Genomic DNA, 72,089 nt, shown 5'->3' on the forward strand with positions numbered 1-72,089 from the left:
ATCAGAGTTTATTTTTAAGAATCTCATCCCACACTAAAGAAAATTTAGTCTATGGAGAAAATAACATTCAACAGATCAAATGAAAGAAGAATAAATGTTTAATCCTTAAAAATAAATGTACATGTGTTTAAATAAACACAACGTTATATTTTTCAAAGCGTGAGACACGTAAGAATCTGTAAATAATCATAATACTATTATTTATTAAAGAAAATGCCTTCTTTTACGGTTTGTCACTAAAGAGTTGGCTGCTTTTTATCATGTTCTTTATAAAGTGCTGACATCATTAGCTGTGACGTAATTTGCTAACGCTAGCCGAGGGTTATTCGAAGAAAATTCGTTGATGAAATTAATCTACATAAAGTGCTGACATCATTAGCTGTGACGTAATTTGCTAACGCTGGCCGAGGGTCATATGAAGAAAATTCGTTGATGAAATTAATCTAAACCGTGCGATTAATTCAATAGATAATATAATATTACTTTTTCTAATGGCGGTATCTTTTTTTATTTTTTATTTTTTTTCATTTCATAAAATATTTTAGCTATATTCAGAAAATAATAGGTTCAACTTTTTTAGAGAAATAATAATTATTTTTTAAAAGTTTTTAAATAATTAAATAATAATTTCTTTATATCAATTCAATCAGATACGTACCTTTTCGGTATAAAAATCAAATATGTACCTAAACAAATACAAATAAATTTGTTAATACTTTAATTTGTTTATAATTAATTATTTAATTTATAAGTATTTCTGATTGGAATTGTTTTTACTTTTGAAGGCAGCGTTTTATATATGATTATAATTTGATTAATTATTTTTACTATCAACTTTTATTGTCTTTTTAAATTTGATATTCCATTTTCTTGTTTGAAAAATTAACGATTATTCTTTCCCACCGCGTGTGGTGTATTTCATAGACTCCAACGCATTGGAAGATCCTCAAAATTAGAGTGGTTAAAATGAGTCAACTTAATTTATTTTGATTGACTCACTTTCAATCGGTCAAAAGGTTATTAAGTCCTGTTTTACTTGGTTTCTTACCAGAAACAGCCAACCCAATTCAATCAATCCTGAGTTAACGTTAACGGATTATACAAGTTGATTAAAAATCAATTAAAAATAAAAATGAAAATACAAAAAACAAAACAACTATGATAATAGATAAATCACACTAATATAATTACAAGTTTTGAAATTCTATACTTAAAATCATTTCACATTGAAAATAAGTCCTCCATTTTCCCTTGGTCTCATTATAATTTTAGTTCTATATTATTTTATACAGAAAAAAATAATATATAGATAAAATAATATAGTAATTTTACAAACTTAACCTTATATCATGGTTAATACATTTATAGATTTTAGTGTCTATTTTTAATATTATAAGAGATATAAGTAAAAAAAAATAATTAATATTATATTAAAAAACTAAAATAGCAATTATTTTGAATCAAATTTTTCTCTTTTACATGATAATTATAATTGGATGGAGAAACTATAGTATAAGATTAAACAAAACCCAATCAGAAAATCAACTCAATTTGCAACGGGTTCAAACGTAAATGAGTTGTGTGCTAAACCTGTTGAACTAACTTGATACAAAATTAAATTTTATTAAATGGATTTTCCATCAACCTAAGAACACCTCTAGTGTTGATATAAGCAATCCAATTTTTCTCATATTGATCTTAAACAATTCGATTAATTTTATTTCCAATTGATATTTTTATTAACAAGTTGTTAATTAACTTACAAATATTATATTTTTCTTTTCTATATTGAATATAAAGTTAAATAACTCATAAATAATAATTAATAATTACGTGTATAAATAATTCTTTCTAATTTTAAATAACTCAAAATTATATTATATATAATACATCAAAATAATATTCAGTAACTCTCATTATATCATAGATGCTCAAATCCAATTCGCCGCTAAATTTCTTACAGATTGTGCGGCTCTACTCAAAATTAGTCAATTAAGACATTGAAATTACTTGAAACACTCAAAGTCAACATAGAAATACCGATGAATAAAATAGTCAATATAGTAATAAGTAGAAAAGACAAATTTAAAAGATCAAAGAACACAATCCTACATTATTGATTTCTTTGACTTATTATATATTATGAGTGCAGTTGAGTAAACTTGTTAATTAAATATTTATTCCATATTTTTTATAAAATAAGGATTTATTGACAAACTAAGTTTATAAGATTTATTAAAATAAAATATTATAATAAATTCCTTCGTAAAAATAAATTAAAAAGTTATTTAAAAAAGATATAAATTACTTTTAAAATTTTAAATAAACTCTTTCAAACTTTTTTTTAAAAAAAATTATATCCTACTTGACAGAGAACGTACAATAAGCCATTTCTTCATGTTTGCAGACAAATATTTCTGTATTTGTTTTTTATATAAATATTATCATTTATTATGAAGAAGGCATCTTCGGCCCGTTTCTTAGCCTCATTTATATTATTCAATCTACGGTTTGAATCAAGGTTTGAATTTTGGTTAGAAGAGTGTAAAAATTGTGTCTTGAAGAAAATTAGTATTTCTCAAAAGAAGATATATGTTGTCAAAACCAGAAAAAAAAATTATATGTTCTCAGTTATTTTATTACTCCCAGCACTTTCCATGAATCAAATAGCCCCATAGTGCATAAAAAATTCAAATACCAAATAGGCCCCATACGCTATAGTTTTACTTTATATTTGCGCCAAGCAAGCCCATGTACTACATATGTATTATTAAAAAATATAAAAGTATTGGTTTTACATTCCTTTATGGAAAGGTTAAAAATATTTGCCAAAATATCAAATTAAATATTATACAAAGTTGACTAATGATATTCATTTTTTTTTCTAGTTTGTACTTTACTTTTTAACTCTTGTTTATTTTTGTTGTTTATTGTTTCTTTACTATTGTTAATTAATATAGTACGACATTTTTTTCCCGTTAATTATGTCCATGTAAATTTATGCATGGCACGTTAATTTTCTTACGAAAGAACTTATTTTGATTAGGGTCCCTTTTAAATTTGCAAGCTTAACATTTTTTGGAATGAACGCAACCCTTTTAAATATTCATAACACGTGTATTAATTTGAGTAAAGAAATTTAAATTCTTTTAGTTGAATTTTTTTATTTACTCTATTTCAACATGAGATATTACTTTAGAATAATTAAACATATTACTTGAATTAAATTTAAATTCTTTACTTTTACTACTTAATTATGTTTTTTTATTACTATTTAAGAAATTAGAAGAAGATGACACCTTAATTTAAGGCGGAAAAAAAAAACTTCTAAAGTTGAAAGAACACCTAAAAAATCTTGTCCTAAATAGATAAGTGGAGATTCAAACCTGCTACCTATTAAATACAAGATTGTGTCATTTTCCACTCAATTAATCCCTTGAAATTTAGTACTTATATTTGTTGAAAGTAATTAATGTCTTTCTTTCTAATGAGGGTTACTCTAAAGAATTGTGTAAGTTAAAGTTTTTTCTAAAAAAGATAAACGGGAAAACAAAAAGAGTTTTCTTTGTTATGGCTATAAAAAAAAAATAGAAATAGAACAGAACTTATAGAAAGTTTGTTGTGTCGTGGAAACAACTGCCCTGAAAGTAAAATTTGGTTGGACCTTAGTGCAATCTAAATTGACGACGGCTCCCCCAAGGTTAACACAACAAACCTATTAACACGTGCACTTGTGGTCTTAGGTTTTAAATAAAACAGCAAAAGAAAAGAGTTTTTTTGCCCCCCCCCCTCAAAGTTGTGTCAATCTCTACGTGCCTTATTAGCCTCACCATTAATAGCCCTTTAATTTGTTCAAAAAATTGCTAATAAAGTGGATGTTAAAAAAGCTTAATTAATAACTAATTAAATGCATTTAAAGAAAATAATTTAAAAATATCTACTAATGTGGGATGACAAAAGGCAACAATAATATATGCTTCTATTTTCCATTGTCCAACAATCTCCCACCAATGGTCAAACAAGAAGAAGAAAGAAAGGAAAAAAAATATGGGCAAATAAGGACTAACACTTAAGTACCAATATCATAATGATTAAATTGATACGTGGTGAAGTAAGGCAACAATTGTGTTTAGGCAGTGAACTATTCTTGAACTACTAAGACTTCAATTGAGACCCCCACAACACATGTATTGCCTTAATATCTGTGATATCCGTGATATTCATAACAAATGCTTTTAATGGCCATGCATACACCTTGGGTACTCATGAGTGCTCTAGAAGAACAGCCCAAGTCTTCCATAGAAGGCGGCCCACCTTCATACTCACGTAGGTGAATACATCAAGTGCGTCTCAAAAGCACCTCCATAATCGTCTATGGATTCAATAAGAACACAAAAATGCTCAACCTCAAATATAACAAATGGTGAGTCCATCTCATAAGAACCACCCAACAACTAGGGCAATGAACTCATTTAAAAGCTCAATCTTTCCACAAATCACTATTACATGTCATAAAGATAATAAGTGTAATGTTATAGAGTATTCATATGGCTTTGTTTCACCATGGAAGGTATCCACCATACTTTCCTCAACACAAAGGCTTAAGCCACATTTCCCTTGACGATTCAAAGACTAATTTTCTTGTTAGACCTTTAGTAAGAGAATCCGCCAAGTTCCTCTCAGATCTTACAAACTCTAAAGAGTTCACACCATTTTTCAACAATTCTCTGACTGAATCGTGTCTAATGCGTATGTGTCTTCTCTTTCCATTATACACATTGTTCATGGCAATTCCAATAACTGCCTAAGAATCACAATGAAGAGAAACTGGTATAGACCATTTTCCCCACAATGGAACATCTGTCAACAAGTTCCTCAACAATTCTGCTTCTTGACTTGCTAAATCAAGAGCAATGAATTTTGATTCCATAGTGGAACGTGCTATACAAGTCTGCTTAGTAGACTTCCAAGATATAGTTCCTCCACCCAAAGTAAAAACATAACCACTTGTAGAGCTGACCTCATCATTATCCGTAACCAAGTTTGCATCACAAAATCCTTCTAACACAATAGGAAATTTACAAAAATGCAAACACCAATCCATAGTACCCTTAAGGAACTTAAGTAACTGACGAAGTGCAGTCCAATGTTCACTATCAGGGTTGTGAGTATATCTACTTAGCCTACTCACAACATGTGCTATGTCAAGTCTAGTACAATTCATGAGGAACATTACACTACCTATGATTTTAGCATATTTAGCTTGTGAAACACTAGAGCCTTTGTTTTTCTTAAGATGTATGCTAGGATAATAGGGAGTTTTCACAGGCAATTCATCATTACAATTAATTTTTTTTCAGTATCTTTTTGATATAATGTGGCTGACACAAGGAGAAACCATTATCATTTTTTCTCATTTTAACACCAAGAATCACACCAGCTTCTCCTAGATCTTTCATATCAAAATGAAAGGATAGAAACAATTTGGTCTCATTCATCACAATTACATTTGTCCCAAAAATCAACATATCATCAACATATAAACATATTATCACACATTCTAGTCCAATCAATTTAAAGTAAACACAAGTATCAGAAGAATTCACAACATAACCATCACTCACTAAAGTTTGGTCAAATTTTTCATACCATTGTTTAGGAGTTTGTTTAAGGCCATACAATGATTTTCTTAATTTACACACTTTTTTCTCTTGACCTTGGACCACAAACCCCTCGGGTTGTTCCACATAAATTTCTTCTCTCAAGTCACCATTTAGAAAAGTCATTTTTACATCCATTTGATGTACTACAAGTCCATGAATAACAACTAAGGCAACTAGAGAACGAATTATGGCAATCTTAGTAATAGGAGAAAATGTATCAAAAAAGTCAATGTCTTTCTTTTGTGTATAACCCACAACTACCAGTCTAGCCTTAAATTTATCAATGGTTCCATCAGTCCTTAATTTCTTTCTAAAAATCCATTTACATCTAATTGGTTTACTTCCCTTAGGCAAATCAACCAGATCCCAAGTATGATTAGACATGATAAAATCTAATTCACTGTTAATTGCCTCTTTCCAAAATTTAGCATCAATAGAAGTTACTACCTCAATATAGGTTTTAGGATCTTCCTTAATCAAAAAAGCTGATACAAAGGCATAATTTATTTTATCAATATCATTGTTTTCAACCAAGAATGTAGTAACAAAATTTGGTCCAAAACTACTTTCTATCCTTTGCCTTTTACTTCTTCTAGGTTCATTAACTTGTTCATTTAAAGCAGAGGAAGAATCAAGCAAAGATAAAGTCACTGCAATATAATTAGAAGAACCAACCACATCATTACCATATTCCTTTAGCAAAAATTCTTGCTCAAAAATTTCTGCATTTCTAGATTCACAAATAGAATTATCATTCAAACACAAAAATCTATAGGTATAACTATTTTGAATATATCCAATAAATACACAATCAAAAGTTTTGGTTCCTACGCTTGTCCTCTTGTAATCTGGTAGACCCACCTTAGCTAGACACTCCCAAACTTTAAAAAAATTTAAGTTAGGTCCAAAGCCTTTCCATAATTCATAGGGAGTTTTATCTAGCCATTTATGAGGGACTCCATTTAGTATATAACAAGAAGGCAATGCAGGTTCCCCCCATATTTAGTTAGACATACCAAAACTTAATAGCATAGCATTTGTTAGTTTTTATTCATGAGTTAGTTTGATATTGAATATTTGTAAGGATTTAGTGCTTTACTTACAATTTATGATTCTTTTGTAGGAATTGTACATATTTTTCTTTATTGTGTGATTATATAGAGTAGAAGCTCCATTTTTATGACTTAATGTTGAACCCAACTCAGTTTCAGGCCAAAGAAGAGAATGTTCAAGCAGCTAATGACTCGCTTAGCGAGGCAGACCTGCTCAGCGAGTGGCATCCACTTAGCGAGGCATCCAGCTCGCTTAGCGGATAGGAAACCCTAGAAAAGGATAAGTTAGAGATGTGCTCGCCCAGGGCACAGCCAGCCCGCCCAGCAAGGTCGTTGTCTCTTCTTGCGCTCAGCGCGCCCACTATTGCTTAGCGAAAATTCACTAACTTTTGCTTAGCGAGACATGCTCGCTAAGCGAGCCTTCGGAAGTTGAAAGGTCCAAGAGCCTTTAAAATACTGAAGTTGGCGGAAATAAACAACAACAAGCAGTAGAGAGACGAGTTTGGAGCAACACAGGTGCTTAGCTCAGGAAAATAGAGAAACTTAGGGTTTAGAGGTGGAGGAGACATCCTCCATCATCTTCTTCCAATTTCTTTCACCAAAAATAGTTTCTTTCTTCTAGTTTTGATTTTTTGCTTGTAATGAAAGGCTAAGCTTCTTTATTGGAGAGTTCTACTGAACAATCTTGATGTAATATTCTCTATCTATTTATGTTATTTTTTTGTGTTCATTGCTTCTATCTATGCTTATTTTACATGCTTGTGACTTGATCACCCATTTGTATGTGTAGTTAGGCTTTTTAGTATTGGAAAATGCTTTAAAACCTTAGAACTTGGCAGAGCAAGCTAAAAATATGTATGTTTAGGAATGGAGTGCAATGATCTAGTTCATATTATGTTGTAGGCTTAATGCAACTCTTTTATAATAAGTTTGATGAGGGATCAAGGACGAAGTCTAAAAAGAGTTACGCTCATTCATGCGAAATCATGATTTGAGTAGTTTCTCAGCATAAGAACACTAGGATAACGTTAAATAGAGAAAAACACATTTTAAACATCAAGAGAAATTCAGTAGAATGCCCCAATGCTCTTAACTTGATAGTTTTCACTTTTTATAGCTTTAGATGTTTTGTTTATGTTCAAATAGATTTTCTAGTACAGAACTCACTATTTGCCTTGTTTTCAATCCGTATAAGTGTTTGCATACTGAATGTACATGATCTAGGTGAAACAAATTCCTTGAGGATACGATACTCAGTCTTACCGTTTTATACTACTTATGTGAATCGGTACACTTGCCGACACATTGAACAACATTCATCATTTCTTTTAATGTTCTATTTTTTTCTTTCAGTTATGCCATTTTGTTGAGGAGTATAAGGGGCACTAGTCTCATGGATGATTCCATTATTTTCACAAAATTCCTCAAGAAAAATTGTCCCATATTCACCCCTTATCAGACCTAAGCCTCTTAATTTTACGGTCCAATTGGTTTTCAACTTCTACCTTATATTTTAAAAGTATTTCTTTGGCCTTGTCTTTTGACCTTAGAAGGTCAACTTCGGTATATCTAGAAAAATCATCCATAAATGTCACATAATACCTTTTACCTCCTCTACTAACAATGTTTTTAAAATCTGCCAATCGGTGTGAATTAATCCAAGTAGTTCAGTAGTTCTGTTTGTGACAGGTTTAAAAGGCTTCTTTGCATATTTTGCTTCCACACATATAGGACACTTAGAAAGGTTATTTACATATGGTACATTAATCAAATTCATATTTTAAGTTTCTTAATAGAAGCCACATTCATATGTCCTAGCCTACCATGCCACAAATCAACAGATTCATCAATATAAGCACAACCTGTCGAAGAATTAGCATTAGAAGCAACATAAATGGTGTTAAATAAAAACAATCCATCAACCAAATATCATTTCCCCACAAAGTTCCCATTCTTAGTTACAACTACCTTATCAGCTTCCCAAACCAATTTCAGTCCATCTCTATTAAGTGAAATTAAGTTCCTACGTAGGGAGGGAGCATATAAAACATCACTCAAGGATAAATTTTTTCCAGAAGTAAGTTTGAGAAGAGTCTTTCCTTTACCAAGCACTCCAGCTGTAGCAGAATTTCCCATGAAGACACACTCTCCATCAGCAACATCCTCAAAGTGGTGAAAAAACTCTTTGTTGGCACATAGGTGTTTAGAAGCACTGGTATCCAAAATCTAGTCCACCTTGTTATCCACCAAGTTTTCCTCCACTACCACAATAACTATGACTTCTTCATTTTCTGCTAGATGTGCTTGAGGTGCAAATGGTGCAACAGAATTCTGGTTCTGATTTTGTTTTCCCTATCTCATGTAGCACTGATATGCTTTGTGACTTGTTTTGCCACAAACATAACAGATAAGTTTCTTTTTCTAAATCTTGTTATCACCTTTGTTGATACCAGTATGATTTTTCTGTTATCCATTTTTTTGAATTTTTTTCTCTTTTTCTTTCCCTTTGAACATGTTTTGATCAACAATCTCAACAACATTAGCATTAACAAAATTTATAGAAAATAAAACATGTTTATTTTAAGTCTATTGGCCTCTTCAACCTTCATATGATTGATCAACTCTTGAAGTGACAAATCTCTCTTCTTGTATTTCAATTGGTTGTGGTAGTCACTCCACGAAGGTGGGAATTTCTCCAGAAGCAAATTAGCCTATAATATCTCACACATCTTTATTCCTTCATTTAGTATGTCACCAACCAGATTTTCATATTCACGAACCTGCTCTATGATTGACTTATCATCTAGCATTTGAAAATGCAGCCAATTCCCTACCACATACTTTCTTTTTCCAACATCATCATCACCATAACGTCTATAGAGTGTCCAATATCACCTTTGCAGATTTCTGATTGATGAACAAATCGAACAAATTATTTGCCATGTGATTCAATAAATGACCCCTAACAATTTTGTTGTCCTTTTCATATTTCTTCTTAGCCTCTTCATGAGCTTTCTTGGTTCCTTCAGAGAATGATGTGACAACAGGAGTAGCAGGAGAAGGGTTGGTATGGGAAACAATGTCAGTGGGAGGATCTTTAGATAACACATAATCAACCTCTAAGGATTCAAACAAAATCAACAATTTTTGTGACCACCTCTTATAATTTATGCCATCTAGAGGTTCCAATTTCAACATATCCGGAATCATTCTTGGTACATTCATTGCCATTTTTGTTCAATGTTGTAATTACATCCTTTATACCCTGTGCTTTTGCTTTCAGATTTTTAGAAAAATAGAGAAAAACATAATATAGAGCAGAAGAGAAGAGAACTCATAGAAAGTTTGTTGTGCCATGGAAACCACTACCCTGAAAACAAAATCCGGCTAGACCTCTGTGCAATCCAAATTGCTGACTGCTCCCCAAGGTTAACACAACAAGCCTATGAACACGTGCACTCGTGGCCTTAGACTATGGAAACCACAAAAAAATTGCCTAGATTATTGAGTTGTGAAAACAAACAAAAATTGAATAGAACACCAAAACAAAAGAGAAAGCTTTTCTCTCGCCCCCCCCCCCCCCTCAAAGTTGTGTCAATCTTTTTTAAATAGAAAAAGAGTGTAAAAATGGTTCCCCTTGTTTAGCCTTACCATTAATAGCCCTTTAATTTATTCAAAAAATTTCTAATAAAATGGATGTTACAAAAGCTTATTTGATAACTAATAAAGAGCATTTAAAGAAAATAATTTTAAAATCTCTATTGATATGAAATGACAAATGACAGCAATAATATATGCTTTTGTTTTCCATTGTCTAACAATGACTTGTAGTTTAAATATGAAAATATATATTAAATTTCATTTTCTCTTAATGTATTTAAAATAAATTCATTTTTGTTTCACAAGAAGATTTGAACATGGGAGAGATGGGAGATTAATAAGAAAAAAAATCCTCATTTTCCTTCCATTATCCTTATTATTATTGTTAATATAGAGATCATAAATATTTTTTTTATCAAAAATCATCCTGCAATAAAAATATTAGTTAAATTAAAACAATTTTATACCCATTGATGATGGTCAGTCAATCCATTCTCCTTATCATAAATCTTTCAAAAGATATTAGAACATTTTTTCCTTCTTTGATACAAAGATGCCATAAAATATTTCTCCAACAGCAAATGAAGTTGTGGACAAGTGGCCATTGTGCTCTTTCTCATGTGAAAGGATACATAACTGTATTCACAAGCACTCTTATTAAAATACCTGTGGGTCCATCTTTCTATTATATAAGTTTGGAGTCATGATTAGAGATGTCAGAACACATGATACACGTTTCAGGTCCCTGTATTAGAACTGTGGAATCCTATTTTCTTGTGCTTTAGTTTGAGCTGATTTGCCAAGTTAACTAATTACTTCGGTCTCAGAGAAAGATATTCCAACACCATGGTAAGAGCTCCTTACTTTGATAAAAATGGAATAAAAAAAGGTGCATGGAGCGAGGAAGAGGATAAGAGGCTCATGGCTTATGTTGAGAGACATGGGCATCCCAATTGGCGTCAACTACCAAAGTTTGCAGGTATGTATGAAAATAATGAAATTTGTGACTATAGTTGTTGGTTTCAAATTTCAATCAATCATGGGATCAGAAAATTATCAATTTGGATTTAATCATGGTTTAGGATATTTAATTTTTTTTATTACTGTTCTCTGTTACAGGATTGCAAAGATGTGGAAAGAGTTGCAGACTTCGTTGGATGAATTACCTTAGGCCAAATCTAAAACGAGGGAACTATACCCAGAAAGAAGAGCAAATAATCAAGGATTTGCATAAAAAGCACGGAAATAAGTATGTTTTTGGTTACTTCTCATTAATCTTCAAAATCAAGGATTTAAACTGCGGTCACAATTAAGGTTTCATTGTAATTCTTTGCATTGTGAGAAATTGTAGACAAATGTGATCAATTTGGCCGCAATTGTGGTCATAGTGAGCCCAAAAGTCTTGATGTTGTGGCCAAAAGCCGTTTTTTTAAAACTATGTTCAAAATATTAGGATAAGGGATATTAATTAAACTATAATTTAATTTGGTAATGTAGTTTTATTGGTTTGATCAATAGTTTCTAGGACAAATAAGGGGGATCAACTATTCAGCATGTGACAATTTTTCATCAAGGGTAATTTACTGATTTATCATTTGGTATGAAATTTTGTGACAGATGGTCTCTGATTGCTGAAAATCTCCCCGGAAGAACGGACAACGAGATAAAGAACTATTGGCACAGCCACCTAAAGAAGTTCCTAAAGGGCAATGAGAACACCCCTTGTGATGATGATGATGAGTTAAAGTCCACTGAATGCAAAGAGTTTGAAAGGTCAATGAACAAGGCTCATAGTGCTGATTCCCACCACATTCTGGAGAGTTCAGTGTCCATTTCCTCAGAAACTTCCTACACTGAAGGCAATTCCCCTTCATTCTCCTCTAGTCATACAACAGAATCATCAACCCTTTCCAAGGAAGAAGATAGTGTTGTTTCATGGCAAACAATGGATGTGCTTAGTAGCAATTTCTGGACTGAACCGTTTATTTCAGAAAATGCTCTTAATCAAGACTACTTTCCCATTTCATCCTACGGAACAGAACCATTTTTCTTGTGGTAGTTGTGAACAGTTGTTCTACCAAGTGGCTCTAGAATTTCCATAGAGTTATACAGCAAATAGTGTTGCATTTTTGCTAGTAAGTTCTTGAAATTTGAGGAATTTGGGGGAACTTAGTCACCTGTTATTTCGTAATTTCCAAATGAAGGGGAAAAAAGAGAAAAGGTTTGTGTCAGCAACTTTGTTTTGCAGAACAAGCACTCAAGTTATGGAGAGAATCAGAATATGTTGTATTTTATACATGATACAGTGAAAAATTACAGAACCAATTGCATATAATTTTGACATACTGTGATTTTTACACTATTAACTAATTAAAAAAAAAAACTATTGAATGGTATATACAATAACTATTAACTGCAATTATATGCGCCAGTGTAGTTTTGGGGGATCAGTTAAATGGCAATGAATGCGGAAGGATACTATTGAATCTGGTGTGGGATGGTGTTGTTTGGATCGGGCAATGATTGGATTCAACTTTTATAATACTCCGTTCCATCCTAATTAATTATAAGATTCTTTTTAAAAATTTTTTTTTTTTTTTTATAAGATTTTTTTCTAATTTTTAAATACATTAATTATTTTATATATATATTTTTACTTAATCATTTATTTTCTAAATATTAATGAGAAATAATTAAATGAATAAAAAGATAAGAAAAAAATAATTTTAAAATAATAATATAAATAATTGGTAAATTTAATATAATTAATTAAAATAATCATTTTTTAAAATATAAATTAATTAAAAGAGTCTTGTGACTAGAAAAGGCCGAAGTACATTTATAATATACCTAGGACAGTTGTTATCGGTATTTTAAGAACAATGGATGGGTTTTAGGTGGTTAGTAGTTATTTATGTCAGTTTGATTTGGATTTTGGTAACCTTGTACCATCTTTTATTTATTTATTTATTGGCTGAGTAAAAGAAACTTTAAATATAGTTTTAAGATAATTTAAGATTAAAATTAACAATCTTATTATATTTATTATTAGTTTGTCATTAAATGATACCATAAAAAAATTACACTGTTAAGATATTTTAATTAAATTCTATATAAATAGTGCACATAGGATAATCACAATACTTTAGGAAAAAAAAATCAGAATAACAATTTACACGAGTAATAGTTCTTCAGAAAAATTGGCACAATTTTAATAGGGAGAAAAACTGTTATGCCTGTCATCAAAAGAAAGTGAGTAATGATTGATGAATACTTCTCTACGCTAAACCACTTCATTCATATTTATCATCTTCCTTTATTTCCTTTCTCTTACTATCATATCTACAATTCTTTCTCTTTCTTTTGCTAGGACTCATTAGTGAAGATGTGTCATCATTGTAAAAGAAAACAGACGAACTATTATGTCAGCAAACTTTCCCCACATCCTTACAAATATCAACAATTTATTTTAGATTTTTATTTGAAATTAAACAATTACACCAGAACAAAACAAATCTTATGTTTAATGCTTGTCAGTTTTCATAGGGGAAAGTTTTGGGTCACCAACAATACGAGGACCCACAGTGGAACAAAAAAACAATTCATATTTCAGTGCTCCCACGGTCCACCAAACCAGATCTCCTACCTAGAAAGATCCAAATTCTACCCCGGTCCATATTGAATCAGAAAGTAACAGTAAAGCAAAATGGCAAATTCGGGTAGGGTTTTTTTTTTTTCTACACTTGAAAATTCAAGTTTCAGCTTACAATAGTTTAATAATCAACGGAATAGTGCATGAAAAATAAAGATTAGGCAAAATTATAAGCTAAGAAACAAAAGCACTCCTTTTAATTCGGGGTAGTAGTTTATGGACTTGAGCATTCCGCATGAATGAGAGGGTATATATATATAAGACTTCAGGTAACCTACTCAAAATTTTCGCTAGACCAACATTAATAATAGGTTAATTATGGATAAACCTTTTTTATATAATAAATCACAATATTTTTTTTATTAAATTATAATCTTCTCGTGCTAGTTTAGAAAAAATATATAAAATAATTATAAGATAGATAATTAAGAGTTTAATAGTCATATAATTAGGTGTTAGGTCCCTAAAAGATAAAAAATTAAAATTTAGTCATTGAATTTATAAAAAAATATGGTAACTTGATTTTTTCTATTAACTCAAATAGTTATACCTAAGTGACACTTTCGGTGATGATGTATGACAATTGATAGTTGTCATGTGTTATACGCGTGATTACATGTGTCATCTAATTGGTCGTCATGTGTCAAAAAATTAAATTTTTGAATTATTCTTTAAACTTAACAATTTACTATCATCTTAGTCTCTAAACTTAATCACTCATTTAGGTTCCTAAACTTAACTATGTAATGTTATTTTAGTCTCTTACTTTTGAATTTTTAATTAAGTGTCACACTACATATAAATTATTATCATACTGATAATAAATGACATTTATTTTTAGTAATAAAAATTTATAGTGATGAAAATTGAATGAAAATAATTGTCAAGTATAACAATAAGAAATATTGTATTTTATATTTGAAATTACTATTAATTTATGTGAATGTATGAATACATGAATTTTGATGATGCCAAAGAAGAATCAAACAAGGCCGCTTCAAAGGATAAACATTTGCTTCAAGATTGCTTCAACAGACAAAGTCTTATTTCAAGATTCACTAAAGATCAAGTCTTGCCTCAAAACAAAGGGTTTCAAAGTCATGCAAGGCTCTGGTAATCGATTACGAGGAAGTGTAATCGATTACCAGGGAAGAATGAAAAAGAGTCGTTGAGAAGAATTTTGAATTTGAATTTTGAACATGTAATCGATTACCAGCAACAGAACTCTGGAAATTCAAATTCAAAAGTCATGACCCTTCAAATTATAACTGTGTAATCGATTACACAAACATTGTAATCGATACCAGTGGAGAGTTTTTAGAAAATCTGCCAACAGTCACATCTTTTCATTGGATTTGTGAATGGCCATCAAAGGCCTATAAATAGGTGACTTGGGCACGAATTTTGATGAGAGAATTTTGCTGATCCAAAATGTCCTATCCTCTCAAAAGAAAATGAGAGAGATTTCAAGAGAACTTCATTGCAAAATGCTTCCTCAAAAGAAACTCTTGGACAAACACTTGTAAATCCATTAAGAGTTTCTCCATGGACTTCAATTGTAATATCCTTCTCTTCAAGAGAGAATTCTTCTTTCTTTCTTCTCATTCAAAGAGATTGATTAAGGGACTAAGAGTCTCTTAAGTTGTAAGGATTCTTGAACACAAGGGATGAGTTGTTCCTATGTGGTTCAGGCTTTGTAAACGGATTTTTACAAAGGGAATGAAAAATCTCAAGTGGGTTGCTTGAGTACTGGACGTAGGCACGGACTTTGTCGAACTAGTATAAAAACTGTGTTTGCATTTTCTCTTCTCTTATCTCATTTATTTTGTTACAATCAATTTTGTCTTTCATGTTTAAAGAACATTGTTAAATTGAGTGTTGTTTCTTCTGCATTCTAAGCCTATCCCTCTTAAATTATTGAGGCCGCTGATCCAACAATTTATTTATTATATTTTATTAAGTTAAAATTCTAAGAAATAGTATTATAATAGTGATAAATAACAATGTAACTGAATTGAAAATAAATAAACATATAAAAATTAAATTAATTTTTCATAAGAATCATATTAAAATGTGTATTATGTAAATATATATATATATATATATATATATATATATATATATATATATATATATATATATATATACTAATAAATAATTTATTTTGAAAAGTCAATATATTTATTTAATTAAGTAGGAAATTAAAAGCAAAGAAATACAAAATGGATCTTATTCGACAAAAATTTAATTTGAAATTAGGTATTTTTTTTGTTTTCACCTATTATTATATTTTCTTTTCAGTCATATACTCCAATATGACATGTGACAACTACATTCTCCATTGAAAATATAATGGGTGAACTATGTTTTTATGTTCAATATTGTAGGTAGTATATTTTTAACTTATAATGAGTCATGCCCTCTAATACTCAATCATCAAACAACTATGTGAAAATGCAAAAGGGTATGTAAGAAATTGATTCTAACACTTTTATGTTTCATGTCCTCTTATACTCAATTTTTATAATGAGTCAAGTTTTTTTAATTGTATTTTCGTCATTAACATTATTTTATAAAATATATTAATTAATTAATCTAACATTCTACACATATTAATAACATATAAGAGAATAACTTAATTTGGGTAGAATATATGATTTGAAACATTATAGAATTCCATAAAGAATAGGAGAAAATATGACAATATTTATGCTAATAATTTCATACAATGTGAGACTTAATTAAAAATTTAAAATTATTTTAGAGACCGAAATGACAATATGTGTTAAGTTTAGTACCAAATGTCATTAAGTGGTTAAGTTCAAAGCATAATGACAACAAGTTGTTAAGTTCAAAAACCAAATTTTTGACATGTGAAATAAAAAATACGTAATAATTACGTAAATGACACAACAATTATTAGTTGATCCCTTATCATCGAGTCATATAGGCACAACTATTTGAGTTAATGAAAAAAAATTAATTATAACACTAATTTGTTGCACTTTTACAAATTTGAAGATAAAATTTTAATTTTTCATGTTTGAGTACTTAACTACACCTAACAAATTCAATTGCCAAAATGTTATTTACCCTAATTTTTATATAAGTTATTCCTTCGGTGCATGTGATTTCAATTACGTCTGAATTTTCATAATATTTTAAAATCAATTAAGTATGTTTATTTTCTAAGATTGAGCTGAATTGGATTTTCATCTTTTTCTCCTTAGAACCATAATTACATAATATAATTAATTCCCTTAAAAATTTATTAAATTTTTGTTAAATTTTTCACTTCTAAAACTTTCAAGTTATTTTATATGTAAAATTCAGGATAAAATACTTAATAAGTGGAGAAAAAAATAAAAAATATAAAAAATTCAAGCAATATATTTTTTAATATATAATTAGGATATTTGTATTTGAGAGCCTAGGAGATATTCTCCTCTTTTAAAGTTTTATGTAAGTCAATATAAGTGTAAAAAAATGAAGCCAGATACCTGAGAACTTTCCTATAGTCCCTACTAACACCACCTTCCGTTTGCCTTTATTTTAACTCCTTCGAGGAAGAAGTTTGACGGACACTTACATCTGGTTTGTGTGTGTGGAAATATAAACTTTGTGATTAACCACAACTTTCAAAGCAGTTTCGTATGGCCCAATAATACAAAACTTTTAACGATTTAATACTGGGTTAAATCAAACGGAATATCATCCTCTTGGAATTTTTGGTAAAAGGCAATGAACGGTAAGGTCCACATTGATTTGCTTTATCCAAAGGATGTCCCTTACAGATTCATGTCAATGTTCTTTCTATGGATCACTTTAAATTCCCGTTAGCCCATAGAAAATAAAAATAAAAATGCAATTAAATATTAGTGGCCAAGGTTTTTCTCGTTCAAGGAAATTTAATTTTTTCAATTAGAAAATGATCCCATCCCCACGCCACCCTTTGTAATTTTTTGGGAGGGAGGTTTGTGTGTTTTCACTTGGCGCATGAGTTCTATAGATGAGATGAGGGATTATTTGTCACGGGTGCTTGGATCTATGATTAATTGGTAGACGCTTTATTTCTCGATAATTTGTTTAAAATGCTGAACACATTGCAGGAATGATGCTATTTAGGGAAGGCTAATGACTGTTTTTGTTTGTATGCGTATCTATATGACATGATGTTTTTAGAAGAAAACAGTGTGACACTCAATAAAACCATGTAAGAAGTTTTAGTTGTATAGGTTAGGTTAAAGCACTCAAATGTCACAATTCAACTCATTTTTTTTACTCTATTTTTTTATAACGAATTACAAGTATCTTTTTTAGGAGATTATCTTATTTAAGATTCGAATTTCGAGATGTATGTTAGATTAGAATAATCTTTATGTCAATTAATCTATATATTTGATGATTTGTGACTCTAATTTACTTCAATATTAAGCAAGATTTATTAATGTAACATCTTAGATATATTTATAAATATTTGGACACACCTTATACTAATATTAGGACATAAATAAAACATAAAATCTAATAAAACTAATGAAGGTTAAATCATAGTTGTCAAGACCGGTGTAGTGAAACGGAGCGGCCGATCCCAAAATTGGGATAGCGGGATAGCGGATAGCGGGATGACCGCTATTGTAATGTCTTTTTATATATGTTAAATAATTAATAATATGTATGTATATAAGTTCAAAAATAGAAAAATAACTTAATACATAGTTACTTAAACGAAAGTTAGTAGAAAGTCAAGCAAATAAAGGAAGCCTTAGTCCTTCTAACATAAAGCCTAAAGTAATTATAATAATAGACAAGTAGATATTAAAATTCAAATAGACAAATGCAAGTTTCTTAATACTAAATTACTAATCAGAATCTTCATCCTCTTCAAGATCCAAATCATTGTGTTGTTGAAATTCATCACTCTCACTAGCATTAGAATTGTACTCTTCTTCCCCCTCATCTTCATTCTCTTCTTCCACTTCCACCACCTTTTTCCCTTTTTCATTTGTAGGTGCAAGTGCAGCTGCTGCCTTGTTTATATGTGTTTGACTCCTTGTATTTTGTAAAGGTTCACCAGCCCCAGTTGCCTCGGCAACATCTAACCAATTCAAATCATCATCATCAAAAACCAAATCATTACTAGCTTCTTCTCCTTCCAATTCTCCCAATAACCACTCATTGCTATCATCAATATCATTTAAAGCAATAGGATCAATCACATCATGACACTCAAAGCGATCTAGAAGAGCTTGATTATACTTAACATAAACCAAATCTTGAAGCTTTTGGTGCTCAAGCCTACTTCTCTTCTTTGAGTGAATCTATAATAATTTAAAAAACATGAATGTTAGTTACTTAGTTTCAATTTCAGCTTCTAAAGTTTCATAATTTAAAAAAACATGAATGTTAGTTACTTACATGCTCAAAGGTACTCCAATTACGCTCACATCCTGATGAGCTACAAGTCAAACTTAGAACTTTAATGGCAATGGTTTGCAAGTGTGGTGTTTTTCCTCCATACAATTTCCACCACTCAGCTGTAAAATGCAATTCATATGCATTAGCATTTACACATATTATTAATTAATCATTCAAATTTATAAGTGAATTTTTCCACTTACCAGGAGATATTTCAGTCCTTGCTCTCATTGCTGCAGTCATACCAAACCTTTCTCCAGCCCTTTTATACACTAGCAATTGTTTGTGAACTTCAACTACAAAATCATCATCTTCACTAAGCTTATCAATACATTTGTAGAGGCCATCCACCACTTCATTATCATTGTCAATGTTTGGATTGGTGTAAAAGAACTTTGGATTTAAATAATAACCCACTGCATGCAAAGGGTGGTGAAGTTGGCAATCCCATCTTTTATCAATGATTGCAAGGATATCCTTATACTTCCCTTCATTGTTATTGAAAGCTCTTTGAATTGCTTCTTTGGCCCTATCCATTGCTTCATAAATGAAACCCATTGCAGGTTTTTTTTCATTATCCACCAACCTCAACACACTTACAAGAGGCCCCATAGCCTTTAAAGCATAAACAACATCATTCCAAAATGATGGCATAAGAGCAACATCTGTTGCTTGCTTCCCCTTGGGCTCTTTAGCTGCCTTAGACTTCAACCATTCATCTGAAGTAAACATCCTTCTAAGATTGGCCTTTTGCTTATGCAATCTTTGCAAAGTTAAGAAAGTGGTAGCAAATCTTGTAACTCCATGTCTCACTAATTCAGTTTTTTGTGTGAATTTCCTCATGGTGTTCAAAGCCAATGTATGGTTGTAAATGTAGCCTACAAGCTTGATGCCTCTCTGTATAACCCTTTTTACTTTTGGGATCTTTCCAATATCTTCTAGCATCAAGTCAAGACAATGTGCAGCACATGGAGTCCAAAATATTTTTGGTCTCGTGACTTGTAAAATTTTACCTAAAAAGACCAAAATCAATAAACTTGTATGAGTAGTGTAACAATTAAAAGTTATAACTACAAAAAAAAACTTTCATTAAGTATGATTGAATTCTCACCCGCCAACACATAATTACTTCCATTGTCCGTCACCACTTGAATAACATTCTTTTCTCCAATCTCCTCAACAAAGCTATCCAAAAGCTCAAAGATCTTTTAACCAGTCTTCATGTATTCAGAAGCATCCACACTCCTCACAAATTGTGTTCCCAACGAACAATTTACCAAAAAGTTAATCAAAGTTCTATTCTTCCTATCCGTCCAACCATCTGACATAATTGAACACCCATATTTGATTCGCTCCTCCTCATGACCCCTCAATAAGCCCTTCGTGTATTCCAACTCTTTTTTAAGGAGTGGAACTCTCAATTCATGATAGCTTGGAGGCTTTAAATGAGGACTATAGGTTCCAATCGCCTCAATCATCAACTTGAAACTTTTTGATTTAGCAACATTGAATGGTATTCCATTCCTAAAAAAGAAACGAGCAATGTACTGAACTGCCCTGTCTCTTGCAACCTTGTTATAAGTTTCATTTACACTTGATTGTCTCATGGTTTTTCCTAATTTGATACTTTCTTCAGGTGCTTTGGAGAACAAAAGATCAATAGGGCCTTTTTTAGTTGTGATCCTCTTATTGGAAGCAGTTGAGGAGGCTTCATTTGATGTTGTTGGACGCTTTTTTCCACTTTTAAGTCTTGCAATCTCTAGGATCTCGTCTTCCTCTTCCTCGTCTTCTTCTTGCATTGCCTCCATGTATGCTGCAGTTTCAACTATTTTCTTCTCATAAGCAGCAATCATTTCTAATTTAACATCCTCCGGTACTTTTTTACAAGAACCCACATCTCCTTTTATTTGAAGTTGATGTCATTTTGCTCTAGAAATTCCTCCCGTAGTTGTTTTGTGACAAAAATCATAGGTTACACTCTTCCTGTTATTTTTATCCTTTAAACTGTTCCATTTCCAAAAGGCATCTACCCTATCACCGGTAGGCTTGAACAACGAAGACCCCTCTGAATTCAACATTCCAGTAGACTAAAGTCTAATGCACAGTAAGGAGACTAAAGCACTGCAACCAAATAAAAAATTACATAAAAAATTAAATGACCTGATTTTTTCAACATTTCGAAAATTAAACCATCATATTGGTTTTTGTTGTGAAATTAGTAAGGCTTAGACTTCTGACGAAGTATTTTATGATATATAAGAAAACTTACATTTTAGTTTTGAAATTCACTTAATCAAGTTTTTTGTTCCATATTTTTCTCAAAGTTTAACATGTCTTTTGTTGACTAAAATTCTGCACTCTATTATGTAAATAAATAGTGTCACTCCCTAATGCTAGAGTTCTTACTTGAACAACAAAAATTTGTGAACTAATTGACATAAACCATTCACAGTTACAGCCAAAGCCAAAAATTAGTAAGTAACAAGGTAAAAATTAATTATCAAAAAATTATTTAGTAAGTAACAAGGTAAAAATTAATTGACACAAACCATTCACAGCTACAGTCAACTCTTTTTAAATTCTTTGGCTTTCATTTTTTGCACACATGCATCAACAGGTGGATAACAACTTTGCTGAGACTATTCCTCAATTTTTTATTGTTGATTCAATACTTTGCTAGTTGCTACGACAATTCTAGAATCTAGCATATGTGGCAGTCACATGACAGGTGGTGGATAATAACTACTTCATGCTTCAGGTGGAGACTAGGCACTAGCTATCAGAAAAATGAATTAAATTCATATAAAAAAAATCACAGTCACAAAAAAAATCACAGCGCAGACACCCAAGAGCCTCAAGACCCAACAGCAAGGTAAGACCAAAAAAATCCTCTTCGCTGTCTTCCTCACCTCAAGCAAAGGGGTGGCGGCGCGGCGCAGTCGCAGGACGAAGACTCAATGGGTTGCAGCTTCGCCGGGTGCAGAGTCGTCGCCGGAGTCGCCGGACGGTGTCGTCGGAGTCGCCGGACGGGGTCGTCGGAGTCACCGGACGGAGTCGTCGGAGTCGCAGGTCGAGGTTGCAGTCGCAGCTTCACTTTCTCGCAAGGGTTTCTCGAGCCAGCCAAACAACAGATCGGGGAGGGAGTGAGACCTTGGCCAGGTAATACAAAGAAAAAGCCAAAAATACCCTCACTTTCTCGCATTAAGTGAGGGCATTTTCAGCCGTCACTGTAGCGCGCGAAATTTTCGTCCGGATCCCGCCCCGCTTCTCCTGCCTTCATCGCGGTAGGGTGCCGCGTCGCCGCGATAGCGGCCACGATGGCCGCTATTAACAACATAGGGTTAAATTAATATTATTGTACTTACCAAAATCTGGAGTTAGGACACGTTAGGATGGACGTAGCAAAAGTGGACTCATAGACTTCACACGTCGACTTTGAGAGGTGTCTTCATCAAGAGGATAGGAGGGAGGACCTACAAAATAAAAGACTCTGACGCTCAAATAAGTACGAGTTAGGAGAAAAAGCAAGTATATGCTTAAGTATAAGATCGAGTGAGCGAAAGAAAGAGAGGCACAAGTTTGTTGCTCGTGTGCTGAAGTGTGTGGGAGTGTTGAAGGCTCAATGGAACTTGGTATTTATAGGAGTGCAACATAGTTGTAGATCCTTATTTGTAGGGACTGTTATAGCCTTTACAGAGAATTCCTGACGTGTGGACCATTCTACTGGCAGTCTGACCCAACCAGATTCAAGTCGTTTGAAGAGGATTTGTTGTCCTTGTGGAGAGGGTTAACAATGCTATTTTAGAACAGCTGTTGGCCTCGTTGGACGTGTGGACCATTTTGTCTCTTCCTTCGGCGAGCGATCCCCTCACTGCCTTGGATGGTAAAGTGCGTAACCTTGCTCTCTTTTGTGTCTGAGGTTAGTGTCGGCCAAAACTAACACTTGTTTGTGCAGTTGTTGCTCGTTTTGCATGTATTATGGGTGACTTCGCCTGGAGGCCACTCATGAAGCAGGTCGAACCTACAGGTCAGACTCGTGAAGCAGGTATTATGGGTCAACCTGTTGATGAGGTTGGCCCTATTGCTATTGCTACTAAAGTCACCCCCAACGCTCTTTTTGTTTTGGCAAAGAGGAAGCGGGATAATGGTATTGTACTATTTGGCCATAAGAAGTCGAAGACCCATATGAGCCTTCGTGCCCTAAGGTAGGCTACAGGGTTGACTCCCGGAGCGAGTTTCCTTTCGATCGTGTAGGATATGCCTCCGGCTCAATTGGTTGCCGAAGCTTTTGCTGCTGCTACTCCTGCTCCTTCACCTCCTCTTGTTGTTGTTGTTCAGTAGGCCATATTTGTTGTTGCTGAAGTTAGTATGCTAGCTACTTTGGTTGGTTCTGTTGTGTTGTCGTTGTCCTCCAATGTGACACCTTTGCTGAGTGTCGATGTGGCAACCACTAGTGCTTCATTGCGGCACCTTTGCTGAGTGTCGGTGTGGCGTCACCTTTTTCCTCTTCTTGCCCTTGCATCTCCCTGAATCATATGTGCATGTCTAGTGATGTTGATTCACTGTGGGGTGCAACTTACAAGCCAGAGCAAAAGACCCCGGTCGGCTTTGTTTCAGCCTTTGATAAGAAACTTATTAGGTCAATTGGAGTGCATAACACTTCTAATTCATTGATACTTAGGCTTGCTAAGCAGGCAGGTGCTTGCTAAGCGAAAGTTACAGACCAATCCCAACTGTAGAACTCGCTAAGCCTGCCAATTAAGCGTTGAGCCCGAAACCCTCTCGGGTTGGTATTTCGTAAATTAGGCTTAGCGAGAATGCACACTAAGCATCGATTCAAAATAAAAAACAAAGGATTGTTGGGGGAAGACCAAAGGACTTCATCCTCAAGTTGCTAAGTGAAAGGGTCCCCGCTAAGCGCGTAGAACTTTAATGTAACTACAGCTGTCAGACTGCGTGCTATGCGCCCGGTCCCGCTAAGCGAGCAATTCATAACTGTTGGCAGTTTTGAAAACTACCCTAAACCCCTATTCCTCCCTCTTTACTCTTTCTTTCTCACTTCCTTGCATTCCTTCTCTCTCTCACCCAAGTTACCATCCCTTGTGCATCTTCTCTCCCCTTTCTCACCATTTGTGCATATTATTCTTGTAAGCCTAACATGAATGTAGTTTGTTTTGTGTTTTACCTCTCTGGGTTTCCTGCGTTCTTGTTCCTTTTCCCACTTGTTTGTTGTTTTACTTTGTTTATCCTCTTTTCTGTGCTCCTATTTTGTTTGTTTCTTCCTACCCATCTTAGGTTAGTTACTCCTAGGTTCAATTAGTCGTGGGTTTGTTTGTTTCTACAGTGGAGCTTTATGGCTCTCTGGCTTGTGTCCAATCACTAAGCCTACCCTTATGGCTTAGCGAGTTGTGCATTTCAAGCCTTATACAAATTAATTTTTTGGGTTTGTGATGAACTCACTAAGCCTGACCTGTGCGCTTAGCGAGTTCATGTCTTTCTTCATTTATTCTTTTGCTGGGTGTTTGATGAACTCACTTAGCCGATCTTCATGCTTAGTTAGTTGTCCATGTTCATCTTTTGTTTTTGGGTTTTCATGAACTCACTAAGCTTGACCCATGCACTTAGCGAGTTCATGATTTTCTTCATATTTTCTAGGTTTTTGGATGAACTTGCTAAGCCTGACCGTGCGCTTAGCGAGTTCTTTTGTGTGCTCATAGTCTATAGGTCTATAGGTCTTATGTGTTTTGATGCTTGGGCTTAGCGTGCCTGGTCATGCTAAGCCCCTGAGCCATTTCATTCTCATGCCTTGGCTTAATGCATATTGGCGCTAAGCCTACAAGGCCCTTCAACTCCACTATGCAGGCTTAACGCGTTCATCCATGCTAAGCCTTGTATTTAATGATGTCAGTTGTGTCAGGCTTAGCACATCCCATGCGCTAAGCCACCCACATTTTCACTTCCCGGCTTAGCACGCCATCTGCGCTAAGCCCAAATAGCCCTTTGGTTGCTCCCAAGCTTAGCGTGCCTTCTACGCTAAGCCCAATTTCTTCTTTGTTTCTTATTTGGGCTTAGCGTACCATGCTCGCTCAGCCTAATTACCCCTCTATTTTGAATTAGGCTTAGCATCCCTGTGGCGCTAAGCCACCTCTTCTCCTGATTCTATTGGCACTAAGCGCGAACCTTGTGGCTTAGCACCCTCATAATTTCTATGCATTGGCGCTAAGCCTGACCCTCACAGCTTAGCATCCTCATGCTTTTTGTGCATTGGTGCTAAGTGCGACCCTCATGGCTTAGCGCCCTCATCCAATCTGTGCATTAGCGCTAAGTGTGGCCCTCGCGGCTTAGCACCCTCTTGTTGTTAGTTGCCTCTTTCTCTGATCTTTTTCATGCTCTGATGCTATTGTCTTGGTTCTGTTTTTTGTGTGTTCTGTAGATGGCATCTAAGAAGAAGCATGCTTCTTCCTCTCGCCATCAAGAATCCTATGACTCCTCCTGGTTTGTGTCGAAGGAGGCATGAGACCGATACCAGACCAACGTTCATCTTCGTAACATCCTACCGGAAAGGAACACTGAGTTAGCTTACTCCCACTACGACGAGTTCCTCCATGAGCTGGAGTACCACCAATGGCATTGCAACCTCACCCGCCAGATGGAGAACCGCATCGATGTGGCCTTGGTCAAGGAATTTTACTCCAACCTATATGACCCAGAGGATCACTCTTCTTGGCAATGCAAAGTGCGAGGGAAGCTGATCAAATTCGATGCCACCACTTTGAATACCTTCCTGGAGACCCCGGTGATTCTGGAGGCGGGGGTGCGCTACCCGAAGTACTCATGTTATTGCCACTCCTACCCCGATCACCAGGCCATAGCGACCAAGCTGTGCATTCCAGGGCAGGATTTGTGTTGAATGTTGAGGGAGCCCCTTGGAAGCTGCTAAGGAAGGACCTGACTATGTTAGCTCAGACTTGGAGTGTCCTATCTCACTCCAACTTTGCCCCCACCTCTCATACCTCAGACCTTAACATGGACAGAGCTCGATTGGTCTATGAACTTGTCATGAAAATGAACATGGATGTTGGTGCCATGATATCTTCTCAGATAGCCCAATCCAACTCTTCCAAGTTGGGCTTTCTGGCTCTGATCACAGCTCTTTGTTAGGCTCGAAGGGTTGTCTCTGACTCTTTCACCTTTGAGTCCCTCAACCCGACCATTAATATGTCCTACATTCGCAAGAATTGCTGGAACCTCGACGATCCCTCTATCACCTTTTCAGGGTCCCGCAAGGCCAGGGCCAGGGCTCCAGCAGAGGCACCCCCAGTTGCTCATCCACCTCCCAAACCGTTGGCGTCTTCCAGCTCCTCCACTTCCTCGGACCAGCTTGTGCCCATGTTGCAGAGTATTCATCATGGTCTCTACCTTGTGATCCAGAACATGCACCATCTCTCCCAGCAGCAATTGATCATTTCCCTGCCAGACATCACGGAGTAAGTAGCTTGGCCTAAAGTCTAGCCTTCCATTGTTGGGGGGTGAGGCTCTTGAGGCTTAGGGCCCAGCTAATGGAGCTTATGCAGGTGTTGAGATAGCTCAGGAGCCAACTAATGAGGCAGATGATGCTGATCCAGGTGCCGCTGATACTGAGATAGATGCAGATTATGTAGCTGATGTCACTGCAGCGCAGGGAGCTTAGGACCCATGGCCCACCCACGACTCAGTGACAAGATCAGGACTTTATTTATTTCTTTTGCATTGCAAACATTTTACTTCATTATGGCTTTGCAGTAATTTATGATTCAGCACTTAGTTTTATAATTCTGATAGCAGTGATGCATGATAAACATTTTGATCTGATTGATTCACGAAATTCTTTTTGTGCAGTCTGTGGTTGGAATCAATTGCATGGTCTGGGTGAACTGCACTGTGATATCTGTTTTCCAAAATTTTTTTACTTCAAGTGAGCGTGCATTATTTTGATTGGTAGAGTGCAAAAATGTTGCGCGTGAGTGAAACGGTTAGCTTGCATGACAGGAAATTATGGAATGGTAGACTAATTGCTTGTAAACCGGTGAGTTGTGTGAACCTTAACTGTGAGAGAACAACTGACTCTAAATTATTGATTTGGCATAAATCTCTGAATGCTGAATGGATGCATGATGTGGAAATGATCAAGGCCATGTTGTGATTTTTTTCTTTTTAGCTACTAAGCCAAATATCCACTCTGTATCAATAAATGAAGGAACCCCTTGCACCTCTTTGAGCCTAACATAACTGAATTTATTTTTAACCCTAACTGAATGACATGATTGCCTTGCACACCTTGTCGTAGGTTGTAGGAAAACATTGTCCTAGAAAAGATATTTGGTTCAAATTTGGGGGAGTGCTTGGAGCTATCTATGTACAGGGATTGTAATAGCATCACACAGTCAATGTAAACTGTAAAAAGTGGCACAATGTCATTGTTATGCCATTGTAAAAAAAACATTGAATGAGAAATAGAAACATGAAGCAATTGTGTCTAATAGATTATTGTGTGATGTTAGTAGGGTAATCAAAGAAAAGAGGGATGTAGCAAGGAAATCATGATAGTAAGAAAACCGGGAATATGTGAATGCTCTCCTAAAATCTAAGCTTTGCATCCACGAAAAACCATGAATTCATTGCTAACCCGGCTACGTTACAAGCTTAATAAAGTCCTTAGTATCCACATTGTGTATATATGATTGCATGGAATGAGATGGAGTGCAAAATTGGGAATTGATTGTTAGTTTTTTGGATGAATTGATACTTGCCTGAAACACTTATGTGCTTGAGAGAAACACTGGCTTGTGAGGAAAAAAGCTTAGTCAATCTTCCTTGATGCTTGTCATGCTTGCTAACTAATTTCATCTCTTTAGCTTAATTGCACATGCTTCTATCTTGAAATGTGACAAATGCTAATTTGGGGGAGATATTGATTGATAGATGTGCAGTTATCTCGATTATTGTGGTTGATACTTACTAAACAGGCCATTAACCTAACTTAGCATAGTTAGCTTCTTTTGCTTAAGGACAAGCAAACCTTTAAATTTGGGGGGAGTTTGATTATTAATGTGCATAAGTAGATTATGTAATTAAAACATATAAAAATTAGCAATATCCTCTCATTTTTATTGCTTCTTTTAGTGTGAATCATTGGAATTTCAACATCCTCGAGTTTTTGTGCAGTAGGTGCTTTAAACTGCTAATTCATAATGTTTTGATGATTTTATTTTGCAAATATACAGGCAAGGGATAGAGAGAGAAGTTGAAGCCTGATGTTTCGCCCTCAGCGCGCCAAGCTCGCTTAGCAAGCTGTGTCACTTAGCGGGAGAGTGTTCACTTAGCAAAGAAGCAGCATAGAGCACCTACAGTCAGGCGAAAGGGTGCTTAGCGCACATGGTTCGCTTAGTGCCTAACCACTTACTCACGCTCAGCGCGCAGATGCGCTCAGCGCGCAGATGCGCTCAGCGCGTAGTCGCGGGATTTCAAACTCAAGAAAGGTTTTTAAGCAGAAGAAGGGGGAGAAGTAGATGAGTTCATTTAGAAACAAGAAAAGTCCTAAAGCTTGAGCTATAGGAAGAAGACAATCATTGGGAGCCCACTTTCTTTCCCCACTTCACCTTCATTCCTTATCCCTCACATTTCACATCTTTTTTGTACATTTGAGCCCTTCATGACCATGAAGGGTTAAACAACCCATTTTTGGGGAGCTTCCACCAACTCTCTTGATGTAAAGACTCTTACTATCTATTTAATATTATTGCTAGTTTCATTGTTCCTTCCTACGTTTATTTCCATGTACTTGGTTTGATCATCCAATTATATCTTATGTTAGGGTTTAAGCATTGGGGAATGTAGTTAATCCTTAGAACTTGGAAGATCATCTAAAATGCTTCATTGCTAGGGATAATGTGAGGTAGTTTAGCCAAGTTATACATCTCTATTAATCATGCAGTTCAACTAGTTTAGCTCTTGAGGGATTAAGAAAGAAACTAGGGGAATTAGTCTCTCTAGTGTGAGGAATCACAATTAGAGTAATTTCGCGGATGTAGGTGATAACTAGAATAGTATTAAATAGAGAAAAATTATATCAATTACATCAAGAGAGGTTTCGATAGGGAGCCCCCAACATAATCAACTCCTGCATTCGCTTTCATCATCAAGCTCAATGTTTGTTTTCTTTACTCAATTTTAGTATAGAATCACACCATCGTCTAATTTGCAACCGAAATGATTTACTTAGCATTTTCTCAATTCATTCATTAATTGCACACAAATTGAATACGCACTAGTTGAGCACAAATAAAATCCCTGTGAAAACGATACTCGATTTTACCGTTTTAAAATACTACTTGGACAAATTGGTGCACTTACCAATTAGTTAACAATGCTCGTGCGTACATGTCACTTGCTGTGGGTGGCATGTACTGGAGTCATGATGGTGTACTCTTGCATACCTGCCTCTTACAAAGTGGCACGTACTGGAGACATAGTGGTGTGCTCTTGCATATGTGTCACTCGCCTTGGGTGGCATATACTGGAGACATGGTGGTATGATCTTGCATATATGTTACTCATCGTGGATGGCATATACTAAAGTCAGAGTAGTGTGCTCGTGCGTACATGTCACTCACTGTAGGTATCACGTATTGGAAGCTTAGTACTGTGCTTGTGCGCACATGTCACTTGTCGTGGGTGACACGTACTGGAGACTTAATTGTGTGCTCGTGCGCACATGTCACACGCCATGGGTGACACGTACTGGAGACTTAGTAATGTGCTTATGCACACATGTCATTCGTTATGGGTGACACATACTAGAGGCGTCATTCGCCATAGGTGACACATACTGGAGACTTAGTGCTAGAATGATGGCTGACCAAGGGTAGTCCTTGAGTTTTAAGAGCCTTGGAGTTGCGACTATGGGTGTTCTTGTATTGATAAGAAAATTATGAAAAAAGCATAGGGTTCTACCCTCATATTTTCTTCATTTTGCTGTTACTGGAGTAGCAGTCTCCTTGTCGATGGTTCCCTGACTTCAACGGGAATCATGGCGTTTGTGCCATATGCGAGTCGGTAAGCTAGAAGATAATAGCCGGTAACTTATAGATAAAAGCTAGAAGATAATAGGCCGTAACTTATAGATAAAAGCTAGAAGATAATTGTAACTTGTAGATAACATGTGACTTTGTAGATAATTAACTACCTGTTAATAGATAAAGAGATTTAAATATATTCAAATATTAATAGGTTAGAGATAACCTATCAGCTAGGGAGCCCAGCTGCTAGGGACTGAGTATTCATGCTCCTACTGTAGAGCTGACATGGAGGGTTGACACGTGCTTCAGAATACCATGTAAGATGCCACATGTATTTTGTGGACCCTATACAATACAATTATTTTCTGCACCAAAAAAAATCTATTAGTGCACATAAAAAAATTAATATTATTTTACACCAACAAGGTCTCATCAATTCCTCACATGCCCACATCTTTGAATAACAAGAAGCACAACATGGGAAACCCCAACATGCACAACACTCTTGTCCACCAACAATAAAGTTAAGTTTTTGCTCTTCCTAGGAGGACATTGAGGATGGGAATCATGGAATTCAGATAGTTTGTAATTCTTTACTTGTGCAGTTCACATCCATTGCAATGATAGAATTTGAAGAAATGTACAAATACAAGGTTCAGAATCTTCAAATTCAGAATTTCAAAAAAATGTTGCATATTATGATCTGTGCTACTTTTGTTTCACTGCTGATGCTGTTGAACCTGCAATTTCCCTCCTTATTGATGGTTTTTACGAGGAAATTTTGTTATTAATTGGAAATAAATGCTTATAATTGCATTATATAAGATGCTAGAATAGATCTAAATTGTACATCCCAATATAATGCATCGTATAATCAATTTGAATATGTTGTTGAATTCGTTATGCAAATCAGCATATTGACCTAGTGAGAATCAATTTGAATCGATTAAAAACTAGGTTGGATCAGTGTAAACCAACATTGGTTCAATAACTTAAACTAATTTTGTAAAATATTAAGACAAGATATATTCTCAAGGGAAACCATGGTTAAAATAAAACAACCACTTTCCAACTAAAAGTTTGTAGTTATCATAAGTAACAACAACCACTATGTTGTAGCTATATATTTATTATAAATATTGCTATTATTAAATTTATTACTTGTATTGTATATGTATGCAGTTTTAAGTGTTTCAACTTTCAACTAATGATTTATTAGTTTAACTTGCAACCTATGCACCTAGTCCGCTAACCGAGCTAATGTTTGGATCCAGTTTAATAATATAAGTGGGAGTTACTATTTGCACCTCCACCTTTACTATTTAAACCTTCCATCCTTATGAAATTACCACCCATACCTTTTCCTCTGCCCGTCTCCTATATCCTGTCCCAAGCTCTTCCTCTTCTCCATCAAGCTCTCTCCCACTCTCCCAACCTCATTCTCCCTCAAACCCATGACACTATTCTTTTTTTGTTCTTAGATGCAACAAAACTTGTTTTCACTAACCGATTAGGTTGTTGTTGGTGTGGCCCATGTTGTTGATTTATGTTTTGTTTTAAATTATATATTTTGTATTTTATTTTTTCATTTTTTATTGAATGTTGCATTATGTATTTATGATGATTTTAGTGTGATTTATTCTATATTTTTACATCCATCTATATTTATCAAGTTATTTCTGAAAAGTAGTTTAGGAAATTGTTTTAGTTTAACTGCTTTTAAAACAAAATAAAAGTCAAATTAAAAAAAAAATTCTTTTCAATTACAAAACATAAACTTGTTTCTATTGTGCAGATGAATGTTTATACACAATGAAAACTTTTTCCGACCTGAGGGGCATTTTGTCAACAACAAAAATACCAACTTGTAATGTTTAAATAACAATGAGAGGGTGTAAATAGAAAAACCCATACATGACCCATATCCACATCGCTTTTGGGCAGTTTCTTCTTACACCTTAAAAATACATTCTACACCTTTATTACCTTTTGAATTGGTATATCTGAATGTAAAACTACATTCAGAATCAGTGATGCCTTTTGCATTTCTGATTAACCAATTCGGAAGGTAAAAAAACATTATAGATCGGTGTAGAAAGCAACTGCCTTGTGTTTGTTGTCACGCACATTTAAGTATTATTTGAAAGTCACATATCAGATATTAAAGTTGCCAACAAATATGAGCTTAGTTGATAAGAAAGAAACTCTTTCCATAAGAATGTGAGTTCAACTCCCATTATTGATGTGAGAATCTTATCAAAGGATAAATTGTAAGTACCTTTATAAGTTCTTATTGAACCTTAAAGGCTGCTCAAACTCTGATAAGTCCTCAAAACTTAACTCATCTAAACCTTTTACAAAAAAAAAATACTAGATATTAAAGTTCAGTTTTAAACCAACCCAATTTTCTATAAAGCCCATTAAAGACCTCGACACTTTCTTGAGGGGAGTCGTTACGTGCACCCAACAAAATTGTTGGGGCACCCAGCAAACAGTGAATGGGCAATTATGCCCCTCTAAGAAGGCTATTTTCGGAAGACCTTTCTTCCGGAAGACTGTTTTTCCGGAAAACTTCCGGAAGACACTTCTTCCGGAAGAAGAAGGAAGTATTCCGAAAGACCCTTTTTCCGGAAAACTTCCGGAAGACACTTCTTCCGGAACGTGAACGTGTTCTGCAGTTCTTCCGGAATACTTCCTTCTTCTTCCGGAAGAAGGTTGTTCCAGAAGTTATTTTTTTTTTCGTTTTTTTAAAATGCTGTATTTTCTTAATTATTTGATTTTAATAAATAAATTAAGTTATAAAATAAATAATATTATTATACATAAATTATTATTAGTGAACATAATTATGACTAATATTTATAATTCCTTTTTTACGTGCATGAAAATATAAATAATAATTTGTGTGACAATTTAGTATAATTTAAATCATAAAAATTAATTAATTCGTATATTTTATAAAAAAAATAATTATAATTTGTATTACAAAACTTAATATATAATAAAAAAATAATTATAATTTTATAACAACGTGAAGTAAAATAAATTTCATTTTATAATAATAACTAAAAATAAAATAATATTTAATGTATATGTAATGACGATTTTGCCCCTGGTTGTTTTCTTTAAATTTACTGTGCTTTCACCTTCATCCCCGTCTTCTTGCTATTGTTATCCTTTTCCGTAGAAAGCTTTTTTGGTGGTCCTGTGAAGTAGAAGTTTCGTAACAAGTGATTTGGTGGTCCCGTGAAGCAGCTGTTCCGTGTTTGAAGTTGTTTTGGTCGTTGTTGTTCGTATTTCGTCGGAGGTACGCATTTATCGGTTTTTTTTTTTTTTTTTTTTTGCGTTTTATGGGTAGTTCTTTAGAGAAGATGAACAGTAAAAAACTATTTCCGAAATTACTTTTTACTGCATAAGGAAGTAGTTCCGGAATGAGAATGTTGAATTTCCGGAAGAACTTCTTCCGGAAGTTACTAAGCTCAATTCCGGAAGAAGTGCTTCCGGAAGTGTATTCCGGAAGAACTTCTTCCGGAATTGAGAATAGCAACTTCCGAAAGAAGTTCTTCCGAAAGTTACTATGTTCAATTCCGGAAGAAGTGCTTCCGAAAGCGTTAAGTTTAAAATAAATTTATTATAAACATTTATTATAAAATTTAAAATAAATAACAACTCATCAAACATTAAACGCGCAAAAAATCTTACCACATGTGGAGGGGGTCAAATGCCACTAGAACCTGGGGGCTGGGCGGCTGTATATACTCCTCAGGGTCTGCAGCTAGTGCATCTCTCGGCTGATCACCTGCCTGGGTCGGTATCATGAATGGGTTAGATATGCGGAAAAACCACTCCATGTAATCCACACATACCTACCCAGACACTAGACAAAGCTCACCCGCAGGTAGTACGTGCTCTGCAAAATGCATCCACCTGCCATCTATATCATTGTGTGACAATCGAGCATTAACAGGCGGCGGAGGGATGCTCTGGATGTAACCAAATTGTCGTACCACCCTCTCCGGTCGAGCTGTGACCACCATAGGACCCCATTTCAGCTGACCCTGGAATGATGAAATCAACTCAAAGGTCCTAACCCCCCGATGCTCCGTGTACGGCAACCAGGATACATCTATGACGGTCAAAGCATCACAATGTGCCCTGTAAGGTGCTCTTGTGATTCCCTTCATGTGCGCCTTCGATGTCAACCACCGGGAAGCTCGTGAGGACGTCTCCTGGTATGTATCATCTGTCACACACTGGTGCACACTAGGGAAGTGCTCATAGATCCAGCACTACACAAAAAATGAGGTTAACATAACATAAAAACATGTTTAAATCATAATCGAACGTAACATATTAAAAACACAAAATTTACATGTAATAGAGTCAAGTACCCCGCAAGCTGTTGTGTGGTGGTCCTAGAAGCCTCATCTAACTGGTCATACATATGAACCAGCGTGGCAACTCCCCAAGCATAACCACCACTCTGAGTAAGGTCACGAAAAGCGTCTAGGTGAACCACATGCACGTATGTTGCACTCTTATTAGCAAAAAGAGTGCAACCGACCAGGTGCAGCAGATAAGCACGAGCTACTACAATCCACCATCGGGCCTGACATCTCATCTCATAAATGTCTCGAACCCATCCTAGTCGTACATATGCCCCACGTGTCAGTGTTGTCTCGGCTCTAGCCTCCTCGGCAGACACCTCAAGCAACTCTGTCAGCAAAAATCTCTCCTCCTCCGTAGAAAGAGCATGAAAACTGTGCAACGCGCCAGTGATAGGCAAATGAAGGAGTGACGACACATCATCCAATGTCATCGTCAACTCTCCTACCGGAAGGTGGAAGGTGCTGGTCTCCATGTGCCACCTCTCCATAAATGCGGATATCAGTTCAGGATCGCCAGTAACAACTGAACAATCGATCAGTGGACTTAATCCTGTGGCAGCAACCAGTCCTTCAATCTCAGGCACTGGCCTCCTAATCAATGTCACCTTCCTCCCATGTGACACCAACTTCAAATCAGGACGTTCGTGATTTGAAGTACAAATTATACAATTATTAAAAAAAATTAATGACAAACAAATCAACAATGATAAATAATTAACAAATTAAAATACCTGTCCACTCCAAACAGCGTGTGCAACATGGTCCGCAAATGATGTCATCACTGAAAGGTCACGTAGCCCACCAAGGAATCCCTCAGCATCATCAACATCTGACCCCTCAGCACCATCAACATCTGACCCCTCAGCACCATCAGCACCCTGTACGTCTGCACGCATCTCAGGTGCCTCCTCAGCCAGATCAGGGACATCGTCAGTCATGTCAGCAACGTCCTCAGCCAAATCACGTGCATCCGCAGTCATCTGATGAACTCGTTGCCTACGGGCTGAGGCAGTAGGCCTACGCCTCTCGGGAACATCAGCTGCATCATGGTCATCATGTCTATCTCTGCCTACAAGTCTACCTATGGCACGACCTAAACCTCGTGTTCTAGCCATGATCTGCAAATCATGTGGAACACGTATTTTTTTCGGTCAAAATATACACAACTTTCTCTATAAAAATAAAATAAGTTTATTTATAAATAAATAAGACTAATTTAAATCAAATTATTTTAAAACATACACAACATAATTTCAAAAAAAACTAAACAACTTCATTTATAAAAAAAACACAACTAATGTAAAAATAATTAATTAGTAAACATCCACAAGTTAATTTTTTTAAAAAAATAAACAACTTCATTTATTAAAAAAAAACACAACTAATGTAAAAATAATTAATTAGTAAACATCCACAAGTTAATTTAAAAAAATAAATAAACAATTTCATTTATAAAAAAAAACACAACTAATGTAAAAATAATTAATTAGTAAGCATCCACAAGTTAATTTTAAAAAAATAAACAACTTCATTTATAAAAAAAACACAAGTAATTTAAAAATAATTAATTAGTAAACATCCACAACTTAATTTTAAAAAAAAATAAACAACTTAATTTATAAAAAAAACACAATTAATGTAAAAATAATTAATTAGTAAACATCCACAACTTAATTTTTTTTAAAAAATAAACAACTTCATTTATAAAAAAAACACAACTAATGTCAAAATAATTAATTAGTAAACATCCACAAGTTAATTTTAAAAAAACAACTTCATTTAAAAAAACACAACTAATGTAAAAATAATTAATTAAAAAATATCCACAACTTAATTTAGAAAAAAATAAAAAACTTCCTTTATAAAAAAAACACAACTAATGTAAAAATAATTAATTAGTAAACATCCACAACTTTATTTTTAAAAAAATACTTCATTTATAATAAAATAAACAACTTAATTTATATCATTTATAAAAAATAGTATTTTTAAAAAATTTCCAAAACACACACAACTTTATTTATAAAAATAAACAACTTCATTTATAAAAAAAACATAAATAATTTAAAAATAAATAATTAGTAAAATACTCAACTAAAATGATATAAAAAATAAACAAAACCAATTAACAAAAATAACCAACTTAATTTATAAAAATAACCAACTTTATTTATAAATAAAATACACTAATTTTAAAAAAAATAAACAATAAACAAAAACAGACACAACTTCATTTATAAACAAAAAAATAAATAATTTAAAAATTAATATTTAGTAAAAATACACAATTTAAATTATAAAAAAAAACATGTCATCAAAAAGCCAAACCTCATTTTTTTATAAAATCTCAAAAACAAAATAATAAAAAAATATAATAATCATTCATTTAAAAAAACAATTTAAAAAAAAAAAACAAACATTCCGGAAGAAGTGGTTCTTCCGGAATTATTCCGGAAGAACCACTTCTTCTAGAAAGTTCTTCCGAAAATCTCAAAGGTCATCTGGAAGAACCCTTCTTCCGGAATTCTTCCGGAAAGTTTTTGGAAGAGGTGTTCCGGGAGACTTCCGGAAGAAGTGTTCTTCCGGTAGACGTTTGGTTTCTTCCGGAAGAACACTTCTTCCGGAATGTTTCCGGAACAGCTTCTTCCAGAAGTTCCGGAAGAACTCCTAACGGGTCTTCCGGAAGCCTCCGCCGTGAGCCCCCTTTTCCCATTTTTTTCGGCATCTTCTACCCTAAGGTTACTATCCTAAGGTTCCACTGCTACAACAATGCTGGATATTACAAGCAAAGGGGAGTTAGGGAGACTAACCTCGTTCGTGGAGAAGAAGAAGACGAGCTTCACGCTTGGCTTGCGGAGAAGAAGAAGCAGTTCGCGGAGAAGAAGCAGTTCGTGGAGAGGGAGAAGAAGCTTCACGGAAGGAATAGTAGGAGCAGGAAGAGTTTCTTCCGAAGAGGGGGGCTTTTTATAATTTTTTGTTAAAGGACAAAATGGCCCATTCATAAAAATTGCTGGGTGCACCTAGCATTTCCCTTTCTTGAGTGCAAATGTGGGCCTATCTCATCTAAACACACTTAGTCCAAATTTGAAAGTCACAACTCCCATCTATGATTCTTATAAAATTCTAGCCAAGTGTTGTTTGCACTAAAAATGAAGTTTGTTAGAGACAACCATTAGAGGTTGATTTCTATCACATATTTATAACTCAGTTACATCTTTTTATATAAAAACAAAACTTAGGTGCACTACTATAAGTACTTTTTGTGTTATTTTCTAATCAGAATTGAAGTTTTATTTCAATAATTTACGTATAATGAAAACTTCTATTAAGCAAAACTCCAATTTTGATAGGAAAACAACACTGAAAAATCCTTATACTCTGTCACAATATATATTGACTTAGGCCGCACCAAAGTGTCTATTATAATTAGTTTGCTATGGCATACACAGTCACTAGAAACTAGAAAGAAACAATTCCCATAACAGCTATTGGATCCTAAGTGTTGGAGAATTCCAGCACAGCACAATGGATATCTGCAATAAGTTTGAAGCCTTATCCATACATACATATTCTCGGTTGTTATGTTCAAAATCTTGTAGCAATAGACTATTGTTAATCATTATAGAGAGCAGAGAAATTAACAGGGTGTGGAGATTCCTAGTTTTTAACGGAAAAATAATGAATTTAAATGCGGAATGCCTGATTGAGAGAGTTGAGACCAGCAGAGACAGCACGCAACCCCGCAACATTTAGACAACGTACGAAGCGCGCAGTTGCAGCTTACTAAACTCACAGCCACCAATGGTGACAAGAGTGTCATCTTGCATTTATGAAAATTTGGAGGCTTATCATTGTGACCATTTCAATATAGTAATAACAATGCCAATTGTGCCAATTCAGAATTCTCTTTCATACTACTCTCTGCATCGGAATTCATGTGACTTTGGCCAGAACTGGGGGGGTTCCACGACTTTAATTGCCCCTGCATCTGCATGTATACACAATTTTCATCGTCAATTGTGCACACATACATAGGCTATGTGCAATTTGGTGAAATTGTAAACTAAAGTCAATCAACGCACATCATCATATATTTAATTTTAAATAATTATATAATTTGTTATTTTCTTTTTCTATGCATATGATTGTAAGAAATATTTCCTCAACATTCACCGAGACTAATCTTTTTTTGAAGAATCTAAAGACACTCAACCAACAAAAATTGTTAGAGGGGACAAAAATCATAAATAAATAAAAGAAAACCTTCAACTCAAGAATGGAGCTAGAATATTAGATGTGACTATTGTAAATACTTTTGCAAGTTAATTCTAGTTTTATCATGAAAGTAAGTTATTTCATTTCAATCATATTTTTTTATATACCAGAGTTAGTATTTAAACTATGATAACTCATTTATGAGACTTACTCATTGTCATCCTACCAATCACTTATTGGTTATATAATTTTTTGTTTCTTTTATACTTTTATACTATCTCCTTTCTTAATTATAAGATTATTTTTAAAAAAATATTTTTATTTTTATAAGATATTTTTCTGATTTCTAGATGCATTAATTATTTTTTTATATATCTTTACTTAATTATTCCTTCAAACATTAATAAGAAAAAATTAAGTTGACAGAGAGATAAGAAAATCATAATTTTAGAATGATAGTATAAATGTGATTAATTAAATTAATTAGTTTTCTTAAGAAACATGAAAGATTTTAATAATTAATTACCAAGTGGAAGTATTTAAAGTAATGTTACATAATTATTTTGCAACTCAATTAATTAGCACTATACACAACTTGTGTAGAACACCAATTATATTATATACTTCTGCTTCCCGAAACTATTCCAGCAATTCTGCTAGCTTCTGCCCACTATTAATTATGTATCTGTGCCTCTCAGCTGGCGATGGGATTTCTTTTGTTTTTTTTACTCTTCATGGCCACAAATTTCACAACTGATTTCCCCATATGGACCTGAACCTTTACATTGATGAGGATGGTCTTCCTCAATTGAGTCACTGACTGCAATATTGGTTGGTCAATGACACAAATTTATTTGTCCAGGCTGTAAATAAACTAGTTAGGGATTGTAGCAAAATTGGGTGTACTTTAAAGTCAGATTCTTCTATGTACTACATTTTTTTATCTTTAATAATGGATTAGTTACGTTGTACCGTGGCAGGACTAGTGCCCACTACATGCATAAATAATTATGAAAAGACCCGCAAGTTCATTTCGGCTCTTTAATCAGTTTCGAGTTTTGTACTTTTAGATGGGCGAATTAGTGAATTGGTTAGGTGCGAAAGGATATTGTTGTGGCTTCTGAATTCAAATGTTGTCATGTCGGCATGGCATAGCAGACCCTGTTATTTGTTATGAAACATATATGCTGGGAATATGCAATGATTATTCATAGTTAAAGATGTGAAAAATTAACTTCAAAACATAACATTTATATGTCAGTCTGTTCGGTAGAGTTGATTTAGGTGAGGAATTGAAATGAAAGGATAAAAATAGGAAAGATATTAAAAATTGGCGTTGCTTCATTAAGATTAAATTGTGAGGAGAGAAATGAAAAGCAAATAGGTCTCACATGAAAAAATATTCTTCAAGTGGCGTGAAATAATAAAGAAATTATATTGCAATATGAGTAACGTGTGTCCAACAAAATAATCCTTGCAGTTGACACTATGACAGTTGATAATGGGAGTTAATGGCTCTATTAAAATTGCTTTTGGTTCCCAATAAGGAGTTGAGGCCTTTTAATTTTAAAATTATCTTATCCACGAAAAAGTATACAACAGAATTATAATTTTATTATACTGAATATAATAGAATTACAATTTTATTATAAAATTCTTCTCACCCAAACATAACAATGGAATCGTGATTCGTTATATTTTGCAACACCTCCTTTAATACAAGTTAAAAATATGTTTTTTATCACAACAGAAACATATTTCACTGTGATACAAAAATGTCCTAAACATAATCTTGATTTCATTGGATTAAATGAGGGTGAAATAAATATATATAATGAAAATAAGATTTTATTGTTCTATATAATGAAATCATATTTTTGTTATATGTTTTTCTCTCTCACTTAATCCAACCAAATCAGAATTCGATCAAATATGATTCCTTAAGTATGGAAATATAGCTGGATCAAATACAATTCGATCAAATATAATAAGTATAATATGGAAATATAATTCCTTAATTACTTTTTGAATTTTTTTTTTATCATTATCCAATCAAAATTGGAGGAATGATTTGTAATTGACAATAAAATAAGAGACCAAAAGTAAAATTCAAGGAATAAAAATTTAAAATAGAAAATAAAAATAAAGTAAAAGTCCTTAGCTAGGTAGAGAAATAGCCGCGTTAGCTAATATATGAGTAATAATGTTTCTTTGCCTTTTTTATAAACTCAACACTAAAGTTTGGTTTTTAAAGTAAAAGTCCTCTGCAATGAGAAATAATGTCTCAAAATTCAGACTCATGATGTTTGGGATGATCCTTTGAGTTATTTGTTGTGTTTTTCTGTTTATGCATTTCACAACTTTTGCATTTCACATTAAATAATAGATTTCTTAGAATATTTTCAATGATCTTCGTATAAATAATTTAATTTATGTGACTTTAATTTTAAGCAATTCAATTAATTTTTTCTCCAATTAAAATTTCTATCAATAAATTGTTTAACTCATAAATATTCTTTTTTCTCTCATATACTTAATACAAAGTTAAACAACTCATAAGCAATAATTAATTATATAAATAATTTTTTTAATTTAAACAACTTAAAATCACATATATCATATTTTTTATGAACAACTCATTAAACAATTCTCATGGTTGATGCTCTTATATAATTAAAGAGCTGAAAGATCGGATCCAATACAACAAAAAAGAAAGAACAAAGTCTTATTACAAAAGAAAGAAAGAAATCAGAAACAGAGCAAAAGTTGAAGGGGAAATAGAAAACTCATCCCATTCCATGGTCCCAAATGCGAAGTTGCAATCATCACCAAGGTAACAAGAACAGATATCTCAATAAAATACCTTCAATAAGAAATTTCAGCTGTACATAATATGGGGACCATCCTACGATTTATAAACTTAATAGGCACTTCAATATCAAAATAATTAATAATATTTTAAAAATGATTAAAAATTCTTTAAAAAAATTTACCCAAATAGAATCATTGTTATTATATTAACATGCACAATCTGGTAGGTGAAAAGAGCACTTATTATATGGCATATAGAGCTATTTTCTGAAAGGTGAAATTTTACTTGATGCTTTCTATTGAAGTGCATCACGCGATACATCATGCATATATGGATGTTTTTTAGAGAATATATGGATTTGTTCACAATTATGTATATAAATCCTTATATATATATATAAACGTATAAGCCTATCGATTTTCACATATCTCCATTCTTTTCACATTTACTCTTATTTAAATATTTTCATTTTATGTAGTGGTGAATTTCACTCTCCTAAAATAAAGTTTATGCGTTCAATAATATTTATTTATAATATAATTTATATGTTTAAAATATTTATTTATTATAAAATATAAATTTTAGTTGCATAAAATAAATATTTATTTTGTGCAATACATATACTAAAATACCAGTAATGTGTTAATATATAATAATTAAAAATCATTTCAATATACATAATAACATGTTGAATGACATGTTAGTTTCACTAGAACTAAAAAAATGTGGATTAAATAAACATTCGCAAGAAGAAAGATTTTATTAAAAATGATCGGTCAAATTTTCATACAAGAATTAATATATTATTTATTAATAAAATTGATAAATACTTTATATCAACAATATCATCATCCTACAAAATATCATGTCCTAATATTATTCATACACATGCATATATTACTTAAAATAAAGTAATATGTAAAAAAAAACATTCTAATTTACTTTGTTGACACCATTATAACACCTTGATCTAGCTACTTTAATACAAATTAAAATTCTAAAATTAGTTTTTTTAAGTATATCAATTAGAACTTAGTTAACATAATAGTGTCTTGTAAGAAAATAAAATTAAAATAAGTTTCATTTTAATTTTTTTAATGTAGTTAAATATTTTTTTCATCTATACCCCTGATTATATTTTTTAGAATGCTACTATTATGTTGCATGAAGATGAAAATGGATCAAGTCAAGCTTTACCCAAATTTATCCTGGCTCACTTTATATTTCTAAGGCCTAAATCTAAGCATGTTAAATATCATATCATGAGCTTATTTTTTAGGCCTGGATCTGGTTTTTATATAAGTATAGCTTGGACTATTAACCTATTTAAAGGTTTGTTTCTTATTAAGTGTAAAAAAAATATTGTATAATAGTAAAATTATTATGCATTGAAGTGCTAGAGTGCAAAGCAGTGACTTACATGTTTGTATTGTTATCCAAAATTGAACGTATTGTATTGTTATTTACTTTTCTTTCTAATAAAGTCAAAGATTTTCATCAAAAAATAATAAGGCACTTTTATAGCATAAGATGTAGACAAAATTTGCCTATAAACATTACACATAACAGACTATCAAACCCTTTTAAATCCCACCAAAAGAAAAGTATTCTTATATCTTCTACTCATATGTGTATAGGAATTAACATTTCTTTCTAAAAATAATTCTTTGATTCTACTGAATATTCTACATTTCTTTTCTTCTTTTTTTCAACTATTGCTCATCAATAACTTGAAGCTGCAAGAATAACATCCTATTTTCTTCTCCATCTATTTGAAGATTTATCTAGGCTTATGAATGGTGGTTTTAATATTTGTTTTCATTCGTTGTTTTATACAATTTAATGGAAGGATTGAGCTACTTTTCTTCACCAAAATGTAGGTATTTTGTTTCTAGTGTTCTAACATCTTTTCTCCAATTTTGTACTTCAATTTGTTGTTTTGATTTTTAGAGACCTTCTAATTAGTCGTTGTGTTTGGTTGTTAATTTAATTACAATTTTTGTTTTCATTTGTTTTGTTGTAGGGTTTTGACCTTTTCTTCTTACTCAAGTCCAGACATTTATATTTTATAGTTTTGGCATCTTTTCTCCAAATGTGGATTATTTGAATTTGTTCTTTATTTTGTTGAATTTGTCCTTTTGGTTTTTCACTATCGTTCTCATTCAATCCTCTTTATGTTTTGTTTCTTAGCCTTGCAATCAGTATTATTCCCCATCAGGCATGCAAGAGGATATATTGCTTTTTTCTTCTCTATCCTTAGCAATTATCTTATGGCGTATTCACTTCTCCATGAGAAGAAGCAAAATTGTTGGTCACCGTTCATATTCTACCATCTATATCTATTCATTCCAATAAAATTTTGTTACACGTCCTTCGTAGATTTTTTTTCCCAATATTTTTTTTTTATCTTAAAACCCCTTTATTTTTTGTTTTTTTCTTCCAATTTTTACGTACAGTATATTGTGTATCGTGAGGTTTCATTCTTTAATTCACACGTGGATGCAATGTGTGATTGGTTAAATTGATACTTTAGGTATTGAAGTGTTTATTCTTTTTCAATATGTTATTTTAGCTCAATAAGTCTAAGATTGTTTTAATATCAAATGTCACGAATTTACAACAAATACTTTAAATTGTGCTATATGATTAATTGTTTTTAAATATTTAATTTTTTTATTGCAGAATAATTTTACTATGTATTTACCATTTTTTTAGAGAATGTATTTATCATTTTATATATATGATTTTCTTATTTATTGAAATGCTTGATATGTATGTCCATTTCAAGGCTCAAAATATACTGCAAGATCATCATATCAAAGGATTATTAAATAAATCAATTTTCAATATTGAGAATCAATTTGATGTTTATACACTAAAATATTGACACTTAAACAATAATTCAAAAAAAATTATGTTTTGTAAAGGATCTTTAAATAAGATTTTAATTTTTGTGGTGTTTAATGATTATGATCATATATTTTGAAAGATCTTTAAATAAGATTTTAATTTAATAGCTATCATATTTTTAATTAATTATAGTATTAATTAAAAATATGGGAGTCGATTGAACTATCCAACCACAAATGACACAGAGTATAGGCATTTAAGTATCTAATTAGAAATGACACAGGTGTTAAAGATTCTGTGTACTGAGTATTTTTTTTTTCTTAAGTCAGAGATCATTGTATGTTCCAACCTTCTAGATTAGTCACTAATCTTGTTTGTGATGCATGATTGTTACTGGTTTAAAGAATTTTTTCACATGAAAAAATTGAATGAGTTATCTCATTAAATAGATCATTCATCACATGTAAATGCAATGAAATCTTATATTGCTATGTCAACCCTAAGGATTTATTCATATAGGTATGAGAATTTTTTTAAGTCAAAATATAAACAACAATAATTAATAAAAAAATATTATACTTGAATTATAAATAATTCTTAATACAAATTTATAAAAAATATTAATATATTTTAAATATTTGATAAAAATATTTAACCATGCATGACATGGGTCACACACTCTAGTTTATGTATCATGTTGAATTGCTTAAAATTAAGTAGTTTATGTATCATGTTGAATTGCTTAAAATTAAGTAACATTAGTGCTTTTGTGAATTAAAAAAAAATATTATTTTAAGGGTGCGTCATTTAAGTATGAGTTTAAGAATCATTTAAGGTTACTTAAAACCATACACTAGTGGAGCAAATTATATATGAATTACTTAATTATATGATATTATAAAGACTAACCAGTAGAAGATAAAAGAATTCAAAATAAATTAACTGTCGCGAAGGATCCCGATGCCTAAAGCATCGGCTAAAAGAGTAAATAGAATATCAGCTGGGCAATTATCCGATACAATAAAAGAGAGCTAGAGGGCTAGAGGAAGCTCCAATTTTCACTAACCAATCAGCACATTTGACAAAATTGACCAAAAATATAAAAATTGAATTTGTTTAGTCTTTCAAACTCGAATTTCATATCCTCTAAATTTAATCAAATTTTCATTAAAATTCTCCTTTAAACCTTTTAAAATCCTTTTACATTTCAATTCATTGTATAATTTAGAACTATTTAAATAGAAAAATAAAACTTTCAAATCGTGATAAAAGAAAACTGACAAAATACCAAATTTATTTAATTTTAGAATAACAAGGCGTAGACCATTTTGTTTCATATTAAAAAGAAGTGAATCTGGTATAAAATAATCTATTATTAGTTTTTTAGAGATTATAAAAAAAGCAAATTAAAATCTTAGAATAATAAAAAAAACTCAAAAAAATATAGTTGATATTATGACGGGAAAAAAAAATACTCAAAACAGCTCTTGATTCTGGTTAAATTTTATATTCTTTTCAACTTGTTACTTTGAAAATTTGAAACAATCACCTGAAAAACTAAAAGTCATAAATTTTTTAAAAAAGAAGCCATTCTTTAACAAAACAAGCTCTAACAAACATATCCTTAATTTGCTATAAGATTTGAAAAGAAAATTATACTCTATTTACTAGAAGAATCAATAATCGTAATTAGGTGAATTTTCTGTGAACGTGACATGTTTATAATTAAAAAAAAAAAAGTTAAATTATTCATTTGATCTCTGTAATTTTACGATTTATACATTTTAATTTCTCTAGTTTATATTTTAATTTTCTTTTAGCCTTTATAATTTAAAAGTGATCTTTTTAGTTTTTATAATTTATATATTTAAAAGTGATCTTTTTAATCTTTATAATTTATATTTTCATTCTCTTCTAGTCTCTATAGTTTAAAAGTGATATTTTTAGTCTCTATAATTTGTATTTTAATTATCTTTTAATCCTTACTATAAAAAATATATAAAATAATTAGATACAAATTAATTATAAATTATCAATTATTTTTTTATTACAAATTATCTTGTGATAAATTAGTTACGAATTACTTATTAATATTTTTGTAGTTAATTATAATTGATAATATTACTTATATCTTGATGATAAGAATTAAAAAGAAATTAAAATATAAAGTATAAGAACTAAAAAAAACACTTTTATATTATAGGGACTAAAAAAATTAAAATACAAGTCATAAGGACTAAAATAATCACTTTCAAACTATAAAAATTAACAGAAAATTAAAATATAAATTATAAAGACTAAAAAAATCACTTTAAAATTATAAGAACTAAAATATACAAATAATAAAATTATATGAATCAAATGAGTAATTAAACCTTAAATAAATAAGATTCCCCATTATAAGCACAAAAAAAAAAAAGAAATAAGAAAGACAGTGATTTTGAATCTCTACATATAGTTCATACCAGTAAAATTCTAAAATGCTCATGTCCCAACAGTAACTAGTGAATTAAAAAACAACAAAAGGGAAGAACACGAAATCGAAGTAACCATCAATGCAGTAACTAGTGAATTGAAATGCAAGAGCCAAAAAGAAAGAACACAAGAAATAAGCATCATGCAGTCACTAGTAAATTAAAAATATAGAGCCAATTAAAGAAAAAACAAAAAGAACCCATGACAGAAGTAAACATGAAAACAAAGAGGAAAGGACAAAGACCCCCCGACATAGAGACCGGAGAAGAACCCATTCTTAGCTGTCCAATTAATTAACTGGTTAACCGTTTTTGCCCCAACATGTTCACAGCGAATCCGAGAGACAAAAGACGCATTTCCTTCTTAAGGTTAACAAAAGTACATGCATGCGCTCATGCAGCAAGATTTTGCGCTGACCCCTCTATCTCCCTTGAGAAAGAAGGAACATATATATAAAATGTATTGTGCTTACTAAATTAGTATTAATTTTCCAAGAAAGCTGTTCCTACACTGTTACAGTGTCACAATTATTAATTCCTTGCCAGAGGCTAAGCGACACATCCCCACTTAAACTACAAAACAAAACATATATAACAGACACGCAAAAATTCAACACTAAAATTCAAAGCCATGTTTTGTCTTTTTGTTTAGTGTTTAAGAAAAACAAAAATTCCCGCGACTTATAATATCATGTTCCTTGGCGTGCCCCTTTTAAAGAGAGTCCTACCAAGATCATATTACAGTGATTTTAAATCCACCAACATCATCATCATCGACCCTTCTCAATCTCGTCCTATTACACTTTCTGATCCACTTCAATTTTCAATTTTTCGAATTTTCCCATTTTGTTTCTCTTCTTTTTGATGATATGACATTATGACTAATGACTTGGTAGTAGTTGCTTTCTGATGGACCAGAGGGGGTAAAAGTAAAAATCGTAATTGTTTGTTGTCTTTTTCTTCTTCTTTTTTTTTTTTTTTTACTTTTCACTCTCTCTCTCGCATGGTTGAATCCAAGAATTGAGGATTGTTGGATTGTTTCCACCACAGCCAGTGATTTTCCTTCTTTTGAGATCCCCAAGAGGAGAATCAGCAGCATTAGCAACGGTGATTCCGTTGGTTTTTTCACTTTCTGAACTCAGAAAATGATGGTCCAACACATTAATCGGTGTGTCTGACCTTGAAACCCCATTCAACGCAGAAGAGTACTCTTCCTCTATGGCTATGTCTTGTATCACTTTGTAGCACTGCTCCACGATTTCCTGCAGTGAACTTTTCGTACCATCTATTAAATTCAATCAATTTTCAAAATAGACTTTCACACTTATCCCTGCCCTTAAAAAAAATAATTACCCCCTTCGTTTAATTATAATCATCATATAATATCTCATTATCATTTAAATTTTTTAATATATTATTAATTATGTCATGCACAACAAAATTTATAAATAAATTAATAACAACATAAAGTTAATTTTATAAAATTATTATTTTCTTTTTTCTATTTATTACTTTCTTTTAATTTATGTAAAATATTTTAGAACAATAATTACTTTTGTAAGAAAGGAGTAATAATAATAATAATAATAATAATAAAGGAAGAATGTGTACTTTATTTACATATGAAGAATCGGATATTGCTTTTAAGAAGAACGGATATTGAAAAGGAAACAACTCATGAGAAGCACAAAGAAGAGCAGATGCAGCAATTATAGATGGCTTGAATCCCCAAAGCCTTATCTCTGCATAAAAAAGAAAATATTTAATAAATGAGAATATAGGTATTAAATTAAATTAAATCATACCATGTACTATCATATGCAGCATGATTTTTGTACACCTCAAAAACTTACTAGTTACCATCAAGAGAAAGATAAAAGAGAAACAAAAGTAGATGCAACCAATGATACGAGTGAAATAATGGGATGGGATTAAAGAGATAAAAATAAATTAATGATGTGTTAATTAAATATTTAGAAAACTAAGGTGTACAAAAATCATTCCTCATGTCATATTTATCAATACCTCTTTGTGACTTGAATATGATTTCAGAGGCACGGTTTTTCAGAACCTGCCCCATTGGCGACTCTTTGAGCCCCATCAAGGCAATAAAGAAAGCTACGAAAGAGAATGGGGTGATCGATCTCATTCTCCATTGTAATGCTCCCAAGATGAGTGCTTCCATTCTTTGTATTGTTTGTGTCTCAAAGATGATGCCACCATCACTTTGATTCAAAAGGGCCTAATAAAATAAAACCACCGTCAATGTATAATACCAAATTACCATTTTTTTAATGAAATTACCCTCTTATGTTATCAAAACACCACTTAGAATGTATAATGGGATTTTTACCTGGATATCAGTGGCAGGGTATTCAGTTCCCATCATCTTGACAGTTAGAGAAATGCAAGAGACAGCAACGAGCCTCAGGGCCCATGGCTTTGGTTGCTGTTACATAAACCAAAGTTCGAGTCATATGTTAAGGGAGGAGGATCCAATAGATATTCTTTAATCTTAAAAAAAAAGAATATGAATCAATATAATTGAAGAAAATAAACAAACAATCTTATAAAAAAAACTAGCACATTTGGATTCTTACCAGAATCCCTTGGTTGGTCAGGAACCGGTCCAGATAGTTGATAGCAAGGTAAGACAAAACCGGATCCAAAGCACAGGACAACTGAAAGAACAAAACCAACCAATGCACACCGAGATTACTATGTTTAAGAAAAAAACAAATCTTTTTTTCTCAGACAATATAATAAACGCTTTTGGCACATACCTGTGAGATTAAGGAAATGAGTTCTCTTCTGACAGAGATGTCAAGATCTCTAGCTTTGAGAGTCTGAGAGTGATTCTGTGATGGGGTGTGGTCAGATTCAATGAGGAAGAGGTAAGAGACATCATCAGAGTGAAGATTTTCTAAAGGGTTTTCAAGGTCAAACTCCATGGTATAGGTGAAAGGAAGGTACTACTCGGTGGGGGCTTAAAAGGCAAGGAAAAGCATGTTGAAGGGAGGAAAAGTGATAAAGGTAAAGCTTCTGTAGAGAGGAGAGGGTTTTCAACTTTCTTCAAATGAATACTATGGAGTTGCTTCAGTTCTTCAACAACTATGCTACTTTTCTTTTTCTAGCTGTTTTGCTTTGCTAGTTGATGCTCTCTTTATTAGTGTTGTTGGTGTGCCTTCTGTGTTCGTGTCTCTCTCTCTTCACCCTTATTGTCTCTCTTTGGTAGTATATATATTAATTTTGGGAAAATGGGAGGTTTTGGTCCACTGTGTTCAGGGTTGCATGAGATGGTGGTGCTGTGGCAGGACCAGATTGGTGCAAGCACAAGTCAATTTTAATGGGAAAGTTTAGTTTGACATTCAAGAGTTGAATTGTGCACTGTGTTTTTTCCTTTTTAAATACTATTAAAAAAAAAAGTGAGTTAATACGGTAGGTGATTATGTAAGACCTATATTAGTTTGTGAGATTTTCCTGAGCGTACCTTAATGCTCAATGGCATGCCACACTGTTGATTAAGACGAGTGCAAATTGGTACTATTGAATATTGATACCCCATGACCCCAAAATTGAAATGGAATATGCAAGCAAAATGTTATCTACTCCAATAAATGTTTCATCAGTCATCACTTTTTTTAAAAGCCTAATTATTTAGAATAAGTTGTGCTGCATTTTTTGGTGGATTCGTGGGATTGAGCATCGAAAAATAGCAGCTGACAATGAAATGCTTTGATGAATCAATCCTAATCATATGGCTATTGCCTCCGGCAATCAACATGACCAATTTAATGTCACTAATGATGTATTATGTTTCTAAGATAAAGCAAAGGACCAGATACGAGTGGTCAGTTTCGACCAGATACGAGTGGTCAGTTTCTTGAAAATTTCTCTAATTAGTATGTGGATTGAACATAAACGAATTATCAAATTCATATGATAAAGTAATTTTTTAACAATGTGTTTGGTTCGGTTGATATAAAAGTGAAAATGGGTTAAAAGGAGATGAAAGTAAAAGTGACACCATATTCAATTGAACTATTTTGAAGATGAAAGTAATGAAATATGCATGAACTCAACTTAAATTTTCATTCCAAAAACTAGTGTAAACAACTGAAACATCATATAACATCATATCTGTTTTTTCTTTGGAGCACATTGATACATAATTGGATCTCTTACTAAAGAAATTTAATGGTTGAGTGAAGTGGATGAATTGTTATAAATTCTATAATATATATCTTTGAGATAAAGGAAACTGAATTCACCTCTCCTATATTAAATAATATATAATATTTAATAATAAGAGCAAATAATATTATTAATAATAAAAATGAAACAAATAATAATAAATATTAATTAAAATAAATATTGTTTATAATAATAAAAGTAAAAAAAATTAATAATAATATTGATAATCAAATTATTATAATAAATAATAATAATAATAATAATATGTTTTTATTTAATATTAAATTATTTTCTTTTATTTTCTTACTTATTAAATCACTTTAGTTCAAATACTTCATTTTTATTCTATTATCTTTCACTTCAAACAAACAATCTCACTCTTCTACTATCTTTCACTGCTTCAAACTAAATCATTTTTTTTATTTCTTTTCATTACTCTCAAACGAAGACATTGTTAGTCAAGTTTATACTTGGACATATATAGTCATAACTTCTATGCTGCACTATTTGAAGTGATAGGAAAAAATGGTTGGAGTGTGATTCACAATATTTTTGGTTTGGAGGTACAAAATCATATTAAGTACAAACTTATGGTGAAATTATCACAAAATAATTATTTATTGCTTCCAAAAATTATAATGAGTTCATCCCACTTTATTACTAATTAAGTATGCACTCAATAGTCAATTCTAGATGCTCTTACTTTAGAATGAGCTATTATTAAGATTTTGATATAAAATACTACAACTTTACAATTGTAGTGTGACACTAAGGCTTATCTTGTGAATTTATTAGCATGTTTGGTTGGACGGTGAAAAAAAAATGCGCATAAAAAAATGTAAAAAGATGAAAGTTATACAAATCAGCTTAGCTGCAAATATGAAAATAACAATTCGGGTTTCCTTCAACTTGACGCAAAACCAAACAAATGCCAAGAAAGCCTTAATAGAAGACCAAATATTATAGTTTTATGTTTTTATTATTATTTACTCTTGAGGATAATTTAGTTTTTGTTTTTTTTAAGCTTAGTTAAAGACCACTCATCTTGTACTTGAGCTAGCATAAATTAAAGGGTAATTAGATAGTTATATGTTAATTATATAATTTTATTTTCTCTTATTTTATTAACCTCTTTTGTCTCTCCCAAGTTGCTGCTGTGGTGGCATCGTCAACAAACCTATCTCCCTTTCCCCTGACCTCGTCCTTCGCCTCTCCGCTGTCGTGCACGGTGATGTCCGACATATGTGTAGGAAAGAGTTCACAACGTGGGAGACAGAAAAAGATTAATAAAATAAAATTACATAACTAAAAATAAATAAAATTTACATGAATATTCTTTAATTTATACCAATCTAAATATAAGAAGAATGATTATTTAGTCCAAATAAAAAAATAAGAATGCTAACTTATACATTTTATTTTTTTAAGTGAGTTTACGTTAACAAACCATATATATATATATATTCGTAATTAAGTTGGCTCATGCAGATTATTCTCAATTCTCCCTTCTCTTTGGCCTCCCTCTTCTTCCTCTCTATTTTCCTATATTGCATGTCAAATCTTAATAGTAATATAAACATAAGAGACCGGTTATAAATTATAATCCCTTACTCAATCCTAGATTTTGATCAAACTAATATTTTCGAACCAAATTTGACTCCGCGCGTGTGAATCTAATTAAAAATTATATTTAAGTTAAATGAAACCACATTGGTCTAAATTAAGTATTCCGGTAAATAAAATAAAAATTTAATGTTTATGCACTCTTGTTTGTAAAATAATTGTATATTATTATTTAATTATAAATCATTATATGAATTATTTTAAGATAATTATATAAACATGTATAATTAATTATTTCACTTGAAGTTCAAAATTTTAGTGAATAACTAACTTAATTTCAATGCGAGAAAGAAAACAAAAATATCAAAGAACAGTTTGTGTTGTATAATATTGCTGATCAAGATAAACTACGTACTAATCAGAACCCGACATATATATTATATATACTTCCAAACTCACACAGTAGTATGTGTGAGTGTGTGATATTTGGAGCATATGATTCAAATTAAAAGACTATTGTTTAGTCTGGGTCCACGTTTGTTCTTCTCCCTTATTGATCTCAATGTATTATAGTGAAAGGGTATGAAAGAGCAAGATTTAAGTTCCACCCTGAATCCTGCAAATTAAAGGCAAAGTGTCATCTTGTCTGTAGTCATTGTTGAGAGAAAAAAAAATGGCAACTACAGTTCTTAAATCAAGAGCACCTAGTTTTTAAAACAATTTATTAAATAGATTGCACGGTGACTTTGGGGGGGACTGAAGTCTCTTTCTATTTAATTAATCTGTAAGGGACAACAATATAATACAAAGATAAAAATGACAAACTTCATTGGTAGTCCGTAGATCTGAAACACAAGAACGAGGGAACATATTGAAACAAATCTGCCAAAGGACTTCAACTGGTGGTTGAGAAATGAGACGATCTAAGAGAAAATGAGTGATTTAGAAACAAAGAGTGCCTTTATGTGTGATTTATGACCCTGTTTTAGCTGAGAAATTATTACTATTTTGTTTTGGATTACCACTTGGCCCGTAGTCTCGGTCATTAATTATGAAACAAATAATTAAGTATTATTAATAATTTTATTTTAAATTAAAAAATTTAAATACGTATCACATATAGATTGACTAAAATTATGAATATTTGATGATTTAAGACTAGTTAATAATTTTTTATTTTAACCAAAGACAAACATTATTGAAGTTTATTTTGGCAGGGGTATGTACATATAGGACACATGTAGGTTTCTTTAAGGTTTGAAGCGACCTAGCTCTGGCATTTAAGTGTGTGATTCTTATTCCAGGATTTCTAAACTGATAATAAATATGTTTGAAGTTCCTATAAAATGAGTGTGTTTTTTATTTTGGTTTTATCATTGTTTTTATTTTTATATTTTAAATTTTGAAATTATTGTTTTTAGTTCCTATAAAATGAGTAAATTCCAATTTTGATCTCTTTAAAATATTTTCTTGGTATTCATTCTTCCAAAATTTGGAATAACTATTTTTGTGGCTAAAGCTCATTTAAGATAGATTAATAACATTTATTATAATTTATTATAAGAATCTATTTTTTTTTCAAGTATCACATACTCATGACATTATACAATCAACACTGGTGGATGTTACCTAGGATGGTTATTTAACCTTTCGTTAAACACGTTCCACATAATTATTTTTTTTAATAGGGATCAAAAATAAAATTTTCAACCTTTGGAGGAATTATAACCAAAGAATTTTTTTTATAAGAACTAAAATAAAAAATTGCTACAATAATTTTTATGAATAAAATCATTTAAGTGTTTAATTTATTTTAAATGCTCTAGACTTAGACATCAAATTAATCCTTAGAGTTACAATTACTAGTCATTTTTAATTAGTCCTTGAAATTATAAAGAAAATCATTTTTAATCATTGAAATTACCGTAATTCATTTTAGTCTCTACTGTTAAGACTTGCCCATATGATTTCTTACTTTTGACAACTGTCAATCATTTTTTTTTTATCATTAACTTTGATACAGATAAGTCAATTTAATCCTTGACTTTATTATACATTAATCAATTCAATGTCTATATACATTACTTTTCTCGCTCTAAAAGGACAAATGGATCCAAATCTGTAAGAAACTATAGGCTTCTACTTGCAAGGATAGTTGATTTTCTTAAACAGGGGATCAACATTCAATAATAACAATAACAAATTTATGGCACGTGGGAATTTTTGGGGGTGAGTTTTAATTGAAGAGTTTATTGAGTTGGTTGACTAAAAGCTTTGGGGCATTGCAAGATGCCCAGTGGCTTTTCATGTGTTTGGTCACTTCGAAATGCCTTTGAAGAACGTTCCATTTCTTTTGAAGTTGCTTCAAACTTGCTCCATCTCTCTAGTACACCTTTCTCTCTATAATATATGCATAGTTTAATATCAGTATACCTTTTGCTTTTCTTGTTTGATTTTATCTTAAAATCATAGATTCTCTTGGATATCTTGGTTCAAGAGAAAGCCCAGAGATTTTTGTTCTGTTTTGATAAAACTTTAGAGATGTATCTCAAGTATTTTTGAAGTTATTTTTAATAAAAATCGGAATTTTACTTTGCTATTGCTACCACTAACATTTAATATAGATATTCGGTATGCAAGTTATATTTTTAATAAGTTAGTATACAAGCTATTAAAATAAAATTTTAATTTAGATACAATTTTTTCAGTAATTTTGGTATTACTTTCATCAATTTAAAGTTTTCCTTTAATAATTTGTGTAATAAATATTTATCTTAAATATCAATTTAAAGGATTGAGATGAAACTTCAATTTTGATTAAAACAAATACTAAAAATACTTTAAGAACTAATTCTAATTATCCTTGAGAAAACTACAAAAATTGCAAGCCTCAAATGAAAGTGCATTTTAAGAACAAAATGGAGTAAAGAATGAAAACTCTCTACTCTCAAGGGGTACAGAAAGATGTAGAGGCACGTGATGATTAATTTGATGGTTGCATATAGCACGCCACATCCCCCATGCAGACAGCAGCATCATTGCATGCTTAATGTTTGCAATAGAGGGCGTAGACAAGCAGGTGGGCCTTTTCCTAGCTACATTAAAAAAACTAAAAAACACACAAATTAAATAATGACTTTCTTTTGATGGACACACTACTAGAAAAAGTAGTTTTCACAACACACAGTAACCACATGGGTTAAAAATAATCATTGTAATATAATATGTGGTGGCAGTTTTATAATTATCAGTTAAAAAACGATAATAATGTTATAGAAACCCATACTTGAATAAGAAAGTTGAAATTTCCACAACGATTATTTCATGGAAACCGATGTGGTATGCACAGTATGTAGATAATCACGTGACACTCAATGACCTCACTCGTGTGGGATCATTGAATGGGCATCAGTATGATCCTCTACTAAATGAATTGTGTGCAAAATGTCATGACATTTAATTTCATGATTTGTTCTTTTTTGAACAAAGCATTCTTACAAATATTATGGGCGCCTTTGGTTTAACATCAGGTTTAATGAACACACATTCTAATACATATTTTGTGAGAAGTAAGAATTCATAATTTTTAATTAATGATCGTTTGGAAATCTCTCAATGAAAAAATCAAACACGCAGAGTGTATTCTTAGCAAGTGATTTAAGTTATTTTTTTATATGTTTTTAGTAGTTGGAAATTTTATTTGACGAGTTTAGCAAATTATATTTTTTTATTAGATTGTAACTTTTTTTTAGATGTTATTTTAAATAATGTTTTTTACTTTCTCTAGTCTTTAATATAAGATACTTGTAACAAAATTACACATGCCAATCAAAATAGGTAATGTGATTGTATTGGTTTTTTTTTAGAAAGATATTACCAATGTATCAATTTTACCCTTTTATCTTTGTTACAGACTTACGGTGATGTGAAAACATTCAAGTCTGATAACATTTTTAAATTTTTTTTTTAAAGGAATAAAGTCTAATAACATTATGCAACACTATAAATAAAACATACACATACTTAAAATATTTAATAAGGATAAAAAATGAAGAATATGTTTTATATAAATTCTAAAATGTCTTGTAAAAACACCATCAATTATCATTATTAATAATAATAGTAATTATTATGTGATTTTTTTTATTTTTACTCTTTTTTTGGTGAATTTATTTTCACTTTTTTTATTATATAAGATATTGATAATGATATATGATAGATTTATTTTATTATTTTTTTAAAAATTTTATTTAACATTATTTATTTTTATCATTACACTAATTAACATAAAAATTATGACATATATTTAAGTGTATATTATTTTTACTGTTATTTTAAACTTGATTGAAAATATTTTAAGATAAATTGTAAAATTAATAGTAAAATACATTAAAATATATATAATAATTGAAACTAAAAGATACAATTAAAATAACTTATCTATAAATAAATAAAAAATATTATTTTTTATCAACAAGTTCAGGAATCTAATTAATAAAAAAAGCTCAAGGACCCAATTAAAAATTATCAAATAATAAGTTAATTCAACCTAAATTAAAAGTGTTAAATTGGACCATATCTTTGCTGGCTAGGTCTGTAATGTTTTGTGGAAGGACACCGTAGGTCTAAGGCTCAAGGTCAATTAAGCAGACCTATAAATTTGGACCATTTCTTTGCGGGCATGATCTGCATTTTCTATGGAAGGACACCATAGGCCGAAGGTTAAAGGTCAAGCAGGCCTACAACATGACCATATCAATTAATATTGTCAACTTCAATGGTTGGCTTACCCCATCAACAATAGACTTGCACTTTTAAGCAGAATCCTACTGATAATAAACCTAAACCAATGGTAAGCGCACATGGCAGACAAAATTAAAGAAGAGAAAATAGCTTATTTATAGTCGTCTAAAATTTATTTAGACTCTTATTTAATTATAAATTATATGATAAATTTATGAAGTTTTATGATTATTATTTTTAAAATCATTAAGAATAATTTTTTATTAATGTAAATTTTTTTGAATAAACAATACAAAAGTATATAACCATAAAACTCTCTTAAAAGAATGTGGATTTCTGGATGGTTTGCTACTTGCTAACACTTCCCCCTTTCCGGAATAAAATAAAATTAAGTTTAATATTTATGTATTAATAATGTTAAATAATTTTATATTGTTATTCAATTATAAATTATAATTTGAATTACTTTAAGATAATTATTTTAAAAGTTAACAAACTTATTATACATGATTAATTATGACCGAATAAATGTGTAAAAAAAAATTATACTTAAAATACATAATCCTCTTTCTTATAAAATACCAAAAAAAGAGTGATCCAAATTTGACGAATATGCAGCACCAATGTAGACCTCAGTGGCTTATCCAGCCACTATTGTGGCAGTTCTTTAGGTGCTTAACTTAATTTACCCACCACCCACCTTATCATCTCACTCATAAATCACACAATCTTAATCATCAACCACCATGGCTTCCACCACTCTATCTGCAGCAACCCCTTCACAAGTAAATGAATGATATAATTAAAAACAAACAGTAATTTTGTGTATAATAAAGTCTAGCTAGTCTAACTGATCTTTTGATTGAGCCTTTATGAGCTAGTCCATCTGACAGTGTGTGTGTTTGGTTTCAGCTATGTTCCGGAAAGAGTGGGATATTCTGTCCTTCTCAAGCACTGTTTGTGAAACCAATGAAGAGCCAAATGATGGGAAGGGCAAGGGAGTGAGAATAACATACCAGGCCACCAGTTTTCCTGCAGATAGAATCCCAGACATAGGGAAAAGACAGCTCATGAACCTGCTTCTTCTTGGTGCGTTTCACTCCCTACTTCTAGCATGCTTCTCCCATATACCTATTTCTTTGTCCCTCCAGGGTCAGTTCTTTCTACATTCTCACGGTGCGTGTTTGGTTTTTTGTTGGAAGGCCACCAACCCACGACTGAATCAAAAGTTTTGAATTTTTATTTCTCACAAAACAAAACGTGTATGGAAATCTATGCCTGTTTAATCTAATATTAAACCAAACACACTCTTAATCACGGATTTCCTGCATTCACACGTTCACACCATTATGAATTGGCAATTAGCCACATAGAATATGGGTGGTCTAATCTTCATCCAACAGTTTCAATTGACCAACAGTGTGAATGCATGATTTTTTATTTTTTTTGGATTTTGACGAGAATTTCATGTAATACAATGCAAATCCAAACATACTATTAGAGAAAACACATTACATACAGATTCACCAAATTTTTTGAAATTTGAATATCTATAACCTAGTTGCTGTTAATAGTTCAAATGTAATGCATCATGTCATAATAATATATTGTACTGGCCTCAATTGACCATCATCAACCAATCCATAATAACCGCAATGAGACTGTTGACCTGGGAGAATCCTTTCTTTCTAGAATATTATGCATGAATACCTTTTGCTATTTGATACCTTAGAAACAAAGAGATAAAAAAGAGAAAAATGTAAATATGTTAGGTAATATTATATTATAAGAAGAAAGAAATAAAGAGTGTCAAAATATATTTGTGTTCATATATCATAACCCGGGTTGAGGAGGACTATCGAATTGATTGGTTCTCACTGTTTGGAATGTTGTCTCCATTCTTTCACTTTGTTTTCTTGGCCCAGACGGGACACAGAGAGATGTTGTAGACAAGAAATAAAGTGAAGGATCAGCTATATTATCAACTTTTTACCTGCCAAAATGTACTGTTTATGAAAACAATTCTATCCTAGTTTCTTGATATATCTTTCAAAATCTTCAACTTTTTAACCAGAATGGGAAAAATTTACAGGGCAGGGCCTTCTACTGGTGGTACTGTAGCCAAGGATCCCATTGGAAATGATGTAATCGCTGAGAAATGGCTCGAGACACATGGACCTGGGGACCGCACACTTACTCAAGGACTAAAGGTAAATGAACAACATTTTAGTGTTCAAATGTTCCCAAAGATCTTCAACAAGATGCATATTACTTGCATGTATTATTAAAAACAAAAGATTTTTCAGAATATGAGTTGGTAGTCAATGACAATGTGGCCTGAAGAAAGGTTCTGGTAAATAAGTTTGTAAAGTAAATTAAATTCAGAAGGATTTTATTGATGACATTTCTCATTGATTATTTCCTTCAAATCTTGGTTGTTTATCTTTCCTCGGGAAAAAAATTGATGTTAATGCAGTATGTCTATTTTATTTGCGAAGAATTGAGAAAAATATTTGCTATTTTATTTCATAAATAATTATAAAATTGTGGCCTTATATTTACTAGTATATTATAAAAATCTTTGAAAGTAAGAATTAAAACAATGTGATATTTTTGTAATTTTTTTGTGAAACGAGACAAGGATCCCAAATTTAATTAGCTTTGAATTTGTATTGTCATTGTCAAAATCTAAGGTTCTGCCTAAGATGCCAAAATTATTTTTTGTCAAGCTTCCAACTTAGGTTATGTTTGGTTTGGTTTCTTGTTCAGTTATCTTGAATGTACGTTTGTCTTGCTAACCTTAATTTGGTGATATATTTGGTTTCTTGTTTAGTAACTTTGCACATATATTGACTCTAAACTGATAAGTGTTATACATACGTCACGTCATTTGTATACTGAAATCACATTATAATTATCTCATTTTCTTTTCTTTTATTGTTTCTTTTGTGTTAAAACAGTAGAAACTTAGCTTCTTTTGAATTTTTATCTAGAAGTTAATTATTTCTTAGTAATTTTGGTTGTACTTTTATATTTAGATGTAGCAGAGGCATGAAAGATGATTGAAGAACTAAAGTGTCACACTCAGTGCGAGATCCTCATTTAGCGAGTCAGAACCGCTCAGTCCAAGCAAGTTCGCTTATCACAAGAAGCCATATTGGAAGATAGTCGTCATGAGCAAGCTCACATCCTGTTAGAAATGTGCTCTCAGTGAGAGCATCGTGCTAAGCACACAAGAAAGTTCTGATTGACCAATCAATTGGTGAAGTATTTAAAAAAAGGAAACATTCATAAGAATACTTAGGAACGAAGAAAGCTACAAAAGTAGAGGAACATAAAGCAGAGGAAGCAAAGAAGTCATTGTTGAAGGGAATCACGTTCTGGAGCTCTGGTTGATCCGTTTCACTCAATTTCTCTTTCATTTTCTTCCATTTCATTCCACCTTTTATATTTGTAAGTCTCTCATGACAATGAGAGGCTAAAACCACCTGTTGTTGGGAGCTCTGCAAATCAAACTCTCTTTGATGTAATGATTCTAAACTATCTATTATTATGATGTTTTAATTATTTTTCTTTCATGAGCTCATTCACATGGTTGTGGTCTGATCATCCATTTTCATGAACTGTTTAAAGATTTAGACATTGGGAAATGTTTATATGCTAAGAACTTCGAAAGAAGATCTAGGTGATCCATGTCTAGAAATAAAGTGGTATTGTCTAGCTTTTTTTATGCATCTCTATTCGTAATGCACATTATTTAATATAACTATTAAGGGATTAGGAGCGATATTAGGTGGTTTAGGCTCTCTCACTTCAGGGATCATGGCTAGAGTATGTTAGAAGATGCGGGTAATAATCATATTCATTTTAAAAAGAGAAAAAATCAATTACGATTGCTTCAAGAGTAGTTCTAGTAAGCGGAGCCTCCAACACGTTCCTTAACTCATCACCAACACCATCTCACAACTCCGAGCATTTGTTTTCTTAACATTTCATGTTTCTTGCTTTGTAGTTAATTCACTTTAATTTATATTTGTACTTAATCAATGAACAAGATTCGATTTAAGTCACAAATTACTTAAACATTATATACATGTGTGTGTATATATATGTGTATATATAACTCTAAATACAAACAAAGTTCTTGTGGACTCAATATTCGGTCTTATCATTTTATTATTACTTGTACAAATTGGTACGCTTGTCAAGGAGTCAACACAAACCAAGTCTCATATAAAAGCAATATTAGGATTGCTTTTGCACTACTAAAAAAAGGTTTTTTTACGACACACTACTATAAAAAAGGTATTTAACGACGGTTAAAAAACATTTTTAACGACGATTATGAACCGTCTTTATAACCAACATCGTTGAAAGTTAACACCATTAACGATGGTTCCAATAAAAATCATCGTAGAAAAGTTGACCTTTCTAAGACTGTTCTTAGGTAAGAATCGTCTTAGAAAACTGACATTCTAAGACGGTTCTTACCAACAACTGTCTTAGAAAGTGTATATCCTAAGAATCGTCTTAAAAATGTAGGTTTTTAAGACGGTTGTTTGATAAGAACCATTTTAGAATGTATGTTTTCTAAGATGGGTTAACATAAGAACCGTCTTAAAAAAAATACTTTCTAAATGCATTCAACAAATTTTGACACTGGTCATAGCCTTCTCAATGCATTTGAACCTAACTAAATATACTAAATGGCTACCAAAGTAAACACATGCATTGAAAGACAAGATGTCCACAAAAAAAAAATACTGCAAAAAAAATTTCTTAACTAAACCCATGTAAAAAATTCCAAGGAGTCAAACACATTAAAGGCCACCGAATTTTCAACCCCACACAACGCTGAATCAAACACATTGAACCAATGATTGTGACTCCCTCTTAGTCTCTCTCTATTTCTTTATTCAAACAATTTTTGTGTAGTTCAACTCTCTCTTCTCTGATAAACAACCACTCAATTTTTGTTTCCTTTTTTTTTCTTTTCTTTTAAGTTAGAATCTTGTCATTACTACTCATTACTGAAATCAGAAACATAAACCTTATTTGAAATTAACCGGAAAAAAAAGAAGCAAGATCATGGTACCATTAAGTTAACTCCATCTACAACTATCTTTCTATCCACCCTTCTTGTCTCAACTCTCAAGTCATGGCATTTTCTTTCACTCAACGATTCTTCCTTTCTCCTTTAGTTCTCCTTTTCCTTCTCCTCATTGCTCTCTCTACTTCTTCTCTTACTCCCACTTTGTTTTCCTGGTAAGCTCTTAATTTGTATTGGAGTTTCGGAAAACTAAAACTCAAGACAAGAAGTTTCTTTGTTAATATTTGGGTTTTGTCGTTTGTTGCATACAATGTTTTTTATTCTCAAGCATCGCATGCTGGGAGGAGCCTTCTTCAAGCTAAAAAAAGTTGGTGATTTTTGTTATGTTTTATTTATTTTTCCTCCCTATGCATTTAGATCTACCATCATATTAGCTTCTTTAAAAAAGAAAGCTCCAACATATATCTAACAACTAAGGGCATGCATTAACAGGTATGCAATTTAATTAGCACTCTCAAGTTAGAACTTTTGCGTTAAACAGTTAGAAAAAGAAAAACAGAACAACAAAATATGACCAAGATAACCTAGTATATTGCTATACAAATCCTCCAACACAAAGGAAACAACAAAAGAGCTATGATGATGAATATTGACCACATGTCTCTTGATTCTCTTTCTTATCTTTGAATCATGAAGGCAGGTTGTCCTGTGAATTTCAAGTTTTTAAACTACACAATAATCACAAGCAAATGCAAAGGACCCTAGTACCCTCCCAAGCAATGTTGTGTTGCATTGAAAGAGTTTGCTTGCCAATTACTTTTTTTTATTTGCAATATAATAAATCATTTCATTTGTATTAGTCAACACAGTCATTTGAATTCTCCTTAGTGTTTTAACAAAATCCAAAAGAATACAGAACAAGAGACTAAGACCAATTTATCTATATCAAGGCTTGGGACATCGACAGTTGTGGCTACTAAGATTTTCTTTATCTGTTGCTCAACAAGAGCTAAATTTTCAGCAAGGCTAATCCAGTCAGTTCCAATCATAAACGTTGGTTTCCATATGCCTCGCGTATCTTTAGCTGAAAAGTAGCTTGCAATGGTAACCAAATAAGCTGGAAGAAAATCAGCTAGATCTTTGAAGCCTGAGAAAACAAAGAACTTGAAAATCAAATTACACTACAAGCATACTAAACAAGGTTTCAAAAATCAGTATTACAATACAACCCAGTGCAAATTTCCCAAATATATGTGGTTCACTATCAATATTGTTCCGGGATATATCAATATCAAGATATATCACTCTTTGTTCCACTAAGATTGAAATGAGATTGCATTTTTAAAGTGAGAATAAAATTATCTTGTGGTAAATAATGTGTAAACTTGTTAAACTATTCCACGATAGTAGTGGGGAGTCATCAAGGTGATAAAAAGATGGGAAAATTTATTGTGATTTGGACATGACATCAATTTTTTTTTAAAAAAAAAAACCTTTTACTAACACCTCCTACAAGGGAGGTGAACGTAATGGTTAAAAAAAAGCAGGGAGTGCTTATGTAATTACATGAAACCTCAGGGAGGTGTTACTATAATTTGCTCTAAAGAAAAACCTTCACTCTCTCACTATGATTGACAAGTTCAACAATTGCCAAAATTCCTAATTATGTCTATGCTGCAAATTCAGTTTGAAATTTAATTTACTGTCTTCTTTACAGACAATTAGTCTAGGTCATTAACTTTAAGCTCACTTTTCTAAGTAATAAGATTGTTCTCAATCCAAGTTCCTTAAGAAAAAAAAAAGGTGTTTAATTTCATGTACATACAACACTTTTGGTTCTCCTACCTAAACCAGGACTGTAAACCGTAGACAAAATCATCTTTGGGCTTTTTAACCAACAAAATAGGACCACTCATTCCTAGCCAGAGTTTAAGTACTTTATTTTTTGGGACAGACCATAAGGTGTCCCCCAAAACTAAAAAGGGGAGGGACTAACCACTATATCTCAGGTATCAGCTTAGCTCAAATCACAAGGTGCATCCAGTGGGTTTCAAACCTTGAACTGCAATGTTTAAGAGTACTTGGATAAGTAATTGGCTACATTTCAAAATACTCCAAACAAGTATATATTTATATCATAAGACCTTCTATATGTACTGCTTCTTGTTTAAAGTGGGAAATGGAAAACAAATTTATTTATGTGTAAAAGCTCTTTACAACATATGATACAAAATATTGGAATTCATACAATGAACTCTTAAATAACTTGGCCAATATCATAGTCTCCACTACAACTCCAGATGTACCAAACTTCACCTTAAATAATTCAACCACTATATATGATAAATATTTTCAAGCATATTGTATCTCACATATACATGAGAATTATAGGGGGAAAATAGTAGTATATTAAAGCAATTTGTTCTTGTAATACTCAAATGAAATGATTAGATTCATAAAGAAAAACCAAATGCTTAAATTTTAACATTTTACACGAATAATTAGCATATAGCTTGCCTAATTCATTAAACAATTATTAGTTCAAATACCCAACAAGTTACTTGTTTAAAATCAGAAACTCAGAATCCACAGGTCACTTAATAAATATACTTAAAGCATATTTCAATCTAGCACTCACACACCAACTAATCGCACTTCGATACACATCCTATTATGCACCACAATTCAATAACAACAGTCATATACATAAGTTAAGCATCTCTCAAACACCATTCACAACTCACCAGTCACAATTTAACTATACAATTGAATTCTCTCACAACCAATATAATCAGCACTAGACTGAGCATATTTCTCTTAATTGGAAACAATTACATCAATTTAAATAATAAAAGGACAAATTGCATTAATTAAAACAATTACACCTACAAGTCTCAGTGATCACAATTCATATATTTTAACCATAACCAACCATCAAACTTAGTATAAAAAGTTAATTCATAACTCATTCCCATATTCCCTAGTTAGTCAAGCATAACTCACTCCATTAAAGATTTTAAGCCCTTAAAGACATTATGAAACAAATCTCACAACATGGGTAGCATTTTCAAGGATGTAAAGCCAAATGAAATCATAATGAGGAATTCTCCAAAGGTATGTGTACCCAATTAAAATAAACTGTTTTTTTTCATGTGCTTGTTTAAATTATTTTTTATTTAAAATAAACAGTATTTAAAAAAACAATTTTTATCTGCTTCTTAATAAAATATTTTAAAAAATACTTATTTTAAAATTACTTCTTTCAAGTTTAAACAAATTCACCTAATATCCTCAAATTACAAGTAAAAAAAAAATAGAAACTACAAACACGCAATAAAATAGTTTCACTAAGATTTTTTTCATTTTAGACTAAATTATAATTTTAATCTCTTATAATTTTTAACGTGTGAGGTTGATTTTCTTTTTTTCATGATTTTGGTTATCTTATTTTTAATTTTACACGCAATCAAATTTTAAACTACAAACACGCAATCTCATTTTAGACTACAAACACGCAATCAAATTTTTAATTTTACACATATTTTTTTATTTATTTTTTTCAAATTGAACTTTAGACCTAATATATTTAGTTTAAGATAGCATAAAAATTAAAAACCACAATTTAATTAATTAAAATAAAAAATAAAAGAAATAATGTATCTTTATATAACACAATAAAATTATTACTATTGAGCAGTATTACGTGTGTACATATGTATTTCCGTGCGGATCAGCATGACCCAATCTAATCTATATGAATTCGACAACATAATCTAAGTAGAAACCTGAATTCAACCCATTGCAAATATTAACAAATAGAAAAATATGAATTGATTAAAAGTACTCATACCGTACACTGAACCTAAACTTCGACACCACCCAACCTTTCTTATCTTTTTTTCTTTTTATCATATGATGATTTTTTTGATTCGTTAAGTTTTTCAAATATAAAATATAAATATATTTAACCTTTATCTACTTTTCAGTTATCCCTAACAATAAGGAATTCCGCGTAAAAAAAACAATAAGGAAATCATAAAATTATATAATAAAAAAACAGGATGAAACGCTAAAAGGTCAAACAAATAAATCAAGTAAAAAAAATGTTAATAATGAAAGCCTACCATGTGAATAATTTTGCAACAAATTATAAATTGCACACGCAAGGCAGTTAAAGTGAGAATGCACGGTGCAAAACAAGTTTGGAAAACGGATACATCGGTTAATCACCCCTTTTTTCTGTCCACAAATATATCGTCCAAGGTTGAACTAGAATTAAGTAATATTATTGTGCCTAACATCTTTCATTATACTCACATAGAAGACACACTACACATATATTTGACTTTTAGATTTTGAGTTATAGAAAAGCATTAAGCAGGTAGTGGCAGTGGCAGGATTCAAAACTTCCTTTTGTGTTACGTACCCTTATATAAGATTACGTATTTAGATTCTGATTCTACCCCCACCCTGCCCCACCTATAAGATCGTCCTATATCTCTCTCTATGTGAGCTTTATCTTGTATTGATAGAGTATGTTTTTCACTCACTTTCTTCTTATCTTTTCTGCATTTTTATCTTTTTAGTTTCATCTTTCACTTCTTTGACTGCTGAGGAAATTGATCATAGACACCTATATATGTCTTATTGGATATATCTAGAAAGGTATAGAGATAGACGGCAAATAATGTAAATATATATGTGATATAATGTGACATGAAATATCTATATATGGTGTAGTATGCAATGTCCTTGTATCATTATTCTTCTGCTTAATTAATGGGTTTTCCATTAAAAGGTAACTACTTGGCAAAAGTTAAGATTTTTATTTTGTGTGGTCACAATATCACATGCTAGGGTGTATCTGTAAAAATCTTAAGGGGTTTCCTAAACTATCAATGATAGGAAACAACAGGATCTTGAAACCTATGGTTCTCACAAACAATCAATAAACAACAATAGATAATGATGTGTACCTTTCTCCATAGGAAGACTTGTACCTTCCATGGGAACTTCTCTCCGGTGCACTTTGATTTCCTTAAAAGAGGAGAGAAATAAGATTTCACTACCTTTGATCTTTCTTTTCTGCCTCTCTTCGTTAGTGATGGCTATGAGTGAGAGAGAACACTTTTCTGGTCAGGAAGGGGACCTTATTTCACGTTAGTGGATATTAACCCCCTTTTATAACCACTACTCCCATCAAGTAGCAATTAGCTCTAGAAACTTCTCCTATTAAGCTCAATTACAATTTAGCCATTAATCGTTAATTATTTACTTATTAGTCCCTACATGAGTCACATGCCTCTCACATGAGACATTAATTCTTACATTCTCCCACTTGGCTCATGTGACATTAATAAACATTATGGACTAAATAAATAAATAGATTAACTAACATAATGCGCATTAAAATTGACTAAATTGCTCTATACATTGGGTACATCATAATTTCATGATTAAGAATAAGAACCAATTCAAGTCATGGCGGTTGTACATCATCTAATCGACATAGTCCCTTCCATGTACTACAAATTAGTCTTCTCCTTAATATGACCATTAGTTAGGAGTACATAATTGGTCCAACATAATGTCTTCATTCAAGACAAAACCTGTTAACATTACTCTAACACAAATATGCATGCAAACATAGAGAACAGGTAATCAGAAACATATCATAATTGAGCTCAGAGTGTCACTAAAAATACATAAGATAAATTACACTTAATGATCATCAATAACAATAATGCCCATACTTTCAACATGTTTTATAATGTCTTGGGCGGTAATCCCTTATTCAAAGGGTCAACTATCATAAGGTTTGTGCTAATATGTTCTATTGACACTCTTTGTTTCTGAACTTCTTCCTTCACGACAAAGTACCTCAATTTCATATGCTTAGCACCCTTAGAGTACTTGTCGTTCTTACAAAAATATTGCTACGGAGTTATCACAATACATTTTCAGCGGCCTAGCAATACTGTCGACAATTCCAAGCCCTGAAATAAAGTTCCACAGCCAATTAGCCTGAATTGTAGCCTCAAAACATACTACAAATTCAGCTCTCAGATGCAACAACAACTGATGCATACAAAATTACTTTCATTTGTTTTCGTTCTATATCATTTCTAGGACATTGTGTGAGACTAACTCTGTCTCATTTCTAAATTAGAATAGGCGATGTTAAACACCTTTCCATCTTGAATCTATCTAGCACTTTATCGATATATATACTTTCTTAGATAAGCCTAACAATCCTTGTGATCTATTATGGAATATTTTTATCCCTATCACATAGCTTACCTCACCCATATCTTTCACTTCAAAGTTTCTAGAGAGAAATTTCTTAGTCTTATGAAGAAGACCAAGATTGTTAGCTGCAAGCAAGATATCATCAATATACAGAATTAGAAAATAACCTTACTCCCACTGATCTTCAGATACATACATCGATAAACAGTATTTTCCTTAAATCTAAAGGAAATAATGATATCATTAAACCTCAAATACCATTGGCGGGAAGCTTGCTTTAAGACTGTATATTGATTTTTTTAGTATGCACACCATGTGCTCATTTCCTTCAACTGAGAACCTCATTGGTTGGTCCATACAAACATTCTCCTCTAAATCTTCATTCAGAAAGGCGGTTTTCACATCTATTTGATGTAGCTCCAAGTCATAATGGGCTACTAATGCCATGATAATCCTGAAAGAATCCTTTCGTGAGACCAGTAAAATGTCTCTTTATAATCAATGCCATCTTTCTGAGTAAATTCCTTAGCAACAAGTCTAGCCTTGTAACATTCAAGGTTGCCATGAGAGTCACGTTTAGTCTTGAAGACCCACTTACAACCAACTCTCTTACAACCCTTTGGTAATTTTACAAGGTCCTAAACACCATTATGTTCCATGGAATCTATCTTTTCTTTCATGGCATTTAACCACTTCTCAGAACTATCACAACTTACAACTTGGGAAAACAAAACTGGATCATTATCATTAATGCTTAAGTTTGTTTCTGTTTCATGTAGGTATACCACATAATCATTCGAAATAGCTGGTCTCCTTTTCTCTTTGAGACCTTCTTAATGCTACTTCTTGTGGTTCCTCCATAATAGGTTCATTATGCATCATGGGTTCATTATTGTGTTGCTCCTCTTCATTAATTTTGTAGCAATAACTGAAGGAGCAATCACCTTACTGTTAGAGGCATAAGCTAAAAGGACTTACACTCTAACTTCTTTAATTTCCATTTCTCGTGGAACTGTACTCCCACTGATTTCATCATTTCTAATGAACCTTGCATTTCCAGTTTTGACAATTCTCATACTATGATTAGAACAATAAAACATATACCCTTTTAACTTTTCTGGATAACCAATGAAATATTCACTGATTGTTCTTGCATCCAATTTTCTTTCTTGCAGATTATAAATCCTTATTTCTGCCTGGCAACCCTAAACATGCAGGTGCCTTATACTAGGTATCCTATTTGTCCACAGTTCAAAAGGTCTCTCTGGAACTACCTTGCTAGGAACCCTGTTTAACAAATACATGGCAGTTTTCAAGGCATACATCCACAAAGATACGGGTAAAGTCTAATTGATTAACATACTCTTAACCATATCTGTTAAAGTTCTATTACACCTTTCTGATACACCATTTTGTTGTGGTGTACCGGGAATTGTGTATTGCACACAAATGCACGTTTCTGAACAAGCTTAGCAAATGGACCTGGGTGTTGCCCAGTTTCATCATATCTTCTGTAATACTTATCACCTCTATCATATCTAATAATTTTCACATTTATGTCTAATTGTCATTTTACTTCATTGTAGTAAATTTCTAAGGCATCCATTGCCTAAGAAATCTCGGGCAGTAAGTAGACATAACCATAACATGAATAATCATCAATAATGGTGATAAAGTATCATTCCTTTCCGAAAGAACTAACATCAAAAGGTCCACAAATATCAGTATGCACAATTTCAAGAAGCTGAGTGCTTCTTGTAGCTCCTTTCTTTGTATGTTTTGTTTGTTTTCCTTTAATACAACCCACACAAATATTTAGATCCGTAAAATCTAGATAAGGAAGAATTTCATTTTTTTATTAATCTTTCCATCCTTTCTCTAGAAATGTGACCTAAACGTTTATGCCACAAGAAAACAGATCGTTCATTCACTAAACTATGTTTAGTGCCAACATTATGATGAGTTAAAACAGTTTCAGCATACAAATTGTTTATTTCCAATTTATATAAACCATCACAAGAATACCAGTACCAATGAGATGATTATGCTTAAATAAATTGAAACATTCATTACCAAATTAAAAGAGTATCCAGTAACATCAAGTTTAGATAATGAAACTAAATTACTAGATAAACTAGGTACATAAAGAGTTTCTAGTAAATCTAAATGATATCCAGTGTCGAGTTTTACGCAATAAGTCTCGACTGCTTACACTGGAGTTTCACTCTATTCCCCATGAAAATGAACTTCTCATTTGGGCTAATGGTTTGGATTGTAAGGAATCTCTGCATAATGTTAGAAACATGAGTCATACATCCAGAATTAATCCATCATGTATCATGGAAAACTTTAGTTAAGTTTGATTCAAAACATACACGAGCATTAAGTTCACTTTTCTTTTCAAACCAAGACTTGCACTTTAGGTAATCCTTATGGAAATGTTCGGATTTCCTACAAAATTAACAATTATTTCCCTTTGATACCTTCCTTTGGATTTGCAAAGAGTCGTCATTGTTCTTTAATGATCCTTTGCCTTTATCATGCTTCTTCATAAATTTCTTTTCAAGCTCCTTGATTTCCTTGGTGGCTTACATAATGAACTGAGTGACTTCCTTGATTCTTAAGCCTTATTTTTTTTTCCTGAACTAACATACTGTGCAATCCATGCACATTCCATTTATCTTTCATGGTATTATAGTTCATTTAGAACGGGCCAAACTCAGACGGTAATAAGTTTAGAACAAACTGAACAAGAAAGTTCTCATTCACAGCCATTATATTCCCAAGGTCTTAAGTCTTGCTGCAATGTTTGTCATCTCAATGACATGTTCATACATAGTACGTGAACCATCAAACTTCATGGTGGTCAATGTACTCATTAATGTCTCAGCAACAGACTTATCAGCTGTTTGAGAGCACTCTCCCACTAATCACATAAACTTTTTAACACTTTCGATTTTACGGAGAGTTGTCTTAATACTGTTTGCAACAGTCATTCTCATCAACATTAGGCTGAGTCTGTTAGATCTTTCCCAAGTTTTATAATGGACTTTCTCTTCATTGCTACTAGCATCAATAAAAGTAACAAACTTCTCTTCCAACATAGCAA

At 32.1% G+C, this 72,089-nt stretch overlaps 4 protein-coding genes, 1 long non-coding RNA gene and 1 pseudogene across 5 annotated transcripts; 2 read left to right on the forward strand and 4 right to left on the reverse strand.

Annotated features, from left to right (window-relative positions):
- The first annotated feature begins 11,039 nt into the window (after positions 1-11,039).
- Positions 11,040-12,658, forward strand: LOC114379429 (transcription factor MYB8-like). Its single transcript, XM_028338079.1, has 3 exons — positions 11,040-11,294; positions 11,435-11,564; positions 11,933-12,658. The coding sequence occupies exons 1-3, from the start codon at positions 11,162-11,164 to the stop codon at positions 12,372-12,374; spliced, it is 705 nt and encodes a 234-aa protein (XP_028193880.1). The 5' UTR covers positions 11,040-11,161; the 3' UTR covers positions 12,375-12,658.
- Positions 12,659-19,114: 6,456 nt separating this feature from the next.
- LOC114378274 lies at positions 19,115-19,610 on the reverse strand. Its single transcript, XR_003659291.1, has 3 exons — positions 19,589-19,610; positions 19,386-19,504; positions 19,115-19,288 (listed from the first exon to the last, which is right to left on the reverse strand). It is a non-coding gene; the product is annotated as an uncharacterized LOC114378274 (long non-coding RNA).
- A 2-nt stretch (positions 19,611-19,612) lies between these two features.
- Positions 19,613-21,238, reverse strand: LOC114378678. Its single transcript, XM_028337321.1, has 4 exons — positions 20,663-21,238; positions 20,497-20,590; positions 19,686-20,398; positions 19,613-19,618 (listed from the first exon to the last, which is right to left on the reverse strand). The coding sequence occupies exons 1-4, from the start codon at positions 21,236-21,238 to the stop codon at positions 19,613-19,615; spliced, it is 1,389 nt and encodes a 462-aa protein (XP_028193122.1).
- A 12,902-nt stretch (positions 21,239-34,140) lies between these two features.
- Positions 34,141-35,810, reverse strand: LOC114378679 (protein MAIN-LIKE 1-like). Its single transcript, XM_028337322.1, has 5 exons — positions 35,562-35,810; positions 35,007-35,435; positions 34,815-34,925; positions 34,348-34,695; positions 34,141-34,245 (listed from the first exon to the last, which is right to left on the reverse strand). Exons 1-5 carry the CDS (start codon positions 35,808-35,810, stop codon positions 34,141-34,143), a joined length of 1,242 nt encoding a protein of 413 aa, XP_028193123.1.
- An 11,821-nt stretch (positions 35,811-47,631) lies between these two features.
- LOC114379578 (putative cyclin-D6-1) lies at positions 47,632-50,376 on the reverse strand. The gene is made up of 6 exons (XM_028338259.1): positions 49,965-50,376; positions 49,782-49,862; positions 49,535-49,630; positions 49,207-49,423; positions 48,793-48,923; positions 47,632-48,443 (listed from the first exon to the last, which is right to left on the reverse strand). The coding sequence occupies exons 1-6, from the start codon at positions 50,130-50,132 to the stop codon at positions 48,162-48,164; spliced, it is 975 nt and encodes a 324-aa protein (XP_028194060.1). The 5' UTR covers positions 50,133-50,376; the 3' UTR covers positions 47,632-48,161.
- A 7,874-nt stretch (positions 50,377-58,250) lies between these two features.
- LOC114378680 lies at positions 58,251-60,459 on the forward strand (annotated as a pseudogene).
- The last annotated feature ends 11,630 nt before the right edge of the window (positions 60,460-72,089 follow it).

Source organism: Glycine soja, chromosome 12 (assembly GCF_004193775.1).
Source record: "Glycine soja cultivar W05 chromosome 12, ASM419377v2, whole genome shotgun sequence".
NCBI lineage: Eukaryota > Viridiplantae > Streptophyta > Magnoliopsida > Fabales > Fabaceae > Glycine > Glycine soja.

Excerpts from the sequence above, each read along its gene's own strand:
- LOC114378679 (XM_028337322.1), bottom strand. The coding sequence starts at position 35,810 with ATGACTGCGGATGCACGTGATTTGGCTGAGGACGTTGCTGACATGACT. Across the intron at positions 35,436-35,561 it reads ACGCTGTTTGGAGTGGACAG|GTGACATTGATTAGGAGGCC; the intron begins GTATTTTAATTT and ends CATGGGAGGAAG. Across the intron at positions 34,246-34,347 it reads GGATGCATTTTGCAGAGCAC|GCAGGTGATCAGCCGAGAGA; the intron begins GTACTACCTGCG and ends ATACCGACCCAG.
- LOC114379429 (XM_028338079.1), top strand. The coding sequence starts at position 11,162 with ATGGTAAGAGCTCCTTACTTTGATAAAAATGGAATAAAAAAAGGTGCA. Across the intron at positions 11,295-11,434 it reads TCAACTACCAAAGTTTGCAG|GATTGCAAAGATGTGGAAAG; the intron begins GTATGTATGAAA and ends TCTCTGTTACAG. Across the intron at positions 11,565-11,932 it reads CATAAAAAGCACGGAAATAA|ATGGTCTCTGATTGCTGAAA; the intron begins GTATGTTTTTGG and ends ATTTTGTGACAG.
- LOC114379578 (XM_028338259.1), bottom strand. The coding sequence starts at position 50,132 with ATGGAGTTTGACCTTGAAAACCCTTTAGAAAATCTTCACTCTGATGAT. Across the intron at positions 49,863-49,964 it reads TCATTTCCTTAATCTCACAG|TTGTCCTGTGCTTTGGATCC; the intron begins GTATGTGCCAAA and ends TTGTTCTTTCAG. Across the intron at positions 48,924-49,206 it reads CATATTCAAGTCACAAAGAG|AGATAAGGCTTTGGGGATTC; the intron begins GTATTGATAAAT and ends TTTTTTATGCAG.
- LOC114378678 (XM_028337321.1), bottom strand. The coding sequence starts at position 21,238 with ATGATTGCTGCTTATGAGAAGAAAATAGTTGAAACTGCAGCATACATG. Across the intron at positions 20,591-20,662 it reads GAACTTTGATTAACTTTTTG|ATCTTTGAGCTTTTGGATAG; the intron begins GTAAATTGTTCG and ends ACTGGTTAAAAG. Across the intron at positions 20,399-20,496 it reads AAGTAATTATGTGTTGGCGG|GTAAAATTTTACAAGTCACG; the intron begins GTGAGAATTCAA and ends TGGTCTTTTTAG.